Raw genomic sequence first — 71118 nt, 5'->3', positions numbered from 1 at the left:
TATTTCAAGGATGGTGCGTCAAAAGAACAATGGAGAAGGGTGGGAAAAACAAGTGCACTAAGACAGTTTACAGGACCGCACACAGGGCAAACCACTGCTGCTGCAATCTTACCTTGTCCTATCCAGAAAGATTCGAGAATCCCTCTGTTGGGATACACAGAGCCCTGTGTTCATGTGTAGTCATGGTATCCGGTGTAGAAAGCACACTCGACAAAAACCACTGAGTATTTAGCTTACACAGTGCAGATTTTATGGTTTCTGTTTACCAAAGCCTCATGCTGATTGTTCAGCAGACCACGGAGTATGTGCCAGTCGGAAGCACCAATCGTCTCTGAAAGTGGCAAACTGCATGCCACTGCCATACCCCTGCCCTGCTCTGACCCCCACCACTCAATCTAGCTTGTAATGTCTTGATTAAAAGGTCAAACTCCTTTTGTATTTAGTTGCCTTTTCTATTCATTGTTCTGTGAACTACCTACCTTACACAACATTGACAGTTAGCAATACAACATTATTGTTCCAAATAGGAACCTTCCAAATCTGCCAAACTTGCTGTATGGCCTGATTCTTGTTTTTGGTTAGGTTGTCCATCGCCCAAGCTGGTGAGATTCCTGGATACCCAGAGAAGGTCACAGCTCCTCTCTCTGCCCTAGTTATTTATTTTCCCCTTATAGATAAGGAATCCTATGGAACTGGGCAAACACGCATTCCTTCTCAGCCCATCACTAAGACTCAGGACCCACTCAGGCCACTCCTTACTTAGACTCCATGTTCAGGGATGGCCCCACCAGACTCAGTCCACAGAATGTCTGCACTGGCTAGGTGACATCTTGTTCAATGTGAGTCCCCTGGTTTCCTACACCTCACCTAGTCATTTATGAGTTAAGTGTTCCCTCAAATTTCATGACCATGCAGAATTCAGATGTGACCCACCTGATAAGTGTCTTTGTGGGAACTTAAATAGGAAGCAACCCAGAGAAAAGAGAAACATCGCCTACTCTAAAGAGGCAATATTTTTTTCACTCAAAGAAAACATAATTCTCCAATGAGTTCAGAAAATGAAGAGTAATAAGGAAAAAAAGAGAGAGAGAAGAAAAAAAAAAACCTTTAAGTTTATATCACCCAAAATCCTCTACCAGTGTGAAACAGTAGAGACTAATAGTAGTTTTTTCTTTTTACAGACATTACAAATAAAAATTTGTAACCAGCCCCCTTTGATGATGACAGATATTTATAGTAACCAATTCCAGTTTTTCTGTTTAGTGTGTGAAATCCTATTGAGATACATCTGTCCCTACAACTGTTTCTGGTAGCCTTGCTACATTGTAACAGCAAGGCTGCATAGCCTTGTAAAAATGTTGGATTTAAGGAGGTTCAAGGAAGCAGTAGTGTCACATAGCATGCATTCACCTTTTGTGAAAGTTGCATTAAATCCATGGTCAGTTTGTAATAGAATTCTCCCTAAAGACAGCATAGACTTGATTAAAGCTTTTTTAGGGCCTGGTCCACAATTCCACTGAAGTACCTGATTCTGAGAAGAGGCTTCGACCATTGAACAACAAAATAGGGTTAGAGGTATGGAAATCTCCCAAGATCAACTTCTTAGAGAGGGAGCTCATGATGATGAACAATGGCATTCTCTATCTGATGACTATTCCTTGGATTTATGCCATGCAGCAGCTTTGAATGCTTGGGACAGAATTGGAGAAATAGGAAAGAAAATAAAGTCAGCTACTAAAATCATGCAGGGCCAAAGAAGTCTTCACAGATTACTTCCAAAGACTGACTTCATCAGTAATAGAATGATAGAAAATTCAGAAGCTATACAAATAATAATTGAATATATGGCTTCTGAAAATGCTAATTCTGAATAAAAATAATCATTAGGCCCTTTTATTTTTATTTTTTAAAAATAAAGCAAACATTTTCCATTTTACTTACCAGTCCCAGGTTCTACTTCCAACACTCCTCCCATTGCATCCACCTTTCCCCCATGACACTGCCCCCCATCTACTCCTCAAAGAGGGTAAGGCACATTGCTTTGTGGAAAGTCCAAGGGCCTCCCCACTATATCCAGACTGAGCAAGGTTCCATCCAAAAAGCCAGTACATGCAGTAGGAATAAACCCTGGTGCCACTGCCAGTGGCCCTGCAGTCTGCTCCAGCCATCCAATGGTCAGTCACATTCAGAGGCTCTAGCTTGGTCCTATGCTGATTCCTTCCCTGTCCAGCTGGAGTTGGTGAGTTCCCATCAGCTCAGATAAACTGTTTCAGTGGGTGTCCCTATCATGGTCTTGACCTCTTTGCTCATATTCTCACTCCCCTTACTCTTCCATTGGGTTTTGGGAGCTCAGCCCAGTGTTCTGCTGTGGGTCCTCCCCTCCTCTGTTTCATTCCAGGGCTAGATGAAGGTTCTAAAGTGACAATTAAGACATTCATCAATCTGAATACAGGGGAAGGCCAGTTTGTCCACACTTCTTCTATTGCCTAGGGTCTTAGCTAGGGCCATACTTGTGAATTCCTGGGAATTTAGTTTCAGTTTTTGCTGGACCACATCAGGCTCCCTCAATTAAAATATCTCTTTCCATACTCTCATCTCAACTATCCCATTCCCAACTTTCCTTCCACTCTCCCTTCTTCCCCCACCCCCATGCTCCCAATTTTGTCATGCTCACCTCCCCAGCTCAAGGGACACAGTAGGTCTATGTCACCATTAAGAAATTTATAGCACACTGTTCTCAGACCCCATTTAAGTTCAAGTCCTTTAGAAAGAGCCAGAGTGTAGTGATGAGGCAAGCAGGCCTGCTTTTCATCCTGCCCGGCTCCTGCATGGTTAGCTTTACACCCCCCAAAAAAACCACACACACACAAATTGTATTCTTTTAAACACTGCTTGGCCCATAAGTTTCTACCTTCTTATTGGCTAACTCTTACATCTTGATTAACCCATTTCTAATAATCTGTGTAGCACCACAAAGTAGGGGCTTACCAGGAAAGATTCAGCATGTCTGACCTGGCTGCTGGCTCCATGGCGTCTGACCAACTATGCTTTCTTTCTCCCAGCATTCTGTTCTGTCTACTCCACCTATCTAAATCCTGCCCTATCAAAAAGCCAAGGCAGTTTCTTTATTAACCAATGAGAGTAATACATAGACAGATGACTCTACTCCATCATTTCCCCTTTTTCTGTTTAAACAAAAAAAGAAAGTCTTTAACATAGTAAAATTACATATAACAAAACAGTTATCAAGCAAGAATTATAAGTACAATATTTATATCTACTTTATCGTTTATCTTAACTAAGGAAAACAATAACTATCTATCTATTCTTCAAGTCCATCAAAGACTCCAGAAGGATATAATATTATCTAAGTAAACAATAATTAAAAAACTTCCAGAACTCTACAAATGACAGAGACATCTAACTGCCTGGACAGTCACCCAAAATTCTTTTGTACTACTGGAGCATTCATCCTCAGCCTTCATGCCCATAGTATCTAGAGACATTTCCATGAAGCAGGAAATTTCAAAGGCAGTTCAGTCACTATCTGCTGTGTCCTGCAGAATGTCTCGCAGACCCTTCCATGAATCAGGAACCCCAAAAGATGATCTCACCTTTAGGCAAGTTCAGCAGTCCTCTCTCTGAGGGTGCTCTGTGTACAGCTCATGCATCAATCCAGGCAGGAGCAGTTTCTTGCCCAAATTGCTAACCAACACCATAAGGAGCCTCTTTGATGCCCATCTTCCTCTCTAAGTAGATTGGTGCTGCCAGGAGCAGGTGTGTATCATTCCCATGAAAAGCCCTAAGTTATTAAAACATTTAAATGCCATATTCTATAGTTTTTGAAAGATATGAAGAATGCATATCTGAAATATATCTATGCACATCTAGAAAATCTAACTAACATGACTATAAGCTTGACTATTATTGATGATTATCCATTAACAACCTATTTTTGCTAATTATAGTACATTTTTAAATGAACTATACAATCTCAATACCTTAATCAAGAGCAGAAAGACATATACATGTAACAAAATTGACCTTAATATCCATACCAATGCAAATGATTCATATCTATATCATATCCCCTTTTAAATGTAAAAGAACATTTATAAACAATATTTGGGAATATATATGTAGTTATTTCTCTACAAACTGTTTCCTGATGTGTTAGGGTGCTGTTAATCAGGTCTTTCATGGTATAACCTGTGTGCCAGGTTCATCTCAGTAGGGAGTTGAGTGAAGTAAATTTTTGAGGGTGTTCACAGCAACTTTTCAGGAGGGCGTGGTCTATCATACCATATTGGGATATAAGCAACTCACAGGGTTCCATCCTCTGTGAAAACATAAGAAGGACTTTTTGACAGCATCATAACCTTAGATCCAGATTTTGAAGTCAAGGTTTTTTCAAAATATCTATCTTGGATTAGTTCAGCCACATGTATAAACAAATATCTTTTGGCAGCTGTTGCTCCTTCCTCAGCATTCACACAGTTCAAAGAGATCATAATAGCATACAGTATCAAGATTATGTGTGTATTTTCCATCTTTGTGCGGCTTTATTTTAACCTCTATTTCATTTATTTTTACTTTTATTTTTTGAAACAGGTTCTCTGTATATCTTTGTCCTGGAGTAACTCTGTAGACCAGGCTGTCCATGAACTCACAGAGATCCATCTGTCTCTGCCTCCTAGGCATTAAGATTAAAGATGTTTCCTGCCATACTTTGAAGTCACAGAGCTCAATCTACCTCTGCTCCTTGAAGTCACAGAGGTCAATCTACCTCTGCCTCCCAAATGTTGGGATTAAAGGTGTGTACTACCACACCCAACTACTCTCTTTCTTTCTTCCTTTCTTTTTTTTACTTTCAGAACTTTATCTTTTAGCTTGCATATATTTTTAACACACTGTAAATCATTTAGAGGTTTTCTTTGTTTTTGAATCTTTCTTTACTGTATCTCTCTGTCTTTTTCTGACCACATGAACCTTTAAATTAATGAGCAATATGGGTAGGATTAAATCTGTAGCTTTGCCAGTTATATCCAGCCCATTCCTTAGCTTTCCAGTCTCATAGCAGAGGTACTGGCTATAGCCATTTTTCCAAGGTCCCCAACAGCCAGCAAGCTCCAGGATTCTGCTCACAGACCACACTCAGTCGGACTACCTGCCTGAAAGTGTCAAGAGTTTGCCCTGGCAGGATGGCCCAGAAAGCTAGCATTTTACAACGGCACAGCTTTTGTCCTGCTACAACTGAAAACTGAAAAGCATGCATTCAGCTTTTCATCAGTACCATTTAAGTGTTTTGTGGCAGGACTTCTTAAAAGAGCTGCAGGGTTTTGCAGGTAAAGCTGACTCAGGAGGACTCTCTTAGATGAGAGTGCTTGCTTGCCTCTAGCAAGCAGAGCAGACCCAAGAAATTGCTGATACCAAGAAAACATGCTTAAACTCTATTCTTTCCCAAGTTTTCTCAGGCTTTTTGTGGATTCAGTTATCCATGTCTGGGCACTATTTGTAGTGATGAGGCAAGCAGGGCTGCTTTTTGTCCCACACGGCTACCACATGGTTAGCTTTACACCCAATATAACAACAAACAAATCATATTCTTTTAAACACTGCCTTACCCATTAGTTTCTAGCCTCTTATTGGCTAACTCTCACATCTTGATTAACCCATTTCTAATAATCTGTGTAGCTTACCAGGAAAGATTCAGCATGTCTGACCTGGCAGCTGGCTCCATGGCGTCTGACCAATTATGCTTTCTTTCTCCCAGCCTTCTGTTCTGTCTACTCTACCTATGTATATCCTGCCCTATAAAGAAGCCAAGGCAGTTTCTTTATTAACCAATGAGAGTAACACATAGACAGATGACCCTCCTCCATTAACAGAGTGTGTTGAAGTCTCTGTGGATAGGTTTTGGGATCTGGTGACTTTATTCATGAAGTTCACTAAGGTTAGTTTCTGAAATTCTGGGATGTTTCTCAGTGTGAATCTGTGTCAGCAGCTCTGTAGAGAGCTCTTCTGAGGTCAATCAGATAGAATATTGTAGATGTTTCTGTGAGGTTCTCCAGTCCCAAAGCATATCCATTATAGTCAACAGGGCTGATGATGGCAGCTCCGTTCCTGATGCTGCCTGCTCGCTTGGGACCACTACTTCCAGCCCTTGTATCCTGAGGCCTCCTGGGACCCAATCGGAAGACTTTCCTAACCCGGATGCACCTCCTGGGCTTCTGAGAGGACAGAGAAGTACCAGTCTCCCAGTTCTCATACTACTGGAGAGGCTGCTATCATTGATATGGAGCTGCTCAGGAGAGGCCTGTGTTTCCATGTCCACTAATTAGCTGCTGAGTATCACATGGAGAGTGTCAGGTCATGTGCTGGAACAGGCCCTATGTCCATGTTCTTGGCCTTGGTGAAACATTCTGGAACCTAGTGTTCTCCCAGAAAATACGTGACACTGTTGGAGCTGTTCACTGGCTGCCGTCTGTGAGGAACCATGCAGGCCTCCCTGGGAAATGGCTGCTCTTGTGTGCAGTGACCTCCTCGGGGTCCTAAGACCACAGAGCCCGGGCCAAGGAAACCTGGAAAGTAGCTGAGTGATGCCCAGGAAGGGATCCACTCTGGCCAGCCCAGAGGACCAAGGATCATCGGCATTTTAGACAAGTCCCTTCTGCTGTGGGAACCAACACTGTGAGGGGGACTGTTCTGCTGGTCTCATGGGAAGTCAAGGGCTGGAGGCCTAGAGACTTGCTCTGTGAGCACAGCGCATCCCTCAACCCTTCTCAGGTGTCCTTCCCTTAAGAGTAATGCTGGCACAATGTGTGCATGGAAAAACCACCAGGCCATAGGGACATCCAGAATTCCTAAATTCTGGCCTTTATGCCTGCCTTGGCTCTAACCTTCGTATTTCTACCTTCACCTTATGCTCATTGTACCCGCAGTCAGATGGGTACTGTATACACAATGTACCAGAACAAATCGCAAATGACCAGGGGTCTCTGCAACTACCACGTCATGAAAAGATTCAGTGCCATGCAGGCCACCATCATCGATTTAAGGCAGATATAAGACAGAGTGACAAGGCTTTGTCATCCAGGCTGAGCTGGAAGGGCCTGGAAAACTCAGCTGGTTGCCCATCTCCAATTATTTGAGTAGAAAGTCCCTAGGGTCCCCAGGTCCTTTATTCTTCCGCATGATATCCAGAGGTCATGATTCTCTTGTTGTGAACTCAAGGATGCCACACTACTGTCCTGAAGACTGTGCCTACTTTGTGACTTGGGTAGACACTGGGCTGGCTTTCTGATGCCTCTGTACACAGCTACACAAAGATCAGGTGAGAGCAAATCAGGAGAAAGACAAGGTTAGATGACATTTAAGCTCTTAGGGGTCTTATATGGTTGACTTAGCACTCTCTCCAGTCCTAAAAATTTATTGTTTGTTTTGTTCCTGTAGGGTTTACTTAGCCCAAACACCATCCTCAGGAAGAAATCTAAAGACTTTGTTTCCTTCATTACATTATAATAACAACCACTAGTGTTCATTTGTTTTGTTTTTCTGTCAAAAGGTCATGGGGTCATGTACTTCAGTTTCTTGCAAAGGGTGAATAGTCTACTCATATTGATACTTGTGTTTGTGTCGTGGCTGATAAACCATTGACTTTCCGTGGAGAGTTCTCCTGCACCGATTTTTGGGGTCAATATGACAATAAAAAGCCTTTTATCCTGTCCCCAAAATGCTTTTCATTATTATTTGTCTTGTAGGCTTCTAGAGGCCTCATCTCTATAAGCTGTATGTCCTTTCTGTGACTTCTACATTCAGTTTTGTCATTATTTGGACAAAACATATGGCTATGCCATTTGTCCTGGAGTTTGGAAATGGCAGGGACATTCCCTTCTCTTGATAAGAAAGGATACCTGTCCTGGAAGGATGATTGGTTTGTTGTGAGCCCAGTCTTGAGGCTGGACTTGGAAGTCCTAGCAGCCAGGATACCTGCAGCAGGCAGAACCTTGGGGGTACAGTCTTGTAGAATATTTTGTACAACAGTCTACTGGACAACCCCAGTAGCCAAGCAGTGAGGTGGGCTCAGGCTCCCGTCTTCTGGATCCTGGGAAATAGTTCTCCAAGTGGATGGACTTCACTGGTCTCCAGCGATTCTTTATTGATGTCAGCGTCAATTAGCCATCTCCCCAGCTTCCACGGGGAGTGCCCACTCTCACAAGTCTTCCTTCTTTGCCTCTTCCAGCACTCTTGTGTGCCTGCTACTTGGTGATTGGGATGCCACACTGATCTTCCAAACTGACACCCCTGGTACATTTCTCTCAAATCACTCCACTTGTATCCACCACACCCTCACTCTCCTGTGACCCAGAGGCCTCCTTGACTAGGCCTGGACTTGGCTCTGAATTGTCTGTCCAAGATCCAAGAACCGCATCCCTGTGCCAGGCTCTGCCCATGAGGAATCCTAGCGGAGGGCAGAAGGACAGTTACATGTGGACAGAGATTCCACAGTGCGAGTTCTTTATGTCACGTCCTCTGCTGGGCCTTTCTGAAAGGTTTTCCCCGGATTGGACATTTGGACAATCTCTAGAATCCCAGAAGGACAAAGAGGCATTGCCGGACTGTGGAAATGGCAAAGCCTTTTTCAAGCTGAAAACAAATATGGTGTGCAGTCTCTGAGGGGCAGGCTCCATCTGTGCTAGTCCAGGCATCTTGTAAGATGTGTTTCCAGCAACTTGTGAGTGCTGGGATCGAAGAAGGAAGGCCCATTAGAAGTTCTCTTGCAGCTTGTTGAGTGATTCAGAGAAGGTTGTCTTCTCATTTCCTTATTATTCTTGAGTGTTCCAGGGATAAGACGCATGTTCTGTTGACTGAACTTCCTGTCTATTATTGCTATGTCTGTTAGTGCCATCTCTGTCATTCCTACTCAGAAGAAAGAGGCACTTAAGATACTCTTCTATTTCTTTACTCATTGTTTTATTCTTATGAGTTTGTGCCTGCTGGGAAGTCCTTGAGCTTCCCATACATTTGGTAGAAATAAGAAATGAAGTAAAATTGTCTGCCACAGCACAACTGTCATCTTTCGAGAGTCTCAGAAGGTTGAATGCAGTTCCTGGTCCCCACCTCTGACCTTGTTGCAAGTTTGGGCGTGGCTTTCATGATGCAACCTGTGAGTGGGTGGAGACTGCTGTCAGATCACTGGGAGCATCCAGTGCAGCTTACCAGTCTACAGTCAGCTGGATTGTCAGAAAAGGCTAAAACAAATGCAGTAAAAAAGGGCGGGAGAGAAAAATCCAGTGTGTTTTACAATGTGCATAGACTCTAGAAAGAAAAAAATGGGTAATGGTAGTCATAGAAAAAATAAACAATTTAAAAATAATAAAGTCTTTAAAAAGCTAAAAATAGGCAGCCATGTGACAATCCTGTATCGTTTTGTGTTGATTTTGAATTTTTTTGATTGCTGAAAACAAGGTTAGCTGATAAGTGGTCTGGAATTGAAAGAAGGATTGTGAAATATGTTGAAGGTGCTGCAGCTGCGTTCCTGCCTCCCAGCTCCCAGCTGCCAGGCTAGCTGATGCACCAAAATAACGACACACAAACTGTATTCATATAAACACTGCTTGGCCCATTTCTATTAATATGTGTAGCACCACGAGGTGCACTTCCCAGGAAGATTCTAGCCTATGTCCACCCTGGGTCGGAGCTTCATTGTGTCTGCTCCAGAGAGGAGAGGAAATGGCGTCTGTCTATGGTGTCTCACCTCACTTTCTCTTCCTCCCAGCATTCTGTTTGTTTACTCCACCCACCTATGTTCTAACCTATCAGGCCAAGCAGTTTCTTTATTAACCACTGTCCTTCCTCCATCAGAAATAAACCAGTCTAGGTATTTTAAGAATGTCCTAACTTTAAAAAATAATAAAAAGAAATGTATTTGTCAAATGGAAATCACAAATGCATTGGAGAAGAGACTTTTCTTCTGTTTCCACAGGAAACAAGAGGCTATGGGTTTGTTCCAGGTTGATTTGGATCTAGTTTGATCAGGGAACGCCTCCTGAAACTTGCCAGGTGATACCTATGAAAAAACGTTATAACTGATATACCTAGGGCTTGATCACCATCTCAAACTTTCTCTCTGGGATCCTAAAAATACTTTGCCCACATTCAGCAGGAAATAGTCTAGAGAACACAACGTCCACACTCCAAAGAGGAAAAGGGATGTGGGTGGTCTCTTTTATCTTATTGGTCAGGGATGTTTGTTATATTATTCTATTGTTTATAAAGGAGTATAGAATAAAAAGACAACAATTAATCCCAGAAATTTTGTATTAGCATGCATTTTGGTATGTGGGTACATATTCAAAGTCAATTTTTTTACACTGTATATATGTTTTTATTTTTGTTTAAAGGAATTTCATGTTGTTACAAATTTAAGATAATTTTTGTTGCAACACACTGTGTATATGTTGCTATTCTTGTTTAAAGGATTTTTGTATGCTGATAAGATATTAAGGCTAATTTTGCTACAACATATGGTATGTATTCTTCTGTTCTTCCTTAAGGTACTATACCTATGCAGTTCATTTAAAAATTTAAGGTAAAAGAGTAGTTTTTCAAAAGTATTATTATGAACTATTTAGGATAATCAAGAAACACAGGTCAGTAGTTAATCATCTATAATAGTCAGATTTGTACATAAGCTAGGTAGGTTTTCCATATCATATGAGATTTATTTTAGATAGACTGATGGTCTTTAAAACTTTCAAAGACCTACAGAATATGGCATTATAAATGCTTTGTCAATTTAGGGTTGTTTATGATAATGAGATACATTTGCTCCTGGCAGCACTAATTCACTTCAGAGATGATGGGCATTGAAGAATCTCCTTATGGAGTTTGCTGTCATTTTGATGAGTTTAGCCAGTTGGACAAGAAGATGTTCTGGCTAAGACTTCTTGAAAGTATATTGTATATACTGGGCATGCAGGACCGACCAAAAAGGGATCTGTGAACTTTGCCAGATTGAAAAAGGCAGGATAGCCTTTCAGGGTTCCTGATCCACCAAAGAAACTGCAAGACATTTCGCAGGACATAGAAGAAAGTGAGTGACAAACTGCCAATGTAGGCAGAACAGATCTTCAAATGTCCTTCTACCTTGAATAGACTGCCAGATATTATGGGCCTATAGGCTCTATATAGAGGCCCCAACATTAAAAAAGAACTTTGGGTGATTGTTCGGGCAGTGAGATGCTTCTGTCATTTCAAGAACTTTGAAAGTTGTTATGATTTACTTTCTATTTAAAGTGAAAAGCTTAGTGTAGAAAAAGAAAAACTCAATCATAGTTTTAAAGTTTTTATAAACTCAATTACAAGAAAAATGCAAGGTATTACCGGAGGTACTGATTCATATGCAGCTGCTGACACATTTTACAAAAGATGGAGTTTGCATTGGTCAGCTTACCAATGTGTAAATGAAATACCAGGATCAATTAATTTATAAAAAGAATATATTTATTTCATTTTGGAGGTGGGCATTTTAGCCACTGATTAAATTATCTTATTGCTTTCTTCCTCTGACAATTGAGACAATGGTAGGTAGAGCTCAGAGGCAAGCAAACTGCTCACCTCATTACCAGAAAGGTAAAGAACAAAGAGTAGAATGAAGAGGCTGCAATACCCAGAGAGAGAGGATGTTCTGGGTCATCTAAGGGCCTCCAATGACACTTGAAGTACTCAGGTCCTGAGCATCTCTCAAAGGTGCCAACTTGTGTACCAAGTCCTCTTCACATGTGGACCTCTGGTTGAAACATATCCAAACCAGAGACAGGCCTTAGCATTCTAAAAGCATTTCAGCCTTGAAAGTATCCCTGCATTGTTCTATCCCAGGATGCAATGTTACAGTATCCTTCACTCTTTCATTGTGAGTCTATTTGGAGCATTTAATTTTGCGTTGAGTCCTTAGTGTGTTCATATTTTAATTTTCTTCTCTCTTTCCACCTTATTATATTAGCTGACTTTTGTATACTGATGAATTGGAACCACTATTCATGCAATATTCATGGTAATTACTGCTCTGAGTGTTAATAAGTATTTATTCTTATTTTATTAGTAATGATGTTATACTGGGACACAGACATGTGTGAAATGATAATGGGGCTCCTCAAAAAAGCCTTTGAAACGGGTGAAAAAACCAGAGTAAATACAGCTAGCTTCTTTTAAAAATTCTTTGCTAAAATAAACAAATAATGGTTGCTAAGGCAATTTTTCAGTTACAATAACAGAGCATGAAGAATAAAGAAATGTGGTATTCGGTCTACAATTTGTGTGTGAAGATCATCCTAAGAGCCCCTAAATGCATTTTTATTTTGTTTGCTTTGCTTCAAAAGAATGTCTCAGAGCCCTGACTTAGAATAGCAATGCTCTTTTTCTTTTCCCTAGAGATACAAGATAAATGCTTACAGCAGACAGAAGTAGTTTGTCCAATGACCTCAGACCATATTCTGATATATAGGTTACCAAGAAGTGTTGAAGGGGTGCACGGGGCCCCTTTCAGTCCCACTAGCTTACACCCAAAATAATCACACAGAAACTGTATTCAGTCAAATATTGCCTGTCCCATTAGTTCTAACCTCTTATTGGCTAACTCTCACATCTTGATTCAACCCGTTTCTAATAATCTGTATGTGGCCTCAAGGTCATAACTTACCGCAAAAGATTCAGCATGTCTGACCTGGCACTTCCATGGCAGCTCTCTCTGCCCTTCATCCCAGCATTCAATTCTACCTACTTAAGTGCTGCCCTATCAAAAGACCAAGGCAGTTTTTTTATTTAACCAATGAAAGCAACACATAGACAGAAGTATCTCCTACACCATATGGAGAATTCTATATTCCATCAATTACGTTTTAAGTAAATGCTAATTGGCCCGTAGCCAGGCGGGAAAACCAGACAAGAATTAGAGGTGAGGAAATGAGAACAGGAGTATTCTGGGAAGAAACAAGCTCTCTCCCCAGTCCTGTGCAGACCACCAAGAAGCAGGATGTGATGTGTCCCATCAAAATGGTACAGACCCATGTGACTAACATAGATAAGAATAATGGGTTAATATATGTTTTAAGTGCTAATACGAAGCCTGAGCTAATGGTCCAATCTGTTAATAATCTTATGGAGACCTCTGTGTGATTTTCTTTGACTTGCCTGCTATGGGAATTGGGCAGGACAGAAACCCCAACAAGTCGGCCCTCATGTTTCAAAGAAAATAATACTTAATATTCAGTTACAGGCCTTGAAGCCATGTATGTGGACAACAATCGCTCCTGAACATCAATAAAATGCAGTACTGTGACAATGGTGATGGGACTGTAGGATAACAACATGGTGGCTCACCTTGGAGCACTGAGCTGTTAGATCTGACAGTTGCCTTCCAAATGAACTGCTTGATTAGTTAGTCTATTTATCCCCCAGTGGCAACAAAGATGCTAAGGTATCAATAAGATGCTTCATTGCTGATGTCCAAACACTCTGTACTAAAAAACACCACGTGATACTTTTTATTTTTTTGAGCATGAAGCAGCCTCTAGTTTTCAAATATTGGGCTAAGAAATGAAACTGGGAGGGATTTGGGGTTTGACCTTTGATACCAACCCCTCAAAGCCTTTACTGAGACTTTTACCCACGCTGCATATTGGTCTTGTTATACATGTGATACACATGACAATGCTGAACAGTTCCTGAGGGTGTGCGATTAGCTGACATTTAGGAAATGACTTAAAGACAGGTGCCATGTGAGATCTGAGTGATTAACGTAAATCAACAGGGAGCTGATGGGCCTCGCATCTGAGTGCAGTGCAGGAGACTTGCAAATAGCTGGAAGTGATGACAGCGACACTTGGAATATAAAATTAAAAGTCCTAAACTCTGGCAACTAATCCAGAGCTCACACGGCATCCACATAACTAATTACTATAACTTTGTCCTTTGACACACACTGCAACATGCTGGGAGCTTTATTTTGATCCTTCTTTTCAGTGGTTTGGCTCCCAACCACAGAAGGAAGAGTAAAAGTCCTCCAATTATCCATAATAAGCACCATGCACATAACAACCCTTCACAGCGCATATTCAAGAGAAACGGAAGGAGGTCTGGAAACCAATAGCTGAGAGATAGACTAGACATGCCCAATATAAAAGGAGACCAATTGCTTCTTATTTTCTTTTTAAAGAATTACTTAATTTATTTTCCATGAATGAGTTTTGCTTGTATGAATGTAAATGCTGAATGCATGTATCAATAGAGGATAAAAATGTGCCAGATGCCCTAAACCTGGAACTGCTGGTTATGAGTTTATTCATGTGGAAGCTGGGGACAGACCCTAGGTCTGTGAGACGGCAGCAAGTGCTCTTAATGCTGACCCATCCCTCCAGGTGTCACCCCACACCCATTTTTGAGACAGATTTTCCTGTGCAGCCCCAGCTTTCATGAACTCATTCTGTCGACCAGACTGGCCTCAAACTCAGAGATCGGCTTTTCTCTGCCTCTCAAGTGCTCGATTATAAGGTGTGTACCACTGGCACCCCAGCTAATTTTCTTAAGTTTATCTCTGTATATGCATGGTATATCTGTGTGTATGATTGTTTGTGTGTGAATGTGGACAGAAACCTGACAATGGTACACATGTGGAGGTCAGAGGAGATCCAGATCCAGTTGCCACCCTTCATTTTGAAGCAGGGTCCCTTGCTCATTGGGCAAGCTAACCAGTGAGATTCTAGGCCTTTCCTGTGCCTGTCTCCTATTTGGCCTTAGGAGCCATGGCATCATAGGTGAGTGCAGCTGTATGTAGCTTTATTTGGATGTTCTGGGGTTTGAACAGAGGTCTTTAGGATTGTATAGTAAATGTTATGTGTGTATCACAGACCTGAAAGCTCGGGAAGCTGTTTTTAGTCATTAACATATAATACATGTTGGATATGAAGAGTTTCTGAAAAGGTCTTGGATTGAAAGTTGGTCCTAGCGGGTGGATCTGATCACAGAGAGGTGATTGAACGGTGACAGCTCTGACAGGATCACGAGACTGATCCACTAATGATGTCATAAGTTAGGGGCATTATTGAAAGCTGAGAGAAAACTCCTGAGGTGCCAATGTCTTTTATGGTTATGTCTTAGGTCACCAGCAATGTCAAAGCTTGATTGTTTGGTGTCCTCCTTCAATGTTTCCATCTTTCTCTGCTTCCAGGAAGCGTTGAATTAAACTGTGCTAGTCCATCGTGTGGAACATGGTATATCCTCTACTGCAGGCCCAGAACTATGGGGCCAGGGAACCATGGACTACAAATCCCAGCAACTGTGAGTCATAAAGCTCTTCCTATGTGAGGGCTTCTTTGTCTTAGTATCTGCCATGAATTTCTAACATGATGCATTAAAAGCTGCAACACATTGTGACTCTGTGTTGGCTAAGGAAGGACATTATTTGTACAGTTCCCAGAACCTTGAGGTAATAACTTCTTGTTGCAATGTGTCTGACATAATAAGGAAAGAAATGGAACATCCCATAGGTCAGTGTTATCCTCAGAGAAGCACCATTTGACAGCTCATTTATTATGACAGCAGTTAGCTTGTTTGATCTGAGTCCCCTCCTACCTTCTTCCTCATTTGTCATTTAAAAATGGTTAGAGTCATTACAAAATATAATTCAGGATAGACTACTTGCCTAAACAAATGGGAAGCCCTATTTTAGTCCCAGTAACATGAAAATTTGGTTAGAATATGAAATCAAATGGTTCTCATAATTTAACATAAGAAAAGCTGGCAAGAAAGAAGCCAAGCCTAAGAGCTTTGACGAGTAAGAATACAAAGGTCTATATGTCAAAATACATGAGATATGTAAACAAGGCATAGGTTATCCACAGCTATGGTCAGATGAAAAAATGTAGTAAAGAACTAGTTTTGATGAAATAATTTTCCCACAAATATATAAGAGACTAAAATACAGAATTACTGAAAAATGAAGGATTGAGTACACTCAAGGAGGCAAAGTGATTAATACTCAGGAGATATTTGTAAAATTATGAAAAAATAACATAAAATGAAAAGTTTGAAAATACAAAAGCCAATTCCAACAAATATTGTGACCTAGCAAAATTTATACACCGTAGTTGAAGAGAAATTGAAAATATTCCTGGGGCGATGAGACAAGGAAGTAAAATTGTGTTGGTTTTACGTTCTGATGGCCTTATCACCTGAGCAGAAAATGATTTTGAAATCAGAGGTTCAAGTGTTACATTTTTCAAAATGTTGACATACAGAGACATTTGAGCCTGTATTTTATACTTCAAGCAATATTACTGAAGATACCTCATACCTATGTCTATCTTATGTTCTATAAGACCTGCTATATTTGATTCTATTTTAGACACTCACATTAATATTGACTATTGATGTATCTGTTTAATGTATATCATGACTGTAATTACCCCTTTTTTTTAGCATATACATCACTTCACCTGTCCTCAATGTGTGCTTCTCTGGTAGTCAGGGAGGATTCTGCATACTTTATTTTATCTCTGAGCTTATCATTGACTCTTCTGCTTAAAAATTGTTTTAATGTGTGTCTTGGATATTCTAGTGCACATTTACTTTGAACCCGTTTCCTTGTAAAATTGAACTACTCTACAGAGTTAGTTTTGTATTTCATTACATTTGAAACTGACCCATATATTATACTTATTTCTTTATAAGAGATTGTGATATACTCTATAATCATGATAGTTTACTATGAGTTAAAGACCACTGTTGTAACATGAGGGCTGGGCTGTTTGGGTTTATGTCCTGCCCTAGTTTCCACAGACAGGAAGCCCCAAAGAAACCACGCTGATTGGCCAGGCAGGAAATATAGTGGGAAAACCAGACAGGAAGTAGAAATTATGTAATGAGAACAGGAGAATTCTGGGAAGAGGAAGTTGATTCCTTCCACTCCTGTCCAGACCATCAAAGCAGCAGGATGTGATCTGCCCCACTAAAAAAGGTACTGAGCCACATAGCTAACATAGATCAAAAAAATGGGTTAATCAAGATGTGAGAGTTAGCCAGTGAGAAGCTAGAGCTAATGGGCCAACCAGCTTATAATTTATGGAGACCTATGTGTGATTTTCTTTGGGGCTAAACAGTTGTGGGGTACCGGGCACGACAAAAACACCAACAACAAGCAGGCTCCGTTGGTGTAACAAACAAACAGGCCCCCTTCATGTTACAATAGGGCACCATTACAATGAGAAAACCTTTAATTATGTTATAAAGGTCTGATATTTTAGGAAAATGTCATTTCAAAATAAACATAACATTTAATTATCATTGATACGTAACTTGTAAAAAATTATAAATATCACCATATAATCCTGTGATCATTTTATTACTTTTGTAGTCATTTAAGAATTTTAGGGTTTTCAAGTAACAATGCCAAAGCTAGCCTCTTGCCAGGTTCTTGGTGCTGTGTGAAGAACCCCATGATGTTCTGGTGGCATGTTTTACAAAAAGACTTTTCAAAATACATGGGGAAAGTGTACATTATTTTCAGAGAATATGAAATTACACAGTGTGCTGTAAGTTGTTCAACACAAACACTTAGTTTTATTAAATGTAAAATAGAAATCTCCAATTCCTATTAGAGCATTGAAAAGATCATGGATAATTGTTAGATCTCTGGAAGGCTACTTTAGAAGTAAAACACAGTCACTGACAAGTTCATCAATAGCGATGTCGTCTGGCTGACGTGGTGGCCTCGACAGATTACTGGAACATGCATGGTGTGCTTACACGGTGCACAACTGTCACAGCTGTCATGTTATGTCATACATGACAGTTGTCTCTCACAGACGATTTTAATGAATAAGGGAGTTCCTGCTCTACAGTAATTCAGTGACCAACAGAAGACATCAATGCTCACAGTGTCAAATGTCCTTTAAGTCTAAGAGCCACATCTTTATAGCAGTGGTGGTGAGAACATCGTTTTGCATTTTGAAGGCATAAATAATACATTTTGGTACAGCATACAACTATGCTAAGTGATTTTTTTCATATTCAAATCGAATCTTTATTAATTTTGATGATATGCATAGCTTTTCTTCTCCTGTGCAAACCAAAGCAAAACCTATTCCCCAACTCTCTTCAGAGCCTCCATCAGGATAGGCTGCTGGCCTGCTCATGGCATTAACATCCCTTCTAATACACTCCAGATCCTTAACAACCCATGTCAATGTCCCTCCTGGGTCCACATCTGAGACCTTTTGTATGCTTAAAAGAAATCCCACACTACCTCAAAATCAAGAAATTTATTTATTATATAAAGTCCATTATTATTACGGGGTAAACTCACAAATCAGAATCCTCTGCTTAATGGATTGAATCACGTGATCCAAAGAAGCAGCTGGCAGAAGAGCAAGGAGAAGGAGAACAAAGGGACTGACACCCGGTCGGCTTCCATGTATATTGTATATGAGACCACACCCCAGAAGGCAGGTAATTACAAGGTGTAATACTTCCTACAGCAACCTTTCCTGTGGGGCTGCATGAGGTCTTGTTGATAGTCCCCTGCGATCTCAGCAGGTGACTGTGTATGAGTTTTGTGATAGGTCTTTCCATGAAAACTCTCTGTGAGACATACAGATGTTCTGTGTGGAACCCCAAGGGACGATGTGAGGTCTCTGGAAGTCTGCATCACCTCCATGTGTCACGAGAGGTCTCTGGGTATGGAGAAAGTCTGTATGATTGTCCATCTGAAGGGGCTGTGTGAGGGTCTGGAAGGCCGAGAGGTATCACTGTGAAGTAGTGTATGTGGCACCCTTAAGCTACCAAGTGACATCTCTACTTAAGTCCAGGGAAGCTTCTGAGGTCTCCCTTAGTGTCTCCATCAAAAGTGTCTTTGAAAACTCTGTGTGTACTCTGAAGTTTGTTCCTTTTGCATGTTGTAGGATGTACCAACCATCAGAAGTCTCTTTGGGGGTCATTGTCAGGGTTTTAGTGCTGATCTTTGTTGGTGTATTTCTGTGGAATTCTGAAACTCTGGGGGTGACATCTCTCTGTGTGGGTCTCAGTAGAGGTCTGCCTTGGGTTTCTGTGCGCATGCCCGTGGAGGGCTGAGTGGGTTTCTGCTGAAGTGTGCTGGAGCAGGCCCCATGGCCATGTCCTTGATGACACCTTCTAGAAGCACATTTTCTACCAGGGAATAAGTGACGCTGCTGGAGCTGTTTCCTGGCTGCCTTCTGTGAGGAACAGTGCGGGCCACCCTGGGACTAGGCTGCTCTTGTGTGCAGTTGTACGCAGTTATGCCCACGAGTTTCCTAAGAAACAGAGACTGGGGCAAGGAAACCACGGAAGGTAGCCAAGCAATGCTCAGGAAGGGACACATTATGCCAGTCCAGAGCCACATTTTAGACAAGTCTCTTCTGCTGTGTGAACCAGCACTATGAGATGGCCTGTTCTGCTGGTCTCGTGGGAAGACAAGGGCTGAAGGCCTAGAATGCCTTGCTGTGTGAGCACAGAGTTTCCCCTCAAAGATTTCCAGGTGTCCCCTCTATTCCCTTGAGAGTAATTCTAGGACAATGTGCATGGGAAGACCACCAGGCTGTGAGGGACATTCAGAATCCCGACCTTCTGGTCTTTCCAGCAACTCATCTCTAGAACTCAGAGGGAAGAACATGCAGATTGCTGGATGTGCTGTTGGGAAGCTACCCTCTATTTGCAAAAAGTCAAGGGTTTATTAGCCAAGATACAAAGACAAGGGTCAGTTGTGAGCAGATTATTCATGCCTCAACAAGTTACTGAAGGAAAGGACCCCATGACCTCTGTTGGATTCAATCCAGAATAGAAACTGGGGCTTCACAAGAGGTCCGAAAGAAAACATGAACAAAGAAACACCCAACGCTTCATCCAGCAAGGCGGCATGTCTACCACCACAGGATTACTATGGTACAATCTAAGAAGATTCACGGAAACAGTAACTGTGTTAGCCAAAGCAACCCTAAGGTGCACAGCCAACTTTCCACAGACAACTGGATGCCTTATGATCATTGTATGTGCAGAGAACCTGGGTTTTAAGCTATCCTGTATTATCACAGGGTACAGGCACCATGCATCACAGGGATTCCTATCCACTCTCGAAGGCGCTGCCTCTGCAGAAATGTACTATCTGGGAAAGCAAGTGCTTTACCCAACATAAATTAATTAAACACAACTATCCAGGAGGACAAGATGACTTTTGAGTCCACACCATAGAGCCTCGTGGGCAGAGCCTGACACAGTGATACAGTTCTTGAATCTTGGACAGGCAACCCAGAGGAATCCAGGCCTACACAATAATATCTATGAGCTACAGGAGTGAGGGTTTTGGCTTTAAAAAAATGTACAAAGGGGTGTCAATTCAGGAGATCAATATGGAATCCCACCTGCCAAGTAACAGGGATAGCAGAGATAGCAGGAATAGCAGGGAGCTGGAGCAGACAAAGAAGGACGAGTCCCGTGAGTGGGCATTCCCCGTGAAAGCTCTGGAGATGGGTAACTCTCAAATCAATGAAATGCTGGAGAAAAGAAACATCTATCTAATTCTACAACTATTTCCCAGGTTCCAGAAGACTCGGGCCTGAGCACACCTCACTGCTCAGTTGCTGGCGTTGTCCTCAGGACTGTGACAATGGAAAGTCCCTGCAAGCTAAAGGGCTCCTTTCGTCCATGGCAAAGAGACTGGGCTGAAGTTAGGTGTGTGGCTCTGACCCCCATGTCAACAGTCTGTCCTGGAGGGGCAGGGGATTCGCATGCATGGAAACTATTAGGTCATCCTCACATTACATAGCCACCTGCCTTGGCTCTAAACTTTGTATTTTCTACCTTCTCCTTAGGATTGTCATGCCCATGGTCAGATGAGTTCTGTATATACAGTTGTCCAGAGTGTATGACAAATGACTAGGGGTCTCTGCAACCACCACCGTCATGAAAGTTGTCTGTTCCATGCTGGCCACCAACCTGGCATTGTAGGCAGACATAGGACAGGGGGACATGGTTTTGTCATCCAGGCCCAGCTGGAAGGGCCTGAAGAACTCAGTTGGTTGCCTGTCTCCAATGAGTTGAGTAGGAGGTCCCTATGATCTCTAGGTCCTTTATGCCTCGGCAGGATATTTGGAGGTGACTGTTCGACTGCTTTGAACTCAAAGATGCCACACTACTACTGTCCTGATGACTGTGCCTACTTTGTGACTTGGGTAGACACTGGGCTGGCTCTCTGGTGCCTCGGGGGCCCACTCCTGAAGGAACTTTCCCTTCTTGGAGCTGATTGGTGCTGTAGCTTTGGGAGAGAGGATGGATTATGGGCCTGGGTTTGGATTCCAGCCACTGGTGGCAATCAGGACCAGGACTGATTCTGAGTCAAATGTTTGGATTTGACAATTGATGAAACAGGGAATTCTAAGAAAGAGCTGTGGAGCTATGATAGTCCTCACTTGTTTAGGGGTGTAATCGAGCGTCCATTGATTTAGATGGAGAGGTGATCTAGTGGGGACCCTGCCGTGTTGACGGTAACCAAGGGGGACTCCTTGTGGAGAAAGGAGAGTCCCCAGAATAACTGGACCATTTCTGCTGTAAATCATTGTCTAAAACCTTCTGGTAAAAGAACTTCCAAGAACTTGAAAACTTCTCTGATTTGCAGTTTCAGCTCAAACGGAGCATGAGGTGGTGCTGACCTGCTTCTGCCTCCACTACCAGAGGATATGGTCCATGCAGCTTAAGGCACAGTCAGATTTCCACTTCCAAACTTTCGGTTAAACCCTAATCCTAATCTGAACTTCCAGCATCTCCTGGATATCAGGGTTGATAAAAGAGAGTTCCCAGCCTCCATCTGCCTGTAGGTGGAGCCTGTCCATAGCGAGGCTTCTTGAAACCTGAGGGAGAAATCCTCTTGCTAGGACTGACCATGTGAGGATTTGGGGTGGCACCAGGTTTTGGCAGCTACCTGGTACCTGGAAATGCCTGAGTAAGGCCTACTTGTGTGGTCTAGGCCTGGGGTGGTTGAGGAAGGCCTGCTTGAATGGTCAAGGCCTGGGGTGGTTGAGGAAGGCCTGCTTGAATGGTCAAGGCCTGGGGTAGTCTGGATGGGAACTGACCCTTAGGGTAGGGTTTACGTGGTTGACTTATCATGCTCCCCATAACTAAAGACTTCTTGTTTGTGTCTTGTAGGGCTGATTTTGTTCTCCCGTCAACTCTTTCTCCTCTCTCTCTCTCTCTCTCTCTCTCTCTCTCTCTCACACACACACACACACACACACACACACAAATCCTAAAGTCTTTTGTTTCCAAAATTACAGTATATTGACTCTAATTACAGTGATGGAACTTGGAGATAGTTCTGTCCCCACTTGTGGAGCCATATCCTCTCATGAAGCAGTACTCTAAGGTGGACCAGATGTAGACATTTCTTTGTGCCATAGCAAGCAGATATAACCTCAAAATAAAACATACTCAGAGGAAGTAATGTCTAAAAGTTTAAGGTTAATTTGGGATAGACTTGTTTATTATACTTTAATGCAATGTCCATGCCTCGGACAGTAGACAGGGATCCCTGGGACATGTGCAACATGGGCTCTGTCCTGATAGGAGCTGTCTAGGTAGACAGGGTCTCTGGATGCCCGGGCCTGCCTGTTTCCATAGGGCATCCCTCCGTCAGGAGAAGGTTGACTCTGAATCTTGAGCTTTGCATGGCAAACTGTGCTAAGATGTTTTTGGTTTCCCTGGCTAGGGGTCATTGATGGTACACCCTTGCAGTTTTCTATGGAGTGGTTTGTTACTTTATGTGTTGGGTTTAGAACTGTTAGTAAAACTCTCTTCATTTTGTCCCCAAACGTTACATTATCTGGTATGTAAGCTCGGTCAGGCTTCGTCCCTTTGAGTTGTATGTTGTGCCTGGGAGGACTCCTGTGTTTCTCGTTGTGGATGTTTGTGCCATATTTATTGGTGTGCTGTGGCTCCTCTAATTTGTGATTCTTGAGGACATTGTTGTCTCTTCCTAAGAAAGGGGACCTGTAATGGACGGTTGGCTTGATCGTAGCGGGCTCAGTCTTGAGTTTGCCCTGGGCGGCCCTGGAAGCCAGGATCTCTGCAGCAATCACAACCTCGGGGTCCCAGTGTTGGCATAACTCGCCAGTGGCACAATCCTGCAGGATGACGGCAGCAGTTGAGCAGTGAGCTCTTCTCAGGCCCGAGCCGTCTGCATTCTGGGGAAGGGTCTTAGATAGATTTCCCCTGGCCTCCAGAAACTGAAAATCAGCCATCTTCGCAGCTTCCACGGGGATTGTCCACTCACAAGATTCTTCCTCCTCTGTCTCCTCCAGCTCCCTGGTAGCCCTGTTCCTTGAGGACTGAGAAGCCGCACTAATTTCTCGAACTGAAACCTCATTGTAATGTATTAAAGTCCCACCCTCACTCTCCTGGATTCGGCCTCGATTGGGCTCTGGGAATTCTTCCCAAGATCTAAAAAGTGTATCTTTGTGCCAGGCCCTGCCCACGAGGCTCTCGGGGGTGGACAACAAATTCTCACTGTACCCCAGAGTAGTTGTAGGGGCTTCAGAGGGCCCAGAATCGTTCCTAGGCAGAGCCTCTCTCATGAGTGCTGGCTGGAGGGCACGACAGTTCTGTGTGAACTGCGATTCCACAGAGAAAGTTTTTGTCTTCGCTTCTCTTTCTGGGGCGTGCTGGATGGGTTCTCTCAGGTTACTGGCCAGTTGGATCATAGAGTTATCTGTAGAGTCACAAGACAGAGAATCATTGGAGGACCGTGGAAAGGGTAAAGTTGTGTCCTTCTTCATCTTTAAAATATGGATGGCCTTGAGGCCTCTGAGGGGCAGGCGCCATCTGTGCCTCACTAGGTGTCTTTTAATATGTGCTTTTAGCAACTTCTGAGTGCCCAGATCTACGAAGGAAGGCCCATTAGTATTGTTCTTGTTGGTGACTGACTCATGGAAGGATGGTTTGTTCCAAGTTTCCGGATTAAGCTTGGGAAATTCAGACGGGACAAAAGCATGGTCTATACATGTATCATAACAAATTCCGCCGGGTACTTCACTGTCGCTGGTCTGCTTCCTCTTAGGATTAACTTCTGCCTGACCCAGGCCAAGAGATAGCTGGACTTTTGGCGGCCATGGACCTTGATGTTGTGTGAGCTTCATTTTGAAATCTTCTTCCGTCTGCTCCCGTAGCTTGGGGCTAATGTAATCCCCCTGGAGATGGACAACAGGCCCCTGGCCCTGCGAGCCCCAACTGTTGGAAGTCTGTTGATTAACTGCTTCTTGTGAATTTTTCACCATGACTGGCAAATTGCTCCTACTTTCTCGATGTTTCTTTACAAGGTGGCACTCTAGCTGTCGAACACTCGGTGAGACAATAACTTCAGTTCTTGTAGGTGTAGGACAAGAAGCCCCATCTTTCCTAATTGGAGTTGAACTGCACGACAGCTTTGAGAGAGAGGATGGGTCATGGGCCTTGGCTTGGATTCTAGTCTCTGATGGTGTTTGGGAGCAGGAAACCTTTGGAATCAAAGAATCAGATTTGACCAAGTGGTGAAACAATGGCTGTGGAGAACAGAGCTGTGGAAGGCCTTTAGTGTTACCGTGTAACGGGCTGTAAGTAGAGAGTCCATTAAACAAGATGGAGGGAGGATCTAGTGAGGACCCTGCCATGAGGACAGGAGCCATTAGGGACTCACTGTGGAGCCAGGGGAGACCCCAGTAAAGCTGGATATATTTGTCCTTTAAGTCATTAGCTATGACCTTCTGGTGACCCGACAACTGCTTAGAATTGTTGTCTTTGCTCGAGAAGAGGTGTGAGGTGATGTTGGCTTCCTTGCTGCTGCAGACATGCAGCATACTGCCCATACAGCCATAGGAAAGGTCTGATCTTCCTTTTCCTTTTTCCTGGTAAAGTTTTAGTTGGACTCTTCGGCGTATTTGAACTTCAAGAATTTCCTGTATAACAGGGCTGATGAAAGAGGGCTCCCCAGGCTCTATCTGGCTGTCTGTGGGGCCTGTCCAGAATGAGGCCTTGTGGATGGTGAGAGAAAGATCCTTTTGCAAGGACTCACCCGGTGAGGAGGTTGAGCTGCACAAGGTTCTGGAAGTAACCTGGTCCCTGAAAGGGCCTGAAGTAGGCCTTCTTGAGTGTTCAAGGCCTGAGGTGGTTGAGGTAGGCCTTCTTAAGTGATCAAGTCCTGAGGTGGTTGAGGTAGGCCTGCTTAAGCGGTCAAGACCTGAGGTGGTTGAGGTAGGCCTGCTTAAGCGGTCAAGACCTGAGGTGGTTGAGGTAGACCTGCTTAAATGGTCAAGGCCTGTGATGGTTGATGTAGGGCTGCTTAAAAAATCAAAGCCTGCAGTGGTTGAGGTGGGCCTGCTTAAATGGTTAAGGCCTGGGGTGGTTGAGGTAGGCCTGCTTAAGACATCAAGGCCTGCAGTGGTTGAGGTGGGCCTGCTTAAATGGTTAAGGCCTTCGGTGGTTGAGGTGGGCCTGCTTAAATGGTTAAGGCCAGGGGTGGTTGAGGTAGGCCTGCTTAAGACATCAAGGCCTGCAGTGGTTGAGGTGGGCCTGCTTAAATGGTTAAGGCCTTCGGTGGTTGAGGTGGGCCTGCTTAAATGGTTAAGGCCTGGGGTGGTTGAGGTAGGCCTGCTTAAATGGTTAAGGCCTGCGGTGGTTGAGGTGGGCCTGCTTAAATGGTTAAGGCCTTCGGTGGTTGAGGTGGGCCTGCTTAAATGGTTAAGGCCTGCGGTGGTTGAAGTAGGCCTGCTTAAATGTTCAAGGCCTGGGATGGTTGAGGTAGGCCTGCTTAAATGGTTAAGGCCTTCGGTGGTTGAGGTGGGCCTTCTTGAGTGTTCAAGGCCTGAGGTGGTTGAGGTAGGCCTGCTTACGCGGTCAAGACCTGAGGTGGTTGAGGTAGGCCTGCTTAAATGGTTAAGGCCTTCGGTGGTTGAGGTGGGCCTGCTTAAATGGTCAAGGCCTGGGATGGTTGAGGTAGGCCTGCTTAAATGGTTAAGGCCTTCGATGGTTGAGGTGGGCCTGCTTAAATGGTTAAGGCCTGGGGTGGTTGAGGTGGGCCTGCTTAAATGGTTAAGGCCTAGGCTGGTTGAAGTAGACCTGCTAGAGTAATTAAGGCCTGGGGTGGTCAAGGTAGGCCTCCTTGAAAGGTTAATGCCTGGGGTGCCTGGCATGGGAGAAGGCAAACCTGGCAGAGTTTGTGAGCTCTGTGAGGTCACTGCCATTCCGAGATCTGGCATGGGTGGAGGATAAGCCATAGGATCCAGAGGCTGAGATGGGTAGGAAGGTGCCCATTGTTGTGGTGGTGAATGCCGTCTTCCCGTTGTCAAGGTCTCTGGTGGCCAAGAGGTCCACTCAGAAGTCTGTGACTGAATCGGTGAGGAATTCAGCAGGGCAGGAGACAATGGTTTAGAAGCCTTGAGCAACAGGTGTTCGTTGCAAGGAGCAGAGGAAGTCTCTAGGGATGACATGGTGGCCACAGACTTCCCTGTCGGCTGCCTAGGTTGCAGGTGGGCTTTGACAGCATCAGGTTTGAAGGCTTCACCTGAGGCATCTTGTCCTAAATGCTGGCAAATGCTGATGGAATTGACAAGCCTCTCTGGCATGCTGTAAGAGGCAGGAGAGATGATTGCAAGCAGGAGCTCATGGGGCCAGGGGGTGGGGCTAGATGAATAGGGAAGGACCCTCGCAGCCCATCAGAACCATTGTTCAACACTCTGGTCTTAAGAGACCTTGTTATCTTAACCTCCAGGGCTGTACTCATTTCCCACCCATTCAGAGAGTTCCTATTCCCAGGATAACTATGCCCTGGTCAGTGGTGATCACATAGAGACAGGAGGAGTGAGCCAGACAGAACTGGAGATGGCTCACCTGTGCAGATGTGAACCCAGGACCTTGTCCTCCTTAGGTTTCTTCCTGCTGCCTCTGTAAGCTGGAGTTGGAGACTGGGTTATTGGTGGGTATAGGAGGGACTGGGTATCTTACCCGAGGCTGAATGAACTGTCCTTTCCGGAGAAATGAAAGTTAAACAGGAGCTCTGTTATCCATGAGCAAGGCCGGGCGACCAAATGCATGGAGAGCTGGGCACATGTTGGGCAGGACAATGCCATGAACCAGGAGCCTCCAATTCTAATGACCTCCATAGGCGTCATTGTCTCCCTGTGGAGGGCAGGGAAGGACCAGGGCTCTGAGAGAGGAAATTGTCTCTCAGAAGGGGCAAACCACCAATTTACCTCCAAATCCAGGCAGCATGGCCCCACTTCATCCCATGGCACCACTTCCTGCCACACCATCCCTCCCCAGGCAGTACCCAGTCTGGCGGTCCATAGCTTCATTCCAAGCACAGGACCTGGGAAATGTCTTCAACTCTGGGTTCCTTCCCAGGAGCTGTCTCCTCGAGGGTCCTGCAACTCATTAGTGTTATAGTGGGATGGGGGGCTGAAGTCATCTCACCAGGGGGAGAAAGTGGCCTACCTTTTACAGTCCTGATTTTCTTCCTGACTTTTCTGTGCTCCTTCCTCAACACCTGAGAGAGAGGCGAGAGAGAGAGAGAGAGAGAGAGAGAGAGAGAGAGAGAGAGAGAGAGAGAGAGAACCTGCCGCTCCATTCTGTGGGCAAATATGTGTTCTTTTTCTCTTGGAAAACTCAAATGGGGACCATCTCTGTGAGAGCCACGTGGATGTCAGTGTTGTTCTGCTTAGGGACCAGAGGCTCAGCTCTGAAGTACCAGCAGTCACTTCCTGATGTCCTGGAGGTCATGGCCCCCTTCATATCAGCTTGATCAACCCTATAAGCTTGTATGTTAGAAGGGGACATAGAAACCATGGCTCAGAAGCTTTCCTTTCTCTGAGATCCCTATCCAACCCAAGAACACCCCCCCCCCGACCATCAAGTCACAGGGCTTCTCCCAGGTATGGATGTTCTGAGAGCAGACATCTTGGAGCCCACTCTTCCTCTCCCCTACCTGCCAGGTCTCAAGAGGAAAGGTCCGGCTCTTGGCTGAGATGCCCTCTCTCCACCTCCCTAATTGATTCAGAAAGTGAAGCCTGGAGAGAAGGAACTATTCTTCCTTGGGTTGGACCTAAGGCAAACTTACCTTCTGTGGGGTGGTGTTTTCTGCTGGTGTAGGTGAGGGTGAGTCAAGGGGGAGGAGGGGTAATATAAGGCAGAAGAGCCCCAGCCCACACACAAAGGCAAGAATCATGTCCATTGCCCAAGTGGTGGAGCTGAGGGTCAGCCATGACGTTTCAACGCTTTCCAGTAGAGAGAGAAAATTCTCCATCTGAATCGCCCTGTTGCTCTCAGGCAACTGAACTCTGAGAGTTCTCTCTGGGAGTTGGCAGCTGGGTCAGGTCCACATCACAGAGCTCCTGTCTCCCTGTCACAAAGGGCCCTTGGGTGTGGGAGAGGGGCGCTAGGAAGAGCCTACCAAACAATCACTCCCTGTCCTGCAGCCTGGATGGGCTCCATCCTCCACAGCCCTTTGTGTCTGTTTCCAGTTCCATCTGCACACTCCATCAGAAATAGAGTCTTGTCCAGTTTCTCTTCCTCTCCTATGCCCAGACAGAGGCTTGTCCATGTTCTGTGGGCTTCAGACCTCCTTGTCTCCTCCAGTGACATACCTCCTTCAAATGGCCCTGCCTCCTAATCCCTTCCAAAAGTTCTACCAACTTGAGACCAAGCACTCAAATATATGAGCCTATGGGGGTTTATTCCACCCACCACAGTCCATTCTCTGGCCCTCCATAGGCTTGTAGCGATCATAAAGCAAAATTCACGTAGTCAAAGTTCAAAAGTCCCCATAGTCTTTCACAGTCTTAACACTATTTCAAAGTCCAAAATCTCTTCTGAGACTCAAGTCAATCTCTTAAGTGAAACACAATATATAAGTAAAACTCAAATTGCCGGTTTCAACATACAATGCCACAGAAAACATATTTCCATTCCTAAAGGGAGAAAAGAGGGTGTTGTGAGGAAAGGCTGGAACAAAGCAAAAGCAAAACCCAGCAGGGCAAAGCCCAGACTCTGCATGTCCATGTCTGATATCAAAGGGCTCTTCAGCTCTCCAGTCCTCTCAGCTTAGTTGACTGCAGCACACTTCCTTCTCTTGGGCTGTGTCCACTCCTGTCAGCAGCTTTCCTTGGCAGAGATCCACAGCTCTGGCATCTCCAACATCCTAGGGTCTCCAAGGATTCTAGGCTTCACCTTTATAGCTCACGGATTGTCCTCTCTAGGCCTCCACGCAGGGACACCCCCGACTATGCCTGGTCTCAGCAGCTTTCCTTAAGCACAGAGGATGATCCCACTACCCCTTACTCAGGTTCCCTTCGTGAGTCTATCACCAGAACCACATGACCAAAGTAGCCAAGCTTTGCTGGCCGCTTAGCCTGGACCCTTCTTGAATCTTTAGGGAAGAGTCATTCCTTAAGGCATTTTCTTCCCACAGTTGCAGGATTAGCTGGCTGGGGCCTTGCCCTGTGGGGACCCCTCCCTTTACTTCCTTCTAATTTATCTCTTCAGCACCAAGCAAGGCTCCAACACTACATTTCTGGTGCTCTTCGTCCCTTCTAACTGTACCTTTGTATTTCCTTCTGCCGTGCTTGATCTTTCTCATTGTAGATGTGCATAGCAATGATTGATCTTTAAAAACCACACAACAGAGACAAGAGTAAACTGTCTTGAAACCTCTCTGCCTTGAATGCCTTGTCGCAGGAGACCAGTTCCTAAATATAACACCAGTAGCACAGACACTGAGAGCAATAATTAGTAAATTGGACATCCTGAAGCTGAGAAGCATCTGTAAGGCAAAAGACAAGGTCTTTAAGACAAAATGGCAGCCTAGAGAATGGAAAAAGATCTTCATCAACTGCACATCTGATAGAGGGTTGATCTGCAAAATATATAAAGAACTCAAAAAACTAGACATCGATATACCAAATAATCCAATTAAAAAATAAGGTACACATCTAAATAGAGTGTTCTTAACAGAAGAATCTCAAATGGCTGAAAGACATTTCAAATTCCTTAGGCATCATGATAGTGCAAAGGGCAATGACAATAGATAGCAATTTACACCTCTCAGAATGGCTGAAACACAGTGGTCACAGCTTATGTTGGGGAGCGTATGTGGAGTAAGGGGAGCACTCCTCCACTGCAGGCCAGAGTTCAAACTTGTACAACCCCTCTGGAAATCAGTATGGCAGTGTATCTGGAAACTGGGAATTAACCACCTCAAGACCCAGCAGAAGACAGTTTCTTCATCAGGATCAACAAGAAAATGAACAGCGTCGTTAATGTAAGACTCTGCTCTGCACCCTAAGCGTTTATTTCAGCGACGGTGTGTCAAAAGCATAACGGCGAAGGGTGGGAGGAACAAGCCCACTAAGACAGTTTACAGGACTGCACACAGGGCAAACCACTGCTGCTGCAGTCTTTCCTTGTCCCATCCAGAAAGATTCGAGAATCCCTCTGTTGGGATCCTCAGAGCCCTGTGCTCAAGTGTAGTCACCGTATCCTGGGTGCAACCCACACTACAGAAAGACGACCGAGTATTTAGCTTACACAGTGCAGATGTTATGGTTTCTGTTCTTCAAAGCCTCATGCTCATTGTTCAACAGACCACGGAGGACTTGCCAGCCGGCAGTGCCAATCAGCTCTGAAAGTGGCAAACTGCGCACCAACTGCCATACCCCTGCCCTGCTCTGACCCCTGCCACTCAATCTAGCTTGTACTTTCTTAATGAAAAGGCCACTCACTCACCGTCCAGATTTCTAGACTCACAGAGGAAAGATCTCAGGACTCCCAGGTGAGTTCCAAAGCCTGGGGAGACCTCTCTTAGCTTCCTGGAAACAACCTCTTGAGGAAAAAGAAAAAAATTGAAGTGTGAGCCAGGAGCAGAGAGATAATAATCTAGCAACTTTTTCCAAGTAGAGGCAGCCTAGGCCCCTCCTCTGAGAGACTGGGCTGGTACAAGCCATCGTCCGGCTCCGCCCTCAGCTTCTGTGACCAGTTAGAGTCTCCCATGCCGAGAGCACAACCTATAGGAGAGGCCGGAGGAGGAGCTCTTCTCTTTAAGCAAGTGGCCAAACCCTGGGGACTGGGACCCAGAGCTGGAGAGCCACAGCCTACTTTTCCTCATCACTATGTCCCTGCAGGTAAGCCAGATCTGGGGAGGCTTTGCAGGAACAACTCTCCAAGGAGTGCTCTGATGGAGCGAGAGGAGGCATGACAGCTCTGGGGCAGGGCAGAGGCAAGTGGAGCGCTCAGGGGCGCCCAGCTGTGACCCTGCAGTCCCTCCCCACACCTGCCTAAGTGTCTTGTTATTTCACCTTAGACTGCACTGCGCCATCTGTTGACAAGGACCCAGGTTCTCCATAGCAACCCCTCTGGGCTCCAGGGATGGTTTAAATTACCCAGACCTGAAAAATTGACAAGCTTCCCTCCTTCACCTCTCTCTCAACAACTCGGGCAAGCAGGTGACATCCACAGGGGTCTCAAGTCCCCTTGCTCTTGGGACCTCCAGAGGTTCTCATAGGCAAGGGTTTGGTGACTGGCATGGCTAGTTCCTCTATGAAGTATAACCTACCGTTTTATTGACAGAAGTGGAGAGAATACAGATGAATAAATTAAAAACCAGGAGAGCCTTCCCCTAGTAGACACCCACATGGTAGGTTGCTTTCTTAGGTCTTTTTTCCATTTGTGTGATTATAGGTATGTGAGCATTATACATTCGCGATTTGCTTATGTAGCGGTTACCTTAGGAACACTTCCTCACTATGTCACCTTATAAGATGCACATTGTTAATGCTTACCATATTCTATCATGAGTATAGCCAACTTCTTTAACTATTTCTTCAGGCAAGATGATATCACGGCTGAATGACATTCCCCAGAGACATTGTGGTTTGCATCTCCCTCTTAGACTGTGGCATGTTAATTCTCTCTCTCCCTCCTTCCTTCTCTCTCTCTCTCTCTCTCTCTCTCTCTCTCTCTCTCTCTCTCTGTCTCTCTCTCTCTGTCTCTCTTTCTGTGTGTTTGTGTGTGTGTGTGTGTGTTTGTACACCTCAGTTATCGTCTTCTCTCAGAGTAGAGGAGTGGGGCCAGGTGCCTTCTGGCAAACTTGTTTATGTGAATTCAACCCTTGGCACCCATGTAGTTGACAGAGAACTGACTGTTGTCATTGTTCCCTAAGCTGCACATCCACACCATGGTCCCTGTGCATGCAAACTCACACAACAGTAAATGTATGACAAATAAAGTAGAGGAGAGAGCTCATTGGATGATCTACATAGGCAGCATTTAAAGCAGCAGTAGGTATGGATATCTTCTTCTTGTTGTTTTGTTTTGTTCGAGACCATCCTGGCTGCCCTGAAACTTTCTAAGTAAGATATCTTTACTTAGCCTGGGTCGTTGGTGGCCTGTGCCTTTAATCCCAGCACTCAGGAGGCAGAGGCAGGTGGATCTCAGTGAGTTCAACGCCATCCTGGTCTACAAATCCAGTTCCAGGACAGCCAAGAGTGTTATGCAGTAACCCTGTCACCAAAAACAAAAACAAAAAAGAAGGAAACAAAGATTGTAGTTTTAAAACACACGCTTACTTGATATCAGCTTCAGTATGATCAAAGAATGCTTGAATTATAGCCACTGCAATTGTTTATACTTGAATAAAGTATTACAGATGAAATTTTGTTAAAACATATGCTTATTATTTCAATTTGAAATCCTTACAAAAGTAATAATGTAACAATAAATACAATATGTTCTGGGGGAGAGCGGTAGTTCAAGCCGGGTGTAGTAGTACACACCTCTACTCACAGCACTCAGGACTTGGAGACAGCAGGATCAGGAATCAACACCCACCCTTCGCTACACAGCAGCTTCAAAGCTACACTGTACTAATGAGGCCCTGTCTCAGAACAAAACACACACCAAAACAAAGTAGTCTGAGCAGAAAAGAAAGATGAAGGCAGGTGGGAAGTCCATTTAAGAAATAAAGGGGATTTGGCTTGTCTGGTTCAGTTGGTAGGGCACTTAGTATGCGGGAGGTCCCTGGAGTCATTTGCCACCACTAGGAAAACTGAAGGGGGTGGGATGTTTTAAGCCTGGATGTTCTGGGATAGCCTGGGCTTAACACACATGCACACACACACACACACACACGTCTATACTGTTAGTTCATTTGCACACTGAGAGAACGGGAAGTAAGGACTTGTTACAAAGACGATACCCAGGAAAACCTGGCAGGTAATAAAGATGTGGTATTTTTATAAATTGTACCTGGGTCTGAAATTATTTCAAAAATCAAAATTGTAAATAAAGTAAACAATATGCTGAAAAGCGAACATCTAGTAGCTGGTTAGCATATTCAAAGCTCTTCTCTCTTCAAAATGGAAATGGAAGGAGATAGACATTATGTACCTCCTGGGAGCTGTTAGTGGCTCACTAGTTGAAGGGGCAGTGAGGGTGCATTCACTATTGTTCTAGAAGTGAAAACACGGATGGAATTCCTAATTCAGTTATAATCTCCCAATTTTATATGTAAATTGTAATATAGGTCTTTTGTTTATTTTATTTTATTTAACTCAGGCTAGCCTCAACCTTTGGCTGATCCTACCGCCTCGGCTTCTCTGTTGCTAGGATTACAGGTGTTGCTTTCACACCTGGCAGGACTGTCAGCTTATTCAGACACGTTTCCTTGCTTGACCATGGCGCTAAAGCAGTGGCCTGGGTGTTGTGTGTTTTCTGGGCAGTAGATGCAGCTCAATAGTAAAAGGCTTGCCAGAGACCCTAGGTTTGATTCCAAGACACAACAAAAAATGGTGGGGCTGCAGGGGAGTGGTGATGTTTATACCCAGAACACACACACACACACACTTGTGTGACTCAAATAACTGAGGGATTTATCTTCCTAATGCAGTCCTTCATCAAGGGAGACTTGCTCAAAAGGATTTACCAGGCTGATATGTAAGCTGACTGCTCAGTTCACTCTCTACAAAAGTGAAGGGAGGCAAACTGTGAGCCCCCTTCAGAGGCTGTCTTCAGAGGGGTGAGCTTTGAATGGAAGGATCCTGAGGCCACAGGTCATTCTTTGAGATTCTGTCCTGTGCTCGTTATGGGAATCATCACAACCACAGGAAGGGTGGGAACAAGATGGCATTGGAGCACACCCGTGACCAGGAGAGGGGCATTGTTCGCAAGTGAGAGGAATCACGACACACATTCAATAAGAATGCGGGACACTCACATAGCCAAAATAGAGATGCCTGCCACACAGAGTCCAGCTCCCTGGGCATGGGAACATAAGGAGTGTGCCATTCCCTTTGCCCAGAATGCTTTGAAATTCACTGCCAATGGCTACACATAAAGATATGTCAACTGTGGTAATATTCTGATCCACCCACCAGGATCTAATAATGGTCTGTGATCAGGTTCTTGCCAACAGTCAGCAGACAGGGGTGAAGAGTTGTGTCTGCCCTTTATTGTAGATGTTCAGGGGAACAAACTGATGTGATTCGACCCACCCTTTATGTTCGACCCTGGTGAATTTTGTCTGGATGGTCAGGACCGCCTTTGCCAGCTCTTGTCTTCTCACTGGATACCTGTGCACCCTTTCCCAGGAGTCACTGCAAGCACCAGCCTCTGAGGCAGGTTCCTCCAGATGTGTTTCCCGGTAGCTATAATCCGGCTCTGTGCTCAAACCAATGGCTGCTAAGCAACTTTTTTTTTTCTACAGTGATTTCTCTTCAGCATTTGTTATAGAGGGAGGGAGGAGAGCAGAGAGGGGAAGAGAGGGAGATATTGCAAAACAAATTTTTCCTCGTGATAAGACACATTTGCCACTCAACCCAATGTAAGCTAAACAGCTTTACTGGAAGACAGTTGGCATGAGACTTACAATAAAAAAAATTAGATTTCATGTGCATGTCTTGCTTGCAGGTGTATGTACATACCACATATGCACGTTTTGTGTTCTTGTTGTCTTTTGTCTTAGGCTAAGTTTGACCAGGCCGCACAAGACGTGAGGAAGCTGAAAAGAAGACCGGAAGATGAAGAACTCAAAGAACTCTACGGGCTCTACAAACAGTCCATCATCGGAGACATCAACATTGGTGGTACCTGGTGCTTGTTTTAGACAAATAGATGGGCTTGCTTGAGTGTCTGTAGAAGTGCACAGTGAAAAGTAACATTGCAACTCTCTCCTCCTCTTGACAGCATGTCCAGTAATGTTAGATATGAAGGGCAAGGCCAAGTGGGAAGCATGGAGCCTCCAAAAAGGTTTTTAACTCTTAAATAAGATAAAAAAAAAAAAACCTTCTTAACCTCAACCTACACAAGTCAGTTGGATAACGTGTTTGTATCTCCTAGGGTTGTCGAAGGAAGATGCCATGAGTGCCTATATTTCTAAAGCAAGAGAGCTGATCGAGAAATACGGAATTTAGAACTTGACTTGGGAGACAGATCTCCTTTGAAAGCTTTCGTAATAGCCACATGGTGTGTAGGGGGAAATGCATTGACAGCTGTATAAATCTTGTGTATTTTCCTAATAGCATGCATTCTAATACTTTGGACTATGTCAACATAATTACCTAATTTTACTTGCTTGTGAAAGGTGACGTTAAAAAGTCATTTTGTAGTCTGCATATAAACTTAAATAAATACCTGTTTCCTTTTTGCATTTATGTCTGTGTATGGGTGTTCATATGTGTGTGTTACACATCATGTATGCACGCATGTGGAGTCCAGAGAATAACCTTGGCTGTTTTTCTACGATATGTTATTTGCTTCCTGTGAGGCAGGGTCTCTCCTTGCTTGGAGCTCAACAAGTATGCTCGACTGACTGCCCCAGATATCCTCTTCCCTCTGCCTCCCCAGGACTGGGGTTACAATGTGTTCCATCATGATTGGCGATCTGGGGCTTGAACTCAGGTCCTCTTGTTTATAAGGCAAGCACTTTACTGACTGAACCATCTCCCAGCCTCAGTGTTTGTTTTCTTGATTTAATCTGTTCATATACGACGAGTTAGTGCTACTGGGCAAAAAGAAAAGTTTGCTCAGAATGAATAGCAGGCAGACTATTCTGGATGCTTCAGGAAGTGGAGCCAGGAGAGTCATGGGTTAAGGACAACCTAACTTCATGAGACCCTGTGTCAAAACTGGAAAGCCTAATACTGAAGGAAAGGGTGAGTAGGTTGGAGAAACAGAACAGTTCAGTTCCTTTGCTGCACCATGTACTGCGGGCTCCATGAATGTGGGCACTCTGGAGTGATGGGTGGATTTGCCTCCTGGCCACTTCCTGGCTTCCTAAATGATATGGACAAGTTACCTAACCAGGCTGTGGTTTGGCTGCCCATGGAAGGGCTCTGAGTGCCCTCCAATCCCTGCCAGGGCAGCAGGAACACAGGACAGGTGGATTGTAAGCACCCCGAGGTCTTCCTATCATGATGGACAGGAATTGTTTAGTATTGTATTTTCATTTAAAAAAAATGAGCAAGTCCTCTTTCTTATGCAGTAGATGTAGTGTATATTTCTATAGATTCTATAGACTACATTACACCTTGAGTCACAGTGTGGTGATGGAGAAATGATCAATTCCTTCTGTCCATCACTCTTGCCCCTAGAATAATGCAAGAGACTTCAGGTGTAACCCCACCTGAAGACACTTTGTTGATAAAACTTTATATAAAAGTCAATCAAATTCGATTTTAATAAAAAGATAAAGGACACTAGCAGAAGTTTTCTTCCTCTAACAATATTTTTATTTATCCTTTGAACTTTTCCTAAATGCATACATGTGTTTTGATCATATCCACCCGTCACTGGCCTTTCCAACCCACCCCCCACGGATGTCCTTCAATGTGTACCCCTCCCAATTCTGTGCCGCTCTTCTCATCTTCTTTTTAAACAGCGCACTGAGTCCAATTCGAGCTGCCTGCTGTGCCACCAGGGTGCACAGGGAGCAGGAGTAACCGACCAGTGGGTGCACAGGGAGCAGGAGTAACCGACCAGTGGGTGCACAGGGAGCAGGAGTAACCGACCAGTGGGTGCACAGGGAGCAGGAGTAACCGACCACTGGGTGCACAGGGAGCAGGAGTAACCGACCACTGGGTGCACAGGGAGCAGGAGTAACCGACCACTGGGTGCACAGGGAGCAGGAGTAACCGACCACTGGGTGCACAGGGAGCAGGAGTAACCGACCAGTGGGTGCACAGGGAGCAGGAGTAACCCACCAGTGGGTGCGCAGGGAGCAGGAGTAACCGACTGCTGGGTGCACAGGGAGCAGGAGTAACCCACCAGTGGGTGCACAGGGAGCAGGAGTAACCGACCAGTGGGTGCACAGGGAGCAGGAGTAACCCACCAGTGGGTGCACAGGGAGCAGGAGTAACCGACCACTGGGTGCACAGGGAGCAGGAGTAACCGACCAGTGGGTGCACAGGGAGCAGGAGTAACCGACCAGTGGGTGCACAGGGAGCAGGAGTAACCCACCAGTGGGTGCACAGGGAGCAGGAGTAACCCACCAGTGGGTGCACAGGGAGCAGGAGTAACCGACCAGTGGGTGCACAGGGAGCAGGAGTAACCGACCAGTGGGTGCACAGGGAGCAGGAGTAACCGACCAGTGGGTGCACAGGGAGCAGGAGTAACCCACCAGTGGGTGCACAGGGCGCAGGAGTAACCGACCACTGGGTGCACAGGGAGCAGGAGTAACCGACCAGTGGGTGCACAGGGAGCAGGAGTAACCCACCAGTGGGTGCACAGGGCGCAGGAGTAACCGACCAGTGGGTGCACAGGGAGCAGGAGTAACCGACCAGTGGGTGCACAGGGAGCAGGAGTAACCGACCAGTGGGTGCACAGGGAGCAGGAGTAACCCACCAGTGGGTGCACAGGGAGCAGGAGTAACCCACCAGTGGGTGCACAGGGAGCAGGAGTAACCGACCAGGGTGCACAGGAAGCAGGAGTAACCGACCAGTGGGTGCACAGGGAGCAGGAGTAACCCACCAGTGGGTGCACAGGGAGCAGGAGTAACCCACCAGTGGGTGCACAGGGAGCAGGAGTAACCCACCAGTGGGTGCACAGGGAGCAGGAGTAACCGACCACTGGGTGCACAGGGAGCAGGAGTAACCGACCACTGGGTGCACAGGGAGCAGGAGTAACCGACCAGTGGGTGCACAGGGAGCAGGAGTAACCCACCAGTGGGTGCACAGGGAGCAGGAGTAACCCACCAGTGGGTGCACAGGGAGCAGGAGTAACCCACCAGTGGGTGCACAGGGAGCAGGAGTAACCCACCAGTGGGTGCACAGGGAGCAGGAGTAACCGACCACTGGGTGCACAGGGAGCAGGAGTAACCGACCAGTGGGTGCACAGGGAGCAGGAGTAACCCACCAGTGGGTGCACAGGGAGCAGGAGTAACCGACCAGTGGGTGCACAGGGAGCAGGAGTAACCGACCAGTGGGTGCACAGGGAGCAGGAGTAACCGACTGCTGGCCACGTCCCCCAAAGAAAAGCAGCCCCTTCCTGCTGCAGCTGTCAACTACAGCAGCTCCTCACCTCCCTGACCCTTAGCATTAGCCATTTCCCCAGATAGAGAGATGCTCCATGAAGAAATCTGGTGGAGGAAGGTCACTGGCTAATAAAGAAACTACCTTGGCCCATTTAATAGGCCAGCCTTTAGGTGGGTGGAGTAAACAGACAGAATGCTGGGAGGAAGAGGAAGTGAGGTAAGATGCCTCAGACAGACGCCATAGCTCTGCTCTTTGAGGCAGACACGATAAAGTTCCGACCCAGGATGGACGTAGGCTAGAATCTTCCTGGTAAGCGCACCTCGTGGTGCTACACACATTAATAGAAATGGGCCAAGCAGTGTTTATATGAATACAGTTTGTGTGTTGTTATTTTGGGCCATAAGCTAGCCGGTGGCTGGGAGCTGGGCGGCAGGAACGCAGCCCGCAGCTCCCTCAACAGAAATCCATCAATGTGCACCTACCAATCTCTGGACACTAAAGTGCTCCATCTCAGGAGCTAGAGGGACAGCTTGTGATTGGTTTGCATATTGAAGGCCCATCTAAAAGCAAGCAAGTAACGACACTTCCAAACACTTGGTTATATAGTTCTTGATGAAGTTCTCGTTGTCAGGTTCCAACAGATAAAAGTGGTCACCTGGCAGCACGTGGCTGTCAACCTTCCCGCTGGTTATGTCTTCCCAACCTAAGGAATATACAGCATTGTATTTAGTAACCAATGGCATCAGCCAATGACAGCAGACTTACTTCCAGGTACTATTTCACTAAAAGCTGACACTCAGTGATAGAGTTACATCCAGGGTCTCAGGTTCTGTGTATCCCGTGTTTTTTTGTTTCTTTAAGACCTACCGGTATTCAGTGGTGTGACCCGTATCTTAAATTTTACTGGAGACCAGCATCTCTTTGTTTACACACAGGAAATCTTAGGCTGATTTTCTATGTGTTTCAGTGAATGTTAGCTGACATATGCCGAGAACCCTCCAACACATCTTTCAAGAAAATACCCCGAAATATAAAAGCAATTTCACCTTTTATGTCCTTTACTGTATCTTCAGATCCGAAAAAGCATGTTATGTCCTGAGAAAGAAGAGCCTCTGAGGGCATGTCAAAGCTGTAAATGAGAAAAGGCTGTTTGTAATTTCATTTTAACATCCCAGTCTTCTCCTCTTCCCGACTTCACTGAAAGGAAACAGGGTATACAGCCTTGCTTCTTCCCCTTCTTCTGCTGGTCCCAACAAGGAAGACAATCACAGCGACTTCCTCTCTCCATTAGAACAAATGTGAAGTTCATGGGGAAGGAGACAGAGCTGGGGGAGGGGTCACAGGCTTTGATCTCTCCCAGCTTAAAGTGGGCTAATGGTCTGCACCTTGGTGATGGAGATGGGGAGGGCCGAGAGATGCCTGTGGGCCTCGTGTGATATATTTTAAGAAGCTGAGAGCTAAGGAGAGGGGAGGGCAGGGCAGATTTGGAAACAGGAAGAAGGAAGGGAGATGAGAGAAGATTCAAGGGCAGATTGGAAAGCGCCTTTGGAGTGTGGAGGAAGCTAACTGTGAGGAGACAGCCCAGTGTGAGTCCCTAAGAAGAGTATGAATGTTGAGGGCACTTCTCACGTGGAGAGGGCCATCCCTGGGTGACTTTATGTTCGTGTAATTCTGAATTACATATATATATATATATATATATATATATATATATATATATATATATATATATACATACACATATATTTCACATGATTTTTGTACATATATAAACATACACATATACTATTGTATGATGTGTGTGTATAGTAAAAATCCAATTTTCTACTTTTACATTGGATATCCAGGATCCCAAAATTGTTTATTAATTAAAGAGACTGTACTGGGCTAAAGATGACTCAGTGAGCAAAGATGCTTGCAACCAAGCTTCATTACCTGAGTTCAATTTCTGGGACCCACACGGTGGAAGGAAAGAACCAAGTTTCAAAAGTTTCCAAAGTTATCTGACTTCCTCATGTATACTTATGCATGAGCATACACTTTCCTCCCACACTGAGAGTAAATAAATTAATGAATAAATAATAGTTTAAATGTATTAGAACATCCTTTCCCCATAGTATATTCTATTTATATTTTGCTATTTAGCATAAATATGTAATTTATTTGTGCCCCTTCTAATTCTCTGCATTAGTTGGTATGTCTTTTCTTATGCCAGTACTATTCTGTTTCAATTCCTAAAGCTTAGTTTTTAGTTAATAAAGTTTGAAAAGGATTTTAGGTGATAAGGGAAAGGAGAGGCCGCAGAGGTGTCTCCTTGTCCCTGCTCTTGGCAGCCCCTTGCCATCCCAATGGACGCTTCTTTCCACGTTACTGCTTGAATGACAAAGGCAGAGGGATGGTGAAGACAGCTGAACACAAACTGATCTTTCTGTGACAAGAACGTCTTAAAACACTACCCTTAGCAAACCTCAAGACGACAACATAGAGTTCCCGACTGTAGCTGCCGTTGCCACCGACTCTTCCACAGACCTGCATGTGTTTTCTAGTTGCCTTGCTTCCTATGGCTCTATAGTGTGATTGGAAATCAGGTGTGGCGAGACCCGGTGTCGCATTGTTTTTTGTTTGCTTATTTGTTTGTTTTTGTTTAGGACTGCTTTAGAAATTTGGTCTTTTGTGCTTCCATATGATTTTTAAGAATTATTTCTCTATTCCTATGAAGACTATCACTAGAATGTTAATGGGCACTAAACTGATTTTTTAGATTGTAACTGAATACTAGCTCTTTAAAATGTGTTCTCTCTCTCTCATTCATTCATTCATTCAGTGGGTACTTCTTAAATCTCGACTCTGGGCTATTTTAGAAACACAAAACAGCTTATCCTGGGGAGACAATCAATCAGACACAGAGAAAGGGAGAAGGACTTGGAGCGTCTGGCAGGGGGAGGGGCACCACGAACTTGGTGACAGACTGAGGACGGGTGACGAATGGAGACAGATTAAATGATGGGGCTGTGTCGGTTTTCAAGATGACTGCTCCACTTTTGTAACTGTCAACTCCCACTGGCACGTAGCATGCCTCCTCCCCTCCCCTCCCCAGCACACACACTGCCTCAGTGCTAGTTCTGGGCTTTGTAAAAGAAATAAATATGTTTTTAAATGTCTTAGCCCAGGGGAGTCAGGCTTAGCCAGGCATGAGAATGCAGGAGACTAAAAGCTGACCTCAAAGTGATTTCCCTTGGGAACTTAAAATTCGGAAGCCTCTCCGACAACAGACTCAGGGGTCTGGGGAAGGATTTGATGTGTTAACAATCAGTCTGATCAGAAAAGTCAAGCATGGAGACAGATACCCTCCCAGAGAAGGGGATGGAGAGGGGTGTGGAGTTCTGGAATTCATTCACTGAATAGTGAACCCAGCCAGCCTCTGCTCCCGGCTCTCGCCTTCCACGCTTAGTAAGTAGCCTATCCACTCTTGATGATACCTAGAATGTGATGGCAATAATTTGTACAATGCATATTTATTATGTGACAAAACATGCAATCATAAATAATCATGAATATTTTTAAAGAAAAAAATCTGCCAATCACCTTTTAAAGATACAATTCCTGTGCCCCAAATCCATTCCAAGCCAGAAAAATATCCCAAGAGGCCTCAGAGCACACAAATGCACTGCAGCCTTTAGAGTATTAGATTCTCGTATGCACAGCCTCTGTGAGCTGCCAATTTATATTATTCTTTCTCTTCTTTTGGGGTGAGGTTTCAAGACAGAGTTTCACTATGTAGCCCTGTTTGTCCTGGAACTCACTCTGTGGACCAGGCCTGCCTCGAACTCAGAGATCCACCTGCCCCCTGAGTGCTTAATGTTGAGATTAAAGGAATGCACCACCCCCACCTGGCCTGTATTTTTCTATAAATATAAACTCATGCACACGTGCATGTGTGCATGCGCGCACGCACACACACACACACACACAGACACAGAGTTACTTACACGAAGTTTTTCACAATGGCAAAATCTGCTTTCAGAATGGGAATGCACTGACTCAGAACATCCTGGTTATCAATGAGATGCTTGGGGGTGCCTCCAAAATTCAGAAGGTAGTGCTTGACTTGTTCTTCTGACAGTGTATTCAGTTCAGGAATTGGATGTCGGGATTTTGACTTGAAACATCAACAAACACAAGGTTGATCTTTCATGAAACACACTGGCCCCCCAACCCAAGCCTGCCTCCTTAAATCCAGGAGGAATAAGAAAGTGTCCTAAGAACTTTAGCATCAGAAGACCACCAAAATGGCACTCCCAAGTTAGAATGCTGGGCCTGTGCCAGTTTCTGCCGAGGAAGTCAAGAAGGTCAGTGCTGGCAAGAAGGAACCAGGAGTCACAAGACTGGCTTAAAAAGTCACAGGCGACCCCAATTTGGGCATCATGTTAAGATTCTTTCCCAGCAATGACTGGTTTCTCTCATGATGTTGGTAAGTTCCCAACTGAGGTAATATGCTGAGGACAGAAAGCAGGGACGGACAGCACTAGCTCCAGGGGGACAGAAAGCAGGGACGGACAGCACTAGCTCTAGGTGGACAGAAAGCAGGGATGGACAGCACTAGTTCCAGGGGGACAGAAAGCAGGGACGGACAGCACTAGTTCCAGGGGGACAGAAAGCAGGGACGGACAGCACTAGCTCCGGGGACAGAAATAAAGAGACTGTATACAGGAAGAAACTGAAGTTCATTTCTGAGGTTGGAAAGAAATACATTGAAAGATCACAGGGGTTTTCAGTAGCACGTGGTAGATCCTGTCATCACCCCCAGGCTGGATCAAAGGAGAACAATTACCCAATTGTTAATACCCCATTTCCCTCTCCTTCATTTCCCGCTCCTTCATTTCCCCCATCCAAAGAAAACCAGAACACGTACGTGTGGGGCATATGCACTGGACACAAAGAAATGCAGAGGCTCCATTTTGTATTTCTTCTTGAGGCTCAGTGCGGTCATGAAAGCAATGTAGGATCCCAAACTAAACCAGGGAAGAGACAAACATGATGAATAGCGTTGGACAAAATTCATGGTGACCAGGTGTCACAAACACTGCAGTGACTAAAGGATGGGCAAAAGCTACCTGGCTGATTTACTGTTTTGTAAAATGTCTATTACCACTGTGTCAACACAGTAAGCGTTTCCGGGCTGAGAGACAGCTCAGTCATTAAAGCACTGACCTCATGGATATGGGGGTCCAGTTTCTGAACCCAGAACCAATGTCAAAAGCTCAGTTCAGCTGCTCAGGCCTGAAATCTCAACAGTGCAGAAATGAGAGACAAAGTGAAGGGGATCCTTGAAAGAGGGTGGGCCTGCTAGCTTGGCGTATGTGGCAGAGTTTAAAGCCATTGGGAGACCCCATCTTAAATAAAAGGTAGTCGGTGACGAAGGACCAACAACATTCAAAGTCATTGTCTGGCTTTTCCATGTATTCCAGGCACATACACACCACATATGAGTGTGCGCACACACCACATATGAGTGTACACACACACCACATATGAGTGTGCATACACACCACATATGAGTGTACATACACACCACATATGAGTGTACATACACACCACATATGAGTGTGCGCACACACCACATATGAGTGTACATACACACCACATATGAGTGTGCGCACACACCACATATGAGTGTACATACACACCACATATGAGTGTGCGCACACACCACATATGAGTGTACATACACACCACATATGAGTGTGCGCACACACCACATATGAGTGTACATACACACCACATATGAGTGTGCGCACACACCACATATGAGTGTACATACACACCACATATGAGTGTGCGCACACACCACATATGAGTGTACATACACACCACATATGAGTGTGCGCACACACCACATATGAGTGTGCGCACACAGAGAGAGAGAGAGAGAGAGAGAGAGAGAGAGAGAGAGAGAGAGAGAGAGAGAGAGAGAGAGAGAGACCTTTCTGAGTACAACAGAAGTTAAATACCTGTGGCCAAAAAATGCAAACGCTTTATCCTGGACAACGGGAAGCAGAGCAGGCACAATTTCATCAACTATCTGGTAGATGTCACTTGCGAACAGTTCCTGGGATCGAGTTTCTCTTCCAGCCAGCCTTACAGAATGCACTGGAAGAGAAAATCGCTTACACACAGACAAAGAAGACTCTGAGACGCTGTAAACAGGTTAACACAGATGGATGAGATGCCATGGCCTTGTAAAAGGCCTTATATTCACATGATGTTACCAATTTCAAAGAAGCAGATAATGGTCAAGCCCGGCATGGTGGCTCTGAGGTCAAGCTTGGTTGTCACTTGATTGGATCTGGAGGTCACTACAAAACGTGCTTCTGATGGATGTGTGACAGTTTTACCAGGTGGTTTCCCACCTGCATTCCTGTTTGAGTTCCTGCCCTAACTTTTCTCAACAATAGACTCTATTCCGGAAGTGTGAGCCTTTTTACCCCCAAGCTGCTTTTGGTCATGGTCTTTATCAGAGACACAGAAAGCAAACTAAACAGCGTCCATTTCAAATAAATGAGAGTACCTACAAAAATGTCATTAAAATTCATTCACGTATGAATCACAGCATTTTCTTCTTTCAGTAAATGAAGAATTTGAGCTGAGCTAAGTACAGCTGGAGCCACAAGGAAAAAATTACGAATCTGTGTGTGTGAGAGTGTGTGTGTGTGTGTGTGTGTGTGTGTGTGTGTGTGTTGTATTTCAAGACAGGTTTTGTAGTCCTGGCTATCCTAGAACTATCTCTATAGATCAGACTGGCTTTAAACTCACAGAGATCCATGTGCCTCTGCCTCCCAAGTGCTGGGATTAAAGGCGTGTACCACCACTAACAAGAAGGACTTAAATTTCTTGAGGGAACAGAGAAAAGCTGAAAAGACGTTTACAAGAAGATAACTTATAAAGGGAAAATGGCTGAAGAAAGAAAGGTATGGAGCTAAAATTCTATAGAAACATGAAGATATCAAAGCATAAGATATAGAACCAAGAACCTATACAAACAAGGTCCCAATGTTCATGGTGTCAACACAAGAGGGCACTCGTGAACTAAGATACTGGGTTAGCAAGGCATCACCCCATACCCAGCTCTAGGTTAGGAGGAAAACATAGGGCAAACCTAACACCAAATACAGACAGGGTAGAACAGACATCTCTGGTCAGTGAAAATATTTATTAAGGAACTCATGGAGAAGAAAAAACAATGCTCCCAAGTGAATTAACTCCAATAAGGAATGTAAAAATAATCTTTGTAATTTGGAAATTTAAAATCCTGACTAGAAAAAGACAAATATTTGCACAAAGATCATCAGGAAAAAAAGCTGAATAAAAAGACAAAAGTTATTTTTTCAAAATCAAGAAATAAATCCTTTCCTTGTGATCAGACAGGGCAAAGTATCTGTGGATACAGAGAACCGGAATGAAAGAACTAGGGAAAGAACAGAAAACAAAGAAGATTGCACAGGGAGCTGGAGAGATGGCAGTTAAGAGTCTGGCTGCTCTTCTAGAGAACCTGGGCTTGATTCCCAGCACCCACACAGTGGCTCAAAACCGTCTCTAACTCCAGTCCTGGGAAATCCAACATCAGGCCTCCATGGGCACCTCACTGACATGGTACAGACAACCATACAAATAAAAGAAAATCATGACAAAAACAGAAGATTGCCAAAAAGGGAGAAGAAGTTATGGGAGAAAAACTCATAAGAAATCATGTAAAACATCCTTGAATAGACAGGGAACCCACAGTAAAAGAATGTAGGGTCCTCAAGATGGCTCAAGAGCATAAAAGCGACTTCTGCCTGATGACTTGAGTCTGGCCGCAGAACCCACATGATAAGAGAGAACTGACTCCTAAAAGTTGCCCTTTGACCTCCACACAAGCTCAGCAGTGGCTATACTCCCCCAAAACAATTGTTAAAAAAAATTTTTAAACCAAGGGAATCCTCTTCAATGATTGCCTCTTACCTGAAATCACGTTTCTAATGATTGAGAAAACTGACTCAGGACGACTAAGGTAAAATGTTAGCTCTAGGGGCTGGGAATACAGTTCACTTAGTAAACTGCTGGATATGCTTGGCTTCAGAAAGGGTTGGCAAAGATAAACCAAAATATATATGGAGGCTGTGGTAGCTAATTTTGGTCATCACCTTGACACGTCTGGAAAGAGGGGACCTCAACTGAGGAATTACTTTTAACATACTGGCCTGTGAGTGTGTCTATGGGACATTTTCTTGAAGCTAATTAATGTGGAATGGCTCAGCCTACTCTGAACAGTCTCATTCCTAGGCAGGTGAGCCTGGCCTGTTTAAGAATGGTAGTTAAACATGGGTCTGGGAGCAAGCCAGTAAGCAGCTTTGCTCCATGAATTTCTGTCTAAAGTACCTGCCTTGACTTCTTTTGATGATAGACTCTAGAGCCCTGTAAGCAAAAATAAACCCTTTCCTCCCCAAATTTTGGTTATTGTGTTTATCACAGCAACAGGAAGCAAAATAGAACAGTAGGTTTATATAAAGATATAAATAGAAACAAGAAGAAATCATGGGTTGTATTTTAATATCTGACAAGGTACCATTTGGAGACAGAAACATCAAACAATGTTGAAATGGACTCTTGGTGTTTCTAAAGCTTGCATAATACATAGCAATTGCCTCTAAAGTCAACAAGACTTTCGTGGTTAAAGATGTCAACAATTCACAAGTCTCATAATGTTCATTAAACTTACAGGACCCAGAAGACTCTTCCAACAGGTTATGTAAATAATTACTATTGCTGGAGAGAAGAGACTTTTAAATCAGAAGGGTTACTTGTGAGCCACACAGGGAGCTCGAGAGGCAGCTTTTATCATTTATGTTGGGATGAGTGTTTTGGTAATGTGTTATTCATGTCCTGTAAAGTAACATCTCACTCACACTCCTGTAAGTAACCTCCAAAACTTGCTCGCTCACTAAGGTAGGCTCAGGTGGAATTTTTTATTTGGTCTGACATTAGTGCCCTATTTGGAACAAATAGACATTTGTTTACATCTTTTTAGGAAAAGTCACAAGCCACTAAGATTCTTAATGAGTAAACAGCCCCAGTTACCAATGTCTACTTACCACATTCACTTTTGTAATGTAGAAATACAGGATGTCAGAGAGAGAGAGAGAGAATGAAGAGAGATTTCACATGTCAAATGGAGAAAATGATAATCTTGAAAATGTAAATCTTATAGCTATATAGTAAAATTTTTACTTGATATAGAGAATGTATATATTATATTAGCAGTCACAGACTATCTGTGGACACTCATCATACTTAAGGGGGGAAGAATCACAGAAATTTCTACAAAGTAGAAACAGAATCATGAGAAAGAAGCCCAGGCCAAAGTCTCCTTCTGCAGCTTAGAAAACTAAGACTGAGAGTCAATATGTAATTTCCCAAGACTTTCTAGCTTATTATAACCAGTTTTATGATTTGGGCTGAACTACAATTTCCAACGCAAATAGTTCATGTGTCATTCATCCTATGACTTGTGAAACTGAACCAAGAGGAGGTCGGAGTAAGCAGGCGCATCACTTTAGAAGAGAGTTAGATGCGTTGGAGAGGACGCACTGGGGATCTTGAAGTGAATCTTGTGTTTTCTCAGAAGTATCTGAAGCAGCAAGCATGGTGGCACCGCTGCTCTTGCAGAGGACCCAGGTTTGTTTCCAGTAACCACAGTGTGACTCGGGGACATTTGGGGATCTGGTACTCCCTTCTTACCCCCATGAAAACTGGATATGCATGGTGTGCATATGAACATGCAAGCAAACACAGACATCTAAAAATACAATATTCTTTTAACAATTACATTTGAAATAAAAAAAAATACTCCATGCTGCCTTCTGAGCTGACCGGAATCACACATCAATGGATTTTTCAGCACTATTCACAACAGAAAAATTGTAGAACCAGCCTAAGTGCTCACCAACAAATTAATGGACAATAAAATGTTTTCTATACATAGAGTGGGAACATTTTCCATAAAGGATGAAGTCATATTGTTTGTGGGGAAATGAATACAACTGGGAATAACCATATTAAATGGATTCAGCTAGTCTCAGAAAGACAAATATTGTACGTTTTCTCCCATTTGTGCTGCTTTGTTTTATGTAGATACATAATCCATATATGTATCTATGCATGAAACCAGCAGTAAAATTACTGATACAAAAGTGTTAATGGGGGTAGAATATGAAAGGGAATATACAAGGCATACAAAATAGACTTGCATGAAAACTTAAAATATAAATTATTTAAAAAGAAAAATTCTGTGGATAATGCACTTGTGCACTGCTAAGATTTGTCACTCATATTAGTTTAATAAAGTGCTGTTTGGCCAGTAGCCAGGCAGGAGAGTAGGAGAATTCTGGGAAGAGGAAAGGCAGAGACACCGTTGCAACATGGATGCAGAGGGAGCAAGATGAGAATGCCTCACTGAGAAAAGCTACCAAGCCGCATGGCTAAACATAGACAAGAATTATGAGTTAATTTACATTATAAGAGCTAGTTAATACTAAGCCTGAGATAATAGACCAAACAGTTTATAATTAATATAAGTCTTTGTGTGTCTCTTTGGGACTGAATGACTGTGGGATATGGCAGGATATGGCAGAAACTTCCTTCTTGAAAAAAAAGAACTACTTTGTAGTATATTAACACTTATTAAAAAACAGAAGAAGCAAAGGAATGAATTATGAAGCCACATACACAGATCACTTTGCAGGCATCAGGGAACAGCTGAAGAAATGAAGGCTTGCCCAGAAAGGAGAGAATGCTGTAATGAAGGAACTGAGTTTTTCCAGTTCCCTCCTGTATTAGAGCTGCATCAGTGACTGTACAATGCAGAATCTGAATCGCGCGTGTGTGTGTGTGTGTGTGTGTGTGTGTGTGCGTGAGAGAGAGAGAGAGAGAGAGAGAGAGAGAGAGAGAGAGAGAGAGAGAGAGAGAGAGAGAGCATCTCTGGTGTCATCCCCAGTGGTGTGATCTACCTCCTCTGAGACTGGGTCTCACCTAGACTTGCTATAGAAACAGGGTCCTCCTGTTTCCTTTGACTCAGTCCTGGGATTACCAGTGTGTACCACCATGCCTGGTATTTTTATGTATGTTTTGGGGACAAAACTCAGGTCCTTGTGCTTGTAAGACTAGCACTCTAACTCGGCAATTTGTCCAGCTCCTGAGACCTACTTCTAGGAAAACAAAAAATTACAAGTATTGACATTCTCACAGAGCAAGAGTACAGAACTGCAACACAGCATCATAAATAGTTCTAATTTAGAAAGTCAAGATTGCAGCAAGAACGTACAACTTGCTCACCTTCCTTTTAAATTCTTTGACTACACTAAATATGTCAAGGTATTCCAAGGATAGAGATAATAGCCCAACGTGGTGAAGGCAGGTAGATGTCAATGGCTTTGAAGCCACCTTGATCTGCAAAGTGAGTTATAGGCCAGCCAAGGCTACCAAGTGCAACCCTGTCTCAAAGACAACAACAAAAGAAGAAGAAAGGTAAGGTAGGCATGGACTCACACCTGTAATTCTCAGCACCCAGGGGGATGGGAAGGAGGGTCATGAATTAGTTGCTATCCAGAGTAATATAACAAGACCATCTATCATCTATCTATCTATCTATCTATCTATCTATCTATCTATCTATCTATCTATCATCTATCTATCTATATCATCTATCATCTATCTATCTATCTGTCTATCATCTATATATCTATCTCTTTTAGAAAGGAGTTTACAGAGAGGGAAGATGGCAGATTTTAGGCACTCAAAAAATACCCGAATCTTTATGTGCCTGAAAGAGCATTGAAAGTGCATAGCTCCAGGGAGGAACAGGTAACACGGAACAGCACAGGAGCACAACAGACAAACTATGTGAACCCGAAAAACTTCGGATGTGTGTAATCCGCAGAGGGCTCTAACATTGGACAACACAGAAGGGAAGGAAGAGACACCTCCCCACTGTGGTATTAGCAAGAAGAGGAAGGCTTGCATGGGTACACAGCCTGGACCACTCGCTGTACAGCATAGTTTCTGAGTGGGAGGGTGTCTGTGACCTATGCTACAGGAGCTGCAAAGGTTCACTGTGCTTCCGGCATGCTCACAGGCACTACAATGAAGGGCTTCATAAGCGTCTTCCCAGCAAATCCTTCAGCAAGAGGCCCTGGGTATTTATATCCACTCTTCTCCACTAGCTAAGTGAGTGTCCACCCCCAGAATCAGAAGGCTGGTTGTGACTCACACGCTGGCTCCTAGACACTATCTCCTCTGGGAAGCGTGGGCCAAGCTGAGAGAAGAGTGGAAAGTGCTTGGGGGTGGGAACTCTGACCCTACCTCTGGGAGAGGATCAAGTCTAGTTGTGCAAAAATGGAGCAAGGGTTGGAACTGGGAATAGCATGGCCAGGATGTAGACGCCTGTACCCTGCTTTATCAGAAGAAATTGGTTCAGCTTGATTGCCTCTACCTCTCAGAGCCCGGGAGTCTACTGGTAGGAACACCCTACCTGGGCATTTCCCACTGCCATGCCCATATGCAGAGTGCTGATGTTATCAGGCAGACCCCAAGTAACTGGTCCTCCATACTGGCTAATGGCAACAGCCTGAGGCCGCCCATGTCCTCCCCTGGCAGCTCTGTTGGCATAAATATGGAGAACTCTGACAGGAAACCGGCCTAACTGCCATGATAGTGCACACCTCAGCAGGATGGGGTATAACCCACGACAGTCCTTTGTGTGTCTTCTATACCAAGTACACTTCAAAGAGATGTTGGCAGGGTAGGGGGGCACATAGCATCCACATCTTCTTCCTTTTCAGCAGAAGAATAATATTGGTTTTTCTTGCTCTGTATTGGTTTTCTTGTGTTTTTCATTTGCTGTTATTTCTTTAAATTCAGAAATTTCTTTTTTAAACTTTTTAAAATCTTATTTTAAAAGATTTTAATATTTATATATATCCTATGTATGAGTGCTCTAAAGATATACCTGCATGCCAGAAGAGAGAATAAGATCCTATTACAGATGGTTGTGAACCACCATGTGGTTGCTGGGAATTGAATTCAGGACCTCTGGAAGAGCAGCCAGTGTTCTTAACGCCTGAGCCCATCTCTCCAGTCCCCTCATTGTTATTTCTTATACCTTTAGTTCACAAGTATTCCCACCTTGATTCTTTCAGTTTCTTTTCTCTGTCTGCATTTCTCTTTTAATGTAATTATTAATGCCTTTACCTTTACTAATTTTTAAAATCCCAGTTCATCTGAGAATTATCCTCAGCCCCTTTTCCCTAGTTGCGTATTAAGGAGGTAGCTGCTGCCTTCAGTTATTTTTCTATCACATTTAGACATCTGGTTTGCTTCTCAATTGTCGTTATTAAGATCTCCATTCTCCCCTCTGAATGGCAGTGGAGACTGAGAGCTAAAACTGAAAGTAACACACATATCCAAAGATGCCCAAGTACAATGTAGACATGGAATAAAGATGAAAGGCAATAAAATCTGACTCTTAAAAAAGTTTATAACCCCTCAGCAATCAAGTCAAAACATATTAAAATAGTTAGAATGTGTGCTGGTTTGAAGAGGTATAGTCCGCATAGACTCAGGTGCTTGAATGTTTGGTCCATAAGGAGTGTTATTATTGGGAGGTGTGACTTTGTTGGAAGAAGTGTGTCACTGTGGAAGCAGGCTTTGGGGTCTTATATATGTTCAAGCTATGCCTGGTACACAGTTTATTTCCTGCTGCCTGAGAATCAAGATGTAGAACTCTCAGCTCCTTGTCTAGCACCATGTCTGCTTGTGTGCCACACGCTTCTCACCCTGAAAATGGACTAAACCTCTGAACTGTAAGCCAGCCCCAGCCCCAGGAAAATGTTTTCCTTTATAAAAGTTGTCACAGTCATGCTGTCTCTTCACAGCCAAAGAAGTCTGGACTGAGACAGCATGCCAGACAACTACTTGAAAGTCTACTACAGAAAAAAATGACCCCCAAGGAAGATGTACATGAACAAATGAACAAGGAAAACAGTTTAAAGGAACACTGAACTGGAACAGAAATTCAGGACATTGTACAAGAAAAATTGGCAACAACATTGGAACTCTGTATGTTTCTGATTTTTTTGGAAATGAAAAGGAAAAAATAAACAAATACATAAATAAAACAAATAAACAGAAAACCCTCAGTAGAAAGCATCATTGACAAACAAAATCAGTAGCTGAAGGAATATTAGAGATTGGAGAGTGAGGGGTTATCCCATTCAGAAAATTTAAAAAGTAAACTATCACAATCAGTGTAATGGTCTGTCTTGTCCCTTTAAAAGACAAGCCTTGCCCACTCTGTCCACCTCGGAAACAGGGGGATCTTCCTTCTGCTTCCAGTCTGAGCTCGATTCCCTTTCCATTTCTCTCCCTTTTCCCCACTACTGCCCTCCCACTTCTCTCTCTCTCTCTCTCTCTCTCTCTCTCTCTCTCTCTCTCTCTCTCTCTCTTCTTCACCCTTCTCCCCTTCTTTCCTTTCCCCTTCCCTTCCATAACCCACTAAATAAATATCCTCACTCTGCATGGTGTGCCTTATCCATCCGGGTCTCTCACCAGCCACATGGCTCCCTGCCTGGACCGGCTGCCTACGTGGCCCACCATGGTCTCGTGGCCCGCTGCTAACTGCCACCCTTAGGGACTCACAGCATTTCTGCCCCTGTGGCCCTCACGGAACAGCGCCATTTTACTTAAACCATAACAATCAGTACTTTTCAGAACATGAGCACACAAACAGGAGACCTCTCCTGAGAAACTACAGAAACATTTTAAGACCTAGGCTCAGGCAATGTAACTTCCTTTTTTTTTAACTATACCTTTTTTTTCTTTCCACTTTATTTTATTTTGAGGCATGGCCTCTCTTTTATGTAGCTCTGTCTGTCCTAAGTGCATACAGATCCTACTGTGTCTGCCTCCCAAGTGCTGGGAATAAAGAACTGCACCACCACAGCCAGCTTCTAAATATAACTTTCTTAAGGCAATTCTAATACCTCAGCATCTAACAGGAAGTTTGGCAAGAGGGATGATGTTAAGATGAAGTGTTTCCACACTTCAAAAGACACAAGAGCCTCTGACTCTATCCATTCTCCTATAAATGATAACATTCATGTGAGGCAGCTTAACAGGTAAGAGCACTTGCTGCCAAGTCCGATGACCTAAGTTTGACTCCATGGGCTCATATGGTGGAAAGAGAGAATTGAAGCCTCTGACTTCTGGTCTCCACCCATACACGCACGTGCCCACACAGAACAGATTCACTCTGGTTTCCTTTGAAATGCAGAAGCACTTCATTTTAGTGTGTTAAGTCAAACATGTATCCTGCTTCCTCTAATATGTGGGCTGTAGGAGGAGAAGCCACAGAGAGAAGCCAGTGGGAACTAGAAGGGAACAGGGCATGGAGGACTAAGAGAGAATGAGAAGGGGTGGGATATGACCAAAGAGCCGTGTTCTGTGCCAGGAAGCACTGCAGTGGATCCCTCTGTGCAATTAAATATAGGCGAATTTTAAAAAAGAAAGCGACTTTATTAGAGTTTTAGAGAGAAATCCCAGGAAAGAAAATGTAACTGGAAGTCACTGAGAAGACGTGTTTCATGATGCTGCAAGATTCGATCCCCTGACAAGAACCCTAAGAATCAGATGAGCTAGTGCAGACGGAGACACGTGGAAAGGGAACCAAAGACCCTGAAGAGCTTCAGTGACCCATGGTGCAGTATCCCATGATGTCAAAATAACAGGGAGAAGACAGGCAAAAACTCTAGCTTTGAATAATGACTGAGAATATTTCCAGTTTAATAAGGGTTAGAAGTCCACAAATCCGGAAAAACCCATGCACGCAAGTTCCTTTCCCCAGCTGTTACTGGGCTTCTTAAATTGCTTAGAACAGAATGAAACACAACATACCTTCCAGGGAGTCATTAAACTCAACATACCTTCCAGGGAGTCATTAAACACAACATACCTTCCAGGGAGTCATTAAACGATTGGCCCCACTTGGCAAAATAAACGGAGCCACCTCCAGCCCAGGGAAAGCAAATCAGCTTGAAAACTGCATTAGGCTTTTGATACAAGCAGTTCAAGATGTTTTCATTCCTAGAACAAAAATTCAATTACATTTAGCCTCACAGAATTATATCAGATAGTTTGAGATTGAATTAGGTGTGTTTTCATGATAATTCTCATTTACCTACATAGTGCATGTGTTCAAACATGAAGTAACTGCCTTTCTTTTTCCAAAAAGCAAGGTCCCAAAGGTTTAACTGGTCTATGTGTTATGATTTGAATTCAACGGGACATAGCTAGAATGATGAAGTGTCCATTTGTTTTGTATGTTCAATTATAGAAATGTAACTCTCAATTCAGACACGCCTTCTTTCACAGTTGAGGAAATGGTTTTATTCAAGCAGCTCATAGGCTTTAGTCTCAGGGCGTCTGTCACCACCAAGAGACACTTCTAAATCACCTACAAATTTTCCACGACGTGAAATTTTACTACTTTTTAAGTGTTTGCTAGACAATGCTTTTGAACCTGTGCGTAATGTCACTAGAAATTTTACAGCAAGATCAAGCATTACAAGAACTGATCATAGAAGAAGTTCTGTTTTAAACAGCCATCCTATATGTGATATATTTTTATTCTCCACAATTTAAACCTCTCTTGACAAGCTTCCAAACTGAACCTTAAATTTCTTACAAAGATATGTAAGCCTCCCAGGTGAGAAACCATATGCCTTACAATAATTATTTTAAGTCTGTTATGTCTTTTTTTTTAAAAGGTATCAGTATTACAATTTGGATTGTAAATGTCCCTCAAAATTCATGTTCTAAAGGCTTGGTCCCCAAATGATGGTGTTATTGGGAGCTGGAGGAACCTGTAAGAAGTGGAAACTGGTAGAAGGAAGGGAGGTGACTCTAGGTATTCCATTGAAGGGGTCTTGGCATTCTGGCCTACTTTCTTTCTCAGCCTTTTTCCTCTCCCCTTTCCTCCCTCACTCTGCCATGCATTCCCTTGCATGTCCATCTTTCTACAGGACCAACATAGCAGGGCTCAAGAACTATGGACTGAAAAAAAATGTGATTTTCTCCAGCAGTGGTGACACACACCTTTAATCCCAGGACTAGGGAGGCAGAGGCAAGAGGATCTCTGTGAGTTCAAGGCCAGCCTGGTCTACAAGAGCTAGTTCCAGGGCAGGCAACAAAGTGACACAGAGAAACCCTATCTCGAAAAACCAAAAAAAAAAAAATGTGATTTCTGTACGAATAAATGTTTTTCCTGAACATATGTGTGCCATGTGCATGCAATCCCCAAAGCAGCCAGAAGAGGGCATCAGAACTACTAGACCTGAAGTTACAGGTTATCAGCATCATCTGGGTGCTGAGAACAAAACCGGGCTTCTCTGCAAGAGTAACAAGTGCCCTCAACTGCTGAGCCATCCCTCCAATCAAATCTTTCCTCTTTCACATTTATGTTTTCACATTTGGTCTTGATAAACAGTTTTTTAAAAAATGACAAACTGAGATCTTTCTAGATGCTCTGTTCTCGCAGGGGACTTTTGACTTTATAATAAAATAACTGAGACCATGAGGAAAGTGAGACACTTAATACATGGTCATGGGTGAAAGTTTCTTTGGGATAAAGAAAAAAAAGGAGCAGGAGGAGGAGCCCACAGTGTGCTGTGAGCTAGCTCACTACCAGTCACCTCAGCATCGCTTGGGACAGTCAGTCTGGCTACACCTTAGAGCTAGGAACTCCTTTTTAGTTATTGGTTTCCTGTCGGCTTTATGATATCCAAGCGTGGGAACCCAGGCCGGAGCCAGGACGTCTGCTGGAACAGGCCCAGGCCAACGACCTCTACCAGAGCAGGTCCAAGCAGGGGACCTCCTCCAGAGTAGGCCCCAACCGGCCACCTATGCTGGACCAGGCCTGAGTCAGCCACCTCAGCAGGAGCAGGCCCAAGCAAGCAATTTCTGTGGGAGCAGGTCCGAACAACCTTTGGGATTGCAGAATGACACCCGGGAATGCTGAGCAACCTCTTGAACCCTGAATGACCTCCAGGGTAACTGGAACCAGAGTCATAGCCCCAACCACACCGATGAGAGGAAAGATGGGTAGACAAGGTAAGAACACACTAAACACCACAAAGAGCAGCACTACAACAGCAGGACTTGAACACCCCAAAATAGATGAAGTAGAAGAAAATGACTTAAACAATAACTTTAGGAGAATGTTTGAAGCCCTTAAAGAGGAAATGAAACTTTTTTCAAATAAATGAAGGAAAAGACAAACAAGAAATTTGTAGTAATAAGAGCGGCGGGGCTGCGTTCCCAACACCCCGGCCGCCTGCTCGGCTAGCTTATGCCCCGAAATAATTACACGGACACTGTATTCTTTTAATCACTGCTTGGCCCATTTCTATCTAGCCTCTTTTAGGCTAATTCTCACATATTAATTTAGCCCATTTCTAATCATCTGTGTAGCACCCCTAGGTGCGCTTACCGGGAAGATTCTAGCCTATGTCCATCCTGGGTCGGAGCTTCATCGCTTGCGTCTGCCTGGGAGCTGGGAGCATGGCCTCTCTCTGAGGCGTCTGCTCCCGAGAGGAGAGCTGTGGAGTCTGAGCTCACTTCCTCTTCCTCCCATTTCTAATAAACTGTAGCACCGGTCTTACCGGGAAAGATTCAGCATGTCTGACCTGGCGGCTTGCTCCATCGCGTCTGCCCGGGAGAGAGCTGGCGTCTGCCCGGGAGAAAGCTGCATGGCGTCTCTGTCTGAGGAGTCTGCTTTGGAGAGGAGAGCTGTGGAGTCTCTGAGTTCACTTCCTCTTCCTCCCAGCATTCTGTTCTGTTTACTCCTCCCACCTATCTTCTAACCAATGAAATGGGCCAAGGCAGTTCCTTTATTAGCCAATGACCTTCCTCCATCAGAAATTGAAAGAAAACCAAGAAAAAGCAATCAAACATATGAAAGAAATGATTCAAGACTTAAAAACTAAAATATGGACAATAAAGAAAACACAAACAGACTGAATTCTGGAAGTGAAAAAATATGGGAAAATGATCAAGAACCACAAATGCAAGCATGAACACCAGAATAAAAGAGATGGAAGAGAGAATCTCATGAAAATATTAGCCAGGCGGTGGTGGCGCACGCCTTTAATCCAAGCACTCGGGAGGCAGAGACAGGTGAATCTCTGTGAGTTCGAGGCCGGCCTGGTCTACAAAAGCTAGTTCCAGGACAGGAACCAAAAAGCTACGGAGAAACCCTGTCTCGAAAAATTCCCCCCCCCCCCAAACAAAAGAAAAGAAAAGAAAATATTAAATCTAACAAAAACTTAACATAAAATACCCAGGAAGATTGGGACATCATGAAAAGACCAAACCTAAGAATAAAAGGAATAGAAGAAGGAGAAGTCCAACTGAAAGGTACAGAAAATATATTCAACAAAATCACAGACAAAAACTTTCCCAACCTAAAGAAAGATGTGCATATGAAGATACAAGAAGCTTACAGAATATCAAATAGATCGGACCAAAAATAATAGTCCCTTTGCCACATAATAATCAAAACACAGAACATACAGAATGAAGAAAGAATATTAAGAGCTGCAAAGTATAAAGATCAAATAACATATAAATGCAGACCTATCAGGATTATACCTGACTTCTCAATGGAAACAATTAAAGTCAGAAGATCCTGGTCAAGTGTTATGCAGACATTAAGAGACCACAGACGCCAGGCCAGACTACTAGACAGCAAAACTTTCAGTCACCATAGACGGACAAAATGAGATATTCCATGGCAGAACCATATTTAACCAATACCTAGACACACACCCAGCCCTACACAAAATACTAGAAGGAAAAATCCAACCCAAGAAAGTTGGCTACATCCACAAAAACAAAGACGATAGATGATCTCACCGCAGCAAACCACAAAGAAAGGAAAAACACACACAATAACATCACCACAATGAAAACTAAAATAACATGAACTAACAATCACAGGTCATTAATATCCTTTAAAATAAATGGATTCAACCCACCTATAGAAAGACACAAGCTAACAAATTGGATATGAAAACAGAATCCATCCTTCTGCTACACACAAGAAACACACCTCAACCTCAAAGACAGACATTACCTCAGAGTAAAGGGTTGGGAAAAAATTCCAATCAAATGGACCTAAGAAACAAGCTGGTGTAGCTATCCTAATATCTAACACAATAGGCTTCAAACTAAAATCAATCAAAAGAGACAAAGAAGGACATTTCATATTAGTTACAGGAAAAACCCATCAAGAGGAAATCTCAATACTGAATGTTTGTGCCCCAAATACAAAGGCACCCTTATATATAAAATAAACACTACTAAAGCTTAAATAACACATTAAACCCCCACACACTAATAGTGGGAGACTTCAACACCCCACTCTCACAACTAGACAGGTCGGTCAGAAAGAAACTTAACAGAAATAAGGAAACTAACAGGTGTTATGACTTAAATGGACTTGGGTAGGTAGAATTAACATAGTAAAAATGGCATTCTTACTAAAAACAATCTACAGATTCAATGCAATGCCCATCAAAATCCCAGAAAAAATTCTTCACAGACCTCAAAAGAAAAATGCTCAACTTCATATGGAAAAGCAAAAAAACCAGGATAGCCAAAACAATCCTGTACAATAAAAGAACTTCTGAGGCATCACAATCCCTGACCTCAAACTCTACTACAAAGCTACAGTACTGAAAACAGTCTGGTATTGGCATAAAAACAGATAGGAGGACCAATAGAACTGAATCAAAGACCCAGATATCAGTCCACACACCTACAAAAGCCTGATTTTTGACAGATGCAAAAAATATACAAGGGGGAAAAAGCATATTCAACAAATGGTGTTGGCATAACTGGATATCAACATGTAGAAGAATGAAAATAGATCCATATCTATCGCCATGCACAAAACTCAAGTCCAAATGGATCAAAGACCTCAACATAAAACCAATCACACTGAACCTCACAGAAAAGAAAGTGGGAAGTACACTTGAATGCATTGGCACAGGGACCCACTTTTTAAATTTTACCCCAGTAGCACAGACACTGAGAAAAACAAAAATAAACGGGACATCCTGAAACTGAGAAGCTTCTGTAAAGCAGAGGACACAGTCAACAAGACAAAACAACAGCCTGCAGAATGGAAAAAGATCTTCACCAGCCCCACATCAGATAGAGGGCTGATCTCCAAAATATACAAAGAACTCAAGAAACTGGTCATCAAAAGAACAAATAATCCAATAAAAAAAATGGAGTACAGACCTAAACAGAGAACTCTCAAAAGAGGAATCTAAAATGGTTGAAAGACACTGAAGGAAATGCTCAACATCCTTAGGCATCAGAGAAATGCAAATCAAAAAACTCTGAGAGCCCATCGTACACCTGTAAAAGAATGGTCAAAATCAAAAGCACTGATGACAGCTTATGCTGGAGAGGATGTGGGGTAAACCTCTCTAAATCTAATAAGGTAATCTAACAAAGCTGGGGGCCTGAAGCACCAAAGATGGAGTTAGGACAGCCAGGAATTCCCAGAGGTAGCCTACCTGGTTATCTTGGTGTGGACTCTTGTCTCCATGCTTTGAGTTGATAAGAAGCTGCTGCTCTCAGCAATCTGCTGTGTCCTTGTTAAATTCAACTTTCCCTTAGACATAAAAATCTCCTGTAAATTTTATGTGTACAGAGTGACCAGATTTCTTTTAAATACGTTGACTATGATGATCATTCCAAAATCTGCTTTAAGGAGGATGGAGAAGAGGAGGAAAGCAGGAGGAAGAAGTAGGGAAAGGAAGAAGTAGAGGAGGAAATGTATGAAGAGGAAGAGAAAGGAAGGGAAAACAGGTTAATGGCAACACAGTATATGGCAGCCTGGCGTTAGTGGCCTTTGTTTATAGACCGTTGTTACAGGACTTTTAAATAACGTTCATAAAGACAGAAACACATCTTTTGTAATGCCCAGCAGCTAAACATGCCCATGTGAGAAGACAGAACCTACTGGGAAGTGAGAGCAAAGATATTTGGCTTGAAAATGGGTATCTTAGTTTTCTGGGAGTTTATAAAGTTTTGCCTTTTACATATTAAGAAAGACTTAGAGATTCTTTTAAAAAGAAGCAGGGGAGACTTATTACTAGATTTACTAGATCTGGTACTTTGAAACTACTGTTGCTTTAAAAAAAAAGATTAGCTTCTTGAACCACAAGATAACTAAAAGTTAAATTAAACAAAAAGAAGACAACAGCCAGGTGGTGGTGGCACACACTTTTAATCCCAGCATTCGGGAGGCAGAGGCAGGTGGATCTCTGTGAGTTTGAGCCTGGTCTATAGAATGAGTTCCAGTACAGCTAAAGCTACATACGAAAACCCAGTCTCTAAAAACAAAAACAAAAAACAAAAAACAAAAAAAGAAAAGAAAAACACAACAACAGAATACCTGGCATCTCTGCCTCCTCTTTCTGTCTACCTCTTTTACTTTGGGTCCTAATCCTACCTGTCCAAAGCATTTAACTGTATTAACCATTCAGAGCATTCATTTACAATCTGCAGCTAACCTTCTAGGTTAAAGGCATCAAGAGTCATTGCTTGAAAGCAGCAGTAACTGTGGGATCAAAGCCAGCAAAGGCCCACAGAAAAGAAAGCTGGCCAAGCAAGCAGGACTTGACAGTGAGCATCACTGTGAAGCAGATGCCATCATCCGAAGCCAGCTCACACTTCTCAGCCGATTGCAGTGATTGCAACTCTGTGGAGCTGTCTGGAAGAACCAGAATGGAGACCATGGTCAAGTAGACCCCTCAGGCCAGAACTCCTCATTATCACGTCTCTCCCCTGCACCCCTATTCTCCCTTTGTTTAAACTCCTTACTCTTATCGGTACCCTGGAGGTGGACATGGGGGTCACTGGACCCTTTCAGTCCACGTGAATGGAATCTTCCCTCCTCTGCCTTTCACTGTCACTTTAATTGGCATTGTCAGATTGATAGTACAGCCTAAAGTGTATGGGCCGCTGAAACCCAGGGTTTTACCCTGAGACTCCAGTAACACTAGTGTTAAGGCTCTGGTAATGCCAGAATATCAAACTTCTAATCTTGTAAGTTTTCAACATTCAGTTAAAGAATATAAAAATTACTGTAGTTCATAAATGTATAAATGACACATAATTTATAAGGATTCTTAACCCACTTACCACCGAGGAGTCCCCTGGATCCCTGACAGTCATGTAAAACTATGATTTCATTCACAGCCTCAGTGGTGGATCTCAGGAGTGTTGGGGAGAGCTGAGGCTCGGCCTTCAACTATGCTCCCTTACAACAGAATGGCCCCCGCACTGAGAGAAACAGGGCACCTGCTCACAGAGGGTGGAGAGCTGGCCTTTTATCTCTAAGAACTCAGAGTCATCCTAACCACTCAGGTGACTCACCTTGATAATTTACTAGGCGGTCCTTGACTCTGTGAGGAAGGTTTTGCTTCTTAAAAAACAATCCCAAATGCAGCTTGTCATGGTGTTGTCTGCTTGCGATTCCAGCACACAGGAAGCTGGATCACGGTGATGAGAAGCTGGAGATTAGCCAGAGCTAGAGTGAAAGTAAATCAAAATGAAAGAATAAAACCAAACAGAAGAGCCTGTGATCAGTTATGCTGGAGGAGATCAAGCGTTACTCAGGGCCCAAATTTATTATTCAACAAGTATTTCCTTAAAGTCAAGATCATCAAGATCATCTACATCTTTTCTCAATAGTGTCAGGATCCAAAGATAAAGCGGTAAGGATTCTCTCCAAGAGAAACACAGGAAACTTGGGTTTGCTGTTGAAGCAGAGGAACGAAGGCGGATGGATGATATTGAAGAAGTAAGAGCTCAGAGTTTACCAGGACTGAGACACGACACCAGACTAAAAGTGAAACATGCCCAGCAGATGCGGAGAAAGACAGACAACAGAGAAACCTGCTTTCACGTGTGCAGCAGCGAAACTGAAGGCAAAACAAAAACAAACAACGGGTAAAGTGAACAGAGTCTTTGAGAGTGAGGACGCAGGATGCAGATGCGATCTTCGAGGAGCAACAGTTAAGCAGCTAACAATGTAGGTAGAAGGGCCCCAGAAATGAAACACAGTAGAATTTATTCCCAAGCAAAGGAAAGAAGCACACGGTGTGTATGTGTGTCTGTGGTGAACCTTGCAAATGTTAAATACATCCTTTAGCACTCCGCTACAAAAGCACCTCGGACAGCATGAGATTCTCAGACCCAGAAAAAATGTCTTTTAAAAACCTGAGCAACTGGTCCCACAGCCATGTACATGTTGGAACACTAACAAGACTTAGTGGGTTAGCATAAAAAAGGACATGAAGTCGGGAGAAGGACATGTCGGGATATGGGGAGAGTTGGAGAGGGAAAAATGGTGAGGGGCAGATGTGGTCATATTTCATTGTATATCTATATGAGAATTTCAATAACAAAAATTTAAATAAGCACGTGGAAGAATAAACCATTGTCTACACAAATTAATGCTAATTAAAATATTATTTACAACTTTCCTTGTAGTTTAGAAGAAATTGTAAAGTATTGAAAATAAGCTGCAAATGTAACAGAGCAGTAGGCCGGGGAATCAAAAAAGAAAATTACGTTCGTTTATAAAAAGGATAAACAAACAAACAAACAAATAAAATAAACCAGCCAATGTAAAAACACTTACACAGTGGTGGAAATTAGACTGTCGCTAAGCGGCAGACTGGTCAGGAGGCAAAGCCACTTGCTGGGAAGATGTGGGACGTGTGAGGAAATGGGAGGGGTGAACAGTGTGTGACAGAGCGAACAGGGACAATGGCAGCCTAAGTATAACTGTAATGTGCCCTGAGTCTAATCTGCATTTCAAGTGTCAGACCAAACACATAAGTCAGCGATCTGTGACGAAAGAGCCCTCCCTACATTAGCTAATATTTAGATTTTGGTAAGTTTGTAGATTTCCACTTCTAAAGCAAGGCCTTAACAACAACAAAAACAACCAGTCACCAAACGTGGAAGAGAAAAATATTCAGTCAGTCTAAAAGGAAAGGAAGAAGGAATGTAGAGTGGATAAAAGAGAGAGAAAGCCCAAGCCAAGGTCAGGTTTAAATCTGAGTTCTGCCCCCGGAACCCATGTAAAAGTAAGAGACTTCACAAAGTTAGCCCCTGCATGACCACCGTGGCACACAAGAGCCTGCATTCCGTTCATGGCATGCACAATAATAATAAGCAAAATAGAAAATTAAAAGAAGCTAATATCAGAGTGAGGCACCTCTCCCGCTCATTTCAATTGTTTTCAATTACAAATATTTATTTTTGTGGGGGTGTTTTGGTGTGGGGGAGTGTGTGTTCAAGGGCCACAGCATTTGTGGGCTTCCCTTTAGCTTGGTCCCCACTTTTAATATGGTCTCCTCAAACTGCCACATGTTCTCTGTCTGGATACAATCCTGCACAGCATGGCCACGGACCTGCACTCCGCACCTGTGAAGTCCAAGAACACCTTGTCTTTCCAGCTCAGTTCAACCGTGATGCTCAGGTCTAACTTGTCACCTGCTGACTTGACTCTCTAGTAGCGCCTCAACGACTTTCCAGCTGGGTTTGTCAGCCTCCTAACTAGTCCCTGCATCTGTCTCAGCTCTCTCCCTCTGCTCTAGCAAAGCCTCCTTTAACTCTGCTGTGGCCGTCTTAACCCGTTTGTAGCCATTCTGTGACCTACATTAGTCACACATATTGCTGTGTTGAGCATTGAGTAGTCCAAGAGTTAAAATTGTTTTACTCATAGCCAGTACTGACTCCCCTCCTCCCAGAAGCTCGCAGCTGCCTGTAGAGCCTCACTGAGGACTGGGGGCTCTTGAGCTTCTTCCCATTGCTTTCTCAAATGTCAGGGGTGGGAGGGGGTTGATCTTGTGCAGGTTTTATGGAGACCAGAGCTGCTCTGAATCGTGAAGGCAGCAGTCTGCCTTTTCCAGCACAGCAGTGGCACCAGCCTGCATTGTTTTTAATGTTCTCTGGACACCTCGCCAACAGCTTGAGGGAAGTATTCTATAGCTGGCATTGATCTTTCTATTTGGCTTCTGGAACGAGCGTAATCCCTTACGTGTGTAGGGGAAGAATTAATATTGGCCATTGTGATAGCATCACTGCAAACAGCCATTTGGCAGAGAGATCAGGACTTCTTGGCAAACTGCAGCTAACGAAAACAACGTAGCTTTGAATTTAAATTTGTTGTTACTCAATAAATTCTGACATTTTGGAAAGATGCAAAAATACCCATTTATGTTTCTACCACAGAGAACTCGTGAGGGTCAAGAAGCTCCACATCTCATGCTGATGATTTTATCATAACGTGCTGTGAAACGAGGGAGGGGAAAGCTACCAGTAACCCCAAAGTAGGCATGTTTCTGACTCAAGAGGGCTATCGATATGTCGATCCGGATCCTGGTAATAACTTGATAAGTACTTAGTGTTCATATTGGCTGATGTGATGGTAGATTGTGAGCTTCTGGAAGGCTTCCAGGTTCTTGAATTCTAGAATTAAAAAGCTGAGTAGAGCCACATAGTTATAGTAGAAACAAGGACAATCCACTGGGGGAAAATGTGCTCCCCAGTGAGGCAATAGATCATAACAAAGAGAGTAGGGTTGGGAGCTCAAGATGTCCTTGGGGGACAAAGAACTAGGACTTTGAAGCTACCGCAGCATAAGTTTTTGGCTCATTTGTACAACATGAATTTTTTGTCTCCATTGCATAACATGCTTTTTTTTTCCTGTGCAAGCTCTGTTACAAGTAGGAGTTCTGCACAAAATTTCATGCATCACATGGCTCTTAAGCATCTTTAATCTACATCACGGTCTGCACAGTTGACCTTGAGTGGGTAGGTGTCTTGTTTCCTCTTCTTCCTCTTGGCTAACCTGATTTTTTTTCATGCACTAACTGCGTACAGCTTTACACAGAGCTCTCTAGATCTCACTCTGCCACAGTCTCCTCCTTTAACATTAAGGGGTTTGGATTTGATCTGAAGAATGAAATTTCAGCTGGGTGATGGTGGCGCACGCCTTTAATCCCAGCACTCGGGAGGCAGAGGCAGGCGGATCTCTGTGAGTTCGAGACCAGCCTGGTCTACAGAACTAGTTCCAGGACAGGCTCCAAAGCTGCAGAGAAACCCTGTCTCGAAAAACCAAAAAAAAAAAAAAAAATGAAATTTCAAGTTGGTGAGCTATCACACAACCAATTGCTGCTCTCCTGTAAAATAGGTGAGCGTGGGCAGGCACTGAGATTTAAATAAGCAGAGGATGGGCATGAGTTTATCCACAAGGTCGGTCACAAGACCATGACCAGATTCCGAAAGGAACAAACAATTCCCAGTACAAAGTTATTCTAAGTAAACATGGGAGAGAAAGTATATTTCAAGTCTGTCTATTAGGAGACAGAAAGAGAAGGACGTAAGCAAGAGCAGGTAGAGTAGATAAAATAATTGAACTCAGGACCCTGGGAGCCAATCCTGCCTTAGACAGACTCTCTTCTTTTTCTTTTCTTTTCTCTTCTCTTTTCTTTTTTTGTATCTTGTTGGATATCCAGGCATCGAGGCATTCCATGACACGCTGGTGCCATGACTCAAATCACTTAGAGGCCACCCTACCTTTCATGAGCTGAGTATGTCTGTACGCTGCTTGAACTAAAGTTCGCTTTCTCCTTTTTCTCTTATCCTCTTTCTTTTTCTAGCTCAATAATCTTTTTTTTTTAACCTCTTTCTCTTCATTAGTTTTGCCTCTCTAGTTGAAACCCTTTTAGTGTCTAGTGAGGGCCACAGGTGAGACATTCTTGGCTCCAAAGCCAAGGGATGATGTTTCTGCTTCTGCTGTTCCTTAACCATTAGTTGGCGTTTTCTGCCTTTTCTACCCGTTTGTGACTGAGATGGTAGCCCAGACTGCTTCTTACAACTGTTCTCCCCATATTCTCCTCTTTATCCTCCACTTAGCCTACATCTCTCCAGCCTTGGGCTCTTTCTGTTCACTCAATTCCCATCAAGGTCAACTCCTGCTTTGTGGGTGCCTCCTTTTCTTCTAAAGCTAACTCTGCCGCAAGTGTGTGAGAGAAATTTTGACTATTTTCTTCCCTTTTGAAGTTAAAATGCAACTGTTTTGCTTTGTGAAACATCTTTGGGGGGCACACACTATTCATAGGAACAGGCTTCCCTCTGCTCGCCCTGTTGCTATGGGGTGTCCCATGAGCCTGTAAGACTTGGTCTTATTAATTTTAGAAACCTTAGGGACACCTGATTTGACTTTGTTCCAATCTCTGGAATGTCCTTGTTTAACCTGAAGATGTCCCAATGAGACCAGAATACCAACCAAATTAATACTAAATTAAAGGGAAAACCCCCGTTTGTCCATATTAGCAGAAAAAATGAGGAAACTAATTGCCGTGGGAACTGCATCGTAGGTTCACCTATCCTTCCCTCCTCTGTGATTTTATTTACTATTCTCTTTTATCATTTACTTATTCATTTGTTCATCAGAATGACTGTAGATTTATTAAGGAGAAGTAAGAAAGAATTCCTTAGAGTAGGAGGGGCTCCAAGAGGAGAATTCTGGCAGCTCATTTAAAAACCCTCAGATTGGACTTCTGTTTCCCAGTCAGTCTCCTCCCTTGGTTTAAGTACATGATTAAGAAGATTTACTTGAGGATGGGTGTGAGAGCTGCCCGAACTCCAGATGCTAAATTACACAGAACCTGAAGTGGCTTCCAAGCCACACGAATCTTCTAAAAGTCACTAAGGAGGTACAGGAAGGAATTAGGTACCAGGCAAATGAATAACTCCTAATCTCTGGGATCTCACGGGCATCTCAGTTATTGCAGTTTGTTCTGGAGAAGCCCAAAGCACAGCAGGAACTGGAGGTAACCAGAAGGACAGATATGGCAGTCAAGGGTAGCTGTGATCTTTGTCCCTTACGTCCTTCCAAAGGGAAATCAGCTTTCCGTATTAGTGGACGCCCCTTTAGAAAGCATCCCAAGAAATTCAGACCTATTTGATCCTCAACCCCCATACCCCCAAATATTTTACTTTTCTTTTGTGACACCTGAGTGCTCTATAACATCTAGAGGACAGTGAAGTGTCTTCCCCTAAAGGCAACCCAGACGATAACACTGTTCTCCAGTGAGATCTTTTCTATAAGTGATATGGAAAATGGTATGAAGTCCTCCACACAGAATACTTTTTTTAAAGGGACAACAAGGATGGTTCTAGGAAATACAAAGTGGAGCTTTCCATTGTAACCTCAGTAGAGACTGTCCCAGACACTCCCCTTAACGCTTGGGAGAAGCTTGCTTCTCTTACGGTATCCCGCGGGGAGCAAATAAATATGTCTTCCACTTCTCCAGTTACCCTTTTCTCCCCTCCTCTACCTGCTCCAGCTGGATCCGTAGTCACTGCCCAAGCTGCCACCTTATCCTGAGTCCACCGTTAGACTGTGGAAGCCTCTCGTAGGCTTGCTTCCCTAAGGGCTACCCAAGAAGATGAACACTGATGGGGAAAAGTTTTCCTTGTAAGATTTAAAGGAAATAAGAAGACTCGGGAACTTTTTCTGATGACTAATAAAAATATAAAGATGAATTCTAACAAATAACTTGGACTTTTGAACTCTCCTGAGCAGACCTTCATACAGTACTTGGGCAGGCCGTTACTCAGAATGAGAGATAGAATCACAGAGAATTCATAGATCCTTGACCTGTATCAAAAGGTGACTATCCTTCCAGACCTGTGGGTGTCAATGTCATGAGTTCTGATTGGGATTTTGAGGACAGATTGTCCCTCTGATCAGGAGAATTAGAACTGATAGTTAAGCCCATCAATTAGACTAATTGTCTACCATTGAACAAGGACTCACTGAACACACCATTACCTGCCAAGATAAACACAAGGAGAAATTTCCAGAAGCACACATATTTGATACCAGAGTCCTCTGAAGGAGGATTAGCCACCCCCAAAAGATGAATTTAGCACTCAATCTGCCCTGGATATTAGAAGAAAATCACAAAAGATCTTGCAGGTACTTGGGACTTACATCAATTACTTCATGAAGGTTGGCTTCTGTTGTTTTATCTTGTTCACAGCTGAAGGGATCAGCGTGAGCACCATTCGCATGGGCTGCAGCTTCCTCTTGCTCATGGCCTGCATGGTAGCGTGGATCAACGACACCGACATTCAAGTAGCAGCACCTACAACCTCAGTCCAGAGTGTGATCCCTCAGCCTCCATGGACATGACTCACAGAATAGTTTTTATCTCTTAAAAAAAAAAAGCAACTCAAGCTTCCTTGGGATGAAAGTTCTGGTTGCCATGGTTATTCCCATTGCAAGAGTTCCCATTCCCGATCCTCTCACTATTTATGGGACCCACACTCTAACCATTGTTAAATTATGTCTTCTAGACTCTAGGCTATAAAAATGCAGATGGTGGTAACTTTGAGGTATCAGCCACTGTCTGTTGCTGCCACACACCTTTTAAAAACAGAACCCATGCATCATCTAGTCTCCTCTAGATGACAGGCAACAAGAACTGGAAACCTCGCATCCCAAGCCCATGACCCATTTCAGGAGGAAAGAACCACAATCGATGTTATTGTGAGACTTCCTGAAGATTTTAGGGTTTCTGGTTCCAGAGAGTGAATATAAGGTAGAAAACGAACGTGAGACAAGCTGCCAGGAGACCAACCATGAGGTCACTTAGAGGACACTGGATAGTGTCAAGAGAGAGTAAACTATGAGCTATGAAATGGTCTACCCGGCCGATAAAGCTCTAATGATTCCAGCATAAGTCCTTAATGCTGGATATGGAGCCTCGTGGAATTTTGTTTGCCCTGCTGGGTTTCAGTATTTCTTTGGTTTGACCTTTCCTTAATATTTTTCTATTCCTTCCTTTTGGAATGGGAATGATTATTCTATGCCCTTATGTAGTAGACATGTATAACTTGGTTTTCTTTTTATAGATGTTCACAGCAAGGAGTTTGCTGTGAGTCTCAGAAGAGACTATGGACTATTGAATGTGAACAGTTTGGGGACTATTGAAAGACTTGGGGGACTTTTGAAGTCGGGCTGACTATATTTTTGCATTATGGGATGGCTGTGAACCTACGGATGTCAAGTTGACAGGGGGTGGACTTGTGATGGTTAATCTTGACTGTCAGTTTGATAGGATTTGTAATTACAGAAAGATTTTACAGTGCTAATAAGATAAACCCTAAATATGGGGGTGTGCTATTCCATGAGGGGGATACTAGACTGAATAAACAGGAGAAAATACGCTCAGTACTGGAGTTTATCTCTCTTTGTTTCCTGACTCAGACACAATGTCTCAGTCACCCCACACCTACGCTGTCATGCCTTTCCTGGTGGGATGGGCTGCACCTTCAAACTGCAAGCCCAAAATAACCCTTTCCTCCTTGACTTCAGTGGATTTGTTCCCAGTGCTTTGTCATATCAACAATAAAGAATCTAATATGAGTTCCAAATCATTTAAAAACGTTTAACATCTTTGGACAGCATAGAAATGTAAATCAAAGTTATGCTTACTTAGGTTCATGTCATCCCACTGAGAATGATTGTCATCAAGAAATAAAAATAAACAAATAAATAACAAATGTTGGTGAGGATATTGAGGGAAAGGAACCCTTATATACTCTTGGGGGAAATGGAAGAGTAAAGACACTATGGAGGATCCCCAGAAAGTTAAAATGGAATCTTTGTATGATCATCCATATTACTTTTGGGTACACAACCAAAATAATAAAAAGTCAGAGATACCTGCGTATCCATGTTTATGGAACTATTCATGATAGTCAATTATGGAATTAACCTAGGTGTTCATTAATGAAAAGTAATATGTACACACACACACACACACACACACACAATGGGACTTCACCCAACCATAAAGGAAACATTAGAGTGAAGGAACTTCATGATTGCCTCACTGAAGCTGACCTGTGAGATCATACAGAGGGGTGTACACCTATGATCTCAGCATTGGAGTGTTCTCAACTTCAAGGCCAGCCTGGGTTACAAAAGATCCTGGAGAGAGAGAGAGAGAGATAACAAATTGATTTTCATTTGATAACTTGGAGCCTTAGCACAAGTGACTCTGATTTAACCTTTAATTCAGTCAGTTAGGAGCCTAATTTAAAACAATGGCCTCCTGGAATGTTCATTTAAAATTTTTCAAAGACAGCAAGAATTGAAAGTGCTCCATTGTGTTGCTGATAAAAAAATGAAGTGGGTTTTAGGGACTAATCTTTTGCTCCAGTAACCTGAAGGCCTGGCTCCCAAGCACACCCTCATCTCACATATGTACATGGAAAGTGAGGAGTTTGGGTAGAGAACCAATATGGCTTACTGTGTCTAAATGGAACACATTAGGAGGCTAAGAAAAATATATCAGATGCTAGGTGATCAAGTAAA

At 43.7% G+C, this 71118-nt stretch overlaps 3 protein-coding genes across 6 annotated transcripts; 1 reads left to right on the top strand and 2 right to left on the bottom strand.

Moving 5' to 3' along the window:
* The first annotated feature begins 15255 nt into the window (after positions 1-15255).
* On the top strand, positions 15256-35696 carry Acbd7 (acyl-CoA binding domain containing 7). 3 transcript variants are annotated; one of them, XM_075970485.1, is made up of 4 exons: positions 15256-15336; positions 35039-35156; positions 35260-35322; positions 35413-35696. In XM_075970485.1, exons 1-4 carry the CDS (start codon positions 15298-15300, stop codon positions 35484-35486), a joined length of 294 nt encoding a protein of 97 aa, XP_075826600.1. In that variant the 5' UTR covers positions 15256-15297; the 3' UTR covers positions 35487-35696. The 3 variants fall into 3 exon arrangements, with proteins under 3 accessions (XP_075826600.1, XP_075826602.1, XP_075826601.1); XM_075970487.1 differs by lacking the exon at positions 15256-15336 and adding an exon at positions 31132-31202; XM_075970486.1 differs by lacking the exon at positions 15256-15336 and adding an exon at positions 31132-31202 and having other exon boundaries at positions 35039-35159.
* LOC142848433 (spermatogenesis-associated protein 31A5-like) lies at positions 22522-30973 on the bottom strand. Of its 2 annotated transcripts, XM_075970483.1 has the most exons (5): positions 30808-30973; positions 29626-29845; positions 28145-28994; positions 26920-27574; positions 22522-26655 (listed from the first exon to the last, which is right to left on the bottom strand). In XM_075970483.1, exon 5 carries the CDS (start codon positions 26652-26654, stop codon positions 22545-22547), a length of 4110 nt encoding a protein of 1369 aa, XP_075826598.1. In that variant the 5' UTR covers position 26655; positions 26920-27574; positions 28145-28994; positions 29626-29845; positions 30808-30973; the 3' UTR covers positions 22522-22544. The 2 variants fall into 2 exon arrangements, with proteins under 2 accessions (XP_075826598.1, XP_075826599.1); XM_075970484.1 differs by lacking the exons at positions 28145-28994; positions 29626-29845; positions 30808-30973 and having other exon boundaries at positions 26920-27669.
* A 3407-nt stretch (positions 35697-39103) lies between the features above and the next one.
* Olah (oleoyl-ACP hydrolase) lies at positions 39104-60249 on the bottom strand. The gene is made up of 7 exons (XM_075970482.1): positions 60218-60249; positions 54586-54716; positions 44555-44693; positions 43456-43555; positions 42533-42702; positions 39590-39672; positions 39104-39246 (listed from the first exon to the last, which is right to left on the bottom strand). Exons 1-7 carry the CDS (start codon positions 60247-60249, stop codon positions 39104-39106), a joined length of 798 nt encoding a protein of 265 aa, XP_075826597.1.
* Between the last annotated feature and the right edge of the window lie 10869 nt (positions 60250-71118).

This window comes from Microtus pennsylvanicus, chromosome 4 (genome assembly GCF_037038515.1).
Source record: "Microtus pennsylvanicus isolate mMicPen1 chromosome 4, mMicPen1.hap1, whole genome shotgun sequence".
In the NCBI taxonomy this organism is placed as follows: Eukaryota; Metazoa; Chordata; class Mammalia; order Rodentia; family Cricetidae; genus Microtus; species Microtus pennsylvanicus.
This window is presented reverse-complemented; position numbering and strand designations above follow the sequence as displayed.

Coding starts and splice junctions, on each gene's coding strand:
- Acbd7 (XM_075970485.1), top strand. CDS start 15,298: ATGGGGCCAGGGAACCATGGACTACAAATCCCAGCAACT. Junction 15,337..35,038: donor GACTACAAATCCCAGCAACT/GTGAGTCATAAA, acceptor CTTTTGTCTTAG/GCTAAGTTTGACCAGGCCGC. Junction 35,323..35,412: donor AGCATGGAGCCTCCAAAAAG/GTTTTTAACTCT, acceptor TGTATCTCCTAG/GGTTGTCGAAGGAAGATGCC.
- LOC142848433 (XM_075970483.1), bottom strand. CDS start 26,654: ATGCCAGAGAGGCTTGTCAATTCCATCAGCATTTGCCAGCATTTAGGA.
- Olah (XM_075970482.1), bottom strand. CDS start 60,249: ATGGAGACAAGAGTCCACACCAAGATAACCAG. Junction 54,717..60,217: donor GTCCACACCAAGATAACCAG/GTAGGCTACCTC, acceptor TTTTTGTTCTAG/GAATGAAAACATCTTGAACT. Junction 42,703..43,455: donor CCAGTGCATATGCCCCACAC/GTACGTGTTCTG, acceptor TGATGTTTCAAG/TCAAAATCCCGACATCCAAT.